General features: G+C 32.4%; 2 protein-coding genes and 1 pseudogene across 2 annotated transcripts; all 3 read left to right on the top strand.

Moving 5' to 3' along the window:
• Positions 1-20,574: 20,574 nt before the first annotated feature.
• On the top strand, positions 20,575-24,539 carry LOC129892701 (uncharacterized; annotated as a pseudogene).
• Positions 24,540-29,704: 5,165 nt separating this feature from the next.
• Positions 29,705-31,570, top strand: LOC129891990 (F-box protein At3g07870-like). The gene has a single exon (XM_055967504.1). It carries the CDS (start codon positions 29,970-29,972, stop codon positions 31,098-31,100), a length of 1,131 nt encoding a protein of 376 aa, XP_055823479.1. The 5' UTR covers positions 29,705-29,969; the 3' UTR covers positions 31,101-31,570.
• Positions 31,571-36,819: 5,249 nt separating this feature from the next.
• LOC129893441 (pentatricopeptide repeat-containing protein At4g26680, mitochondrial) lies at positions 36,820-38,901 on the top strand. The gene has a single exon (XM_055968971.1). It carries the CDS (start codon positions 36,959-36,961, stop codon positions 38,555-38,557), a length of 1,599 nt encoding a protein of 532 aa, XP_055824946.1. The 5' UTR covers positions 36,820-36,958; the 3' UTR covers positions 38,558-38,901.
• The last annotated feature ends 26,125 nt before the right edge of the window (positions 38,902-65,026 follow it).

The following is a 65,026-nucleotide window of genomic DNA, read 5'->3' on the forward strand; positions in this document are numbered from 1 at the left end:
TGCCTTCTAAGATCTTACAATCACCGTATCTAATAAAATTTGGGTCGAGTGAAAAGGGTAAGGAAAAAATAACATCAATTTGGCATCAAACACACCTTTTTGAAGATTTTGACATATGCTATCATCCCCCAACCAGGCTTATCTCGAAATACTCCTAATGGATAGATAAAGAACTATTAAAATCGCATGCCAATAAGTAAGTATTATATTTACAACTTATATCAACACAAACTGTTTATTATATATGTTCTTTCATTTTAATATAAGTTTCCATTTAGGAAACCAAAGGAGGAACATTATAGATACAAGTTCTCTTCATTCAGGTTTGATAAAATGGACTTTGTAGTGGCATTTCGTCAAGATAAGAACTGGTTCTACCTTATGTCACAGTCGAACAGATGCTGGAATGATAAGGTAATCATTTCTTCATAGAGCATTTGTTAGATGTGAGTCACAATTTCTGATACATAGATATTATGTATCAGATACATCCAATACAACAGTTTCTACCCTGTTTAAAAACTATGTATCAGTTTGTATAACTAATACTTTCTTAAAATATGCAGCACATCGATGTAATATTTTACTACCTTTGGAAGAAATCCAAGATACAGTTGGGCCATCAGTATTAATACATAACAATAAATTGTATTTTCAAAATTTTCATCGAATCTACACACACACAATACTATCACATTCCACCTGACATTTTTATCCAAGAAGATATGGCAAGGGCCTCTGTTATATCTCATCACGAAAGATCTGTGAAGAACATAATAAAAGGTTTCTCAATACCTTCCGGGTTGCCTTGGCATTTGGTAGATGAGGGATACATCCCGATAAATTGTGATAAGGATTTTCATTGGGTTCTTGTGGTGGTTATGTTGAAATAGAGGTTGATACGCGTGTATGATTCATTTCCTGGAAGAAGAACTAGCAACCCTTCCTTAGAGATTCAAAAGATAGCAGTAATGTTACCTACATACCTCCGGGATAGTGTTTTTTTAGAAGAATGAACGTACTGATTGGTCATCGCTTGATTCATACAAGGACAAATCAACTAGAAACATGCTTGAATCACAACACCCTTTTGCAGTTGAATGCATTGAAGGCATTGCACAACAAGGAAGCGATAGCTTGTGAGTATTAACAAATATTCATATTTAAATCATTAATAGGTTAATTTTTTTAAAGTTGTGTATTCATTTCTTTGCAGGAATTGTGGTGTTTTCCTGGCTATTTTTGCTGAATATCTTAGTGATGAAATTTTTACTCCAACTACTGGACTACACACCAAATTCTTCCATTCAAGATATGGCGCACTACTGTGGAATTATTGTTGTCGGAAGGTCAAGGATGATTATGTTAGCGAAAATGACGATCCAAAAAAACCTAAAAGAGATTTTATTTCTCCTAGTAATGGAGAACCGATGGATGTCGAGTAATTTTTTTTTTGTATTTTGTAGCAGTAGTAGAATGTACAATTATATTTTTGCACAAATAGTAAATATTTTTTTCTCTATTCAACAACTTAGCAGACTTTTAAGCTTTTATCATATTTATGTATCATATTCTGATGTATCAAACTTGAATGCTTCTGAGACATATTATTTAGGTATCAGATTCTAATATATCAAGATATAATAATTCTGATACATCTACATTTATATATCAAAATCTCATATATCAAGCTTTACAGCTCTTGATACATCTATTTTATGTATCAGATTATAATGTATTAAGATTTAATGATTCTGATACATCTATATTTATGTATCAAAATCTCATATATCAAGCTTTCAGTTTCTGATACATCTTATTTATGTATCAAATTCTAATGTACCAAGATTTAATAATTCTGATACATCTACATTTATGTATCAAAATCTCATTTATCAAGCTTTACAACTTCTGATACATCTACATTTATTTATCAGATTATAATGCATCAAGATTTAATGATTCTGATACATCTACAACATAAATCAATACAACATGTTCTGTATCAACCACAATTCAGTTGAAAACTAATACAACAACATTCAAAGTACCAACCCTTAATACGTCGAATGGTTATGTATCCGCTATTCTCATATATCAGATTCAAAATTACTATATCAATACCAAGTAACTTACAATGAAAATAATTACCAACCATTCATGTATCAATTATTGATATTCAATTACTATTCTAGTTAATTGATATATGTATCAAATACAACCCTACACTGTAAAAAAAACTATGTAGATGTAAGTACATGATCCAAATAGAATGTATCTGGATAACAAAACATCATTTCTCTTTGAGAATGAAATTACAAGTCTTTCTGTTGTGGCCTTCATGGCCACAACGACCACAAGAATTTGTGCTTGTTCTTATCTTCTCACTAGAGTACTTTTTTTTTTTTGATCTTTCTGGCATCCTTTTGTATTTTGGTGGCAAGGCGAATTCTTTCAAAATTTCTTTCGGAACAGACCAATCTTTCTTATCTGGTATTGGAACTATTGACAATTCATAAGTATTTGCCAATGCCTCTGGCTTGTAGTAATCAGAACAGTATGGGTGCATGTCTGTAATGTTCTTGCTCTTCAACACTATAATTGTTGTGGACATGGTATCTCGTCTAGTTGAAACCTGCCATAATTGCATGTTTTTCTTTCAAGACACATAATGTATCTTATACCTGATTCATAAACAGAATAAAGATATTCTGATAAAGTAACAACTTGTAGAAAATAATTATCACAGATATATATCAAATACAGAACTAATGTATCAAAATTGATGTATCAAGAAATAATGATCACAGGAAATACAGAACTAATGTATCATATAGGTATGTATCAAGCAACTATGTATCAAGTAGATATCTACTTAAAAATAACTGGTGTGTACCTTCATTCTCGAACACTTCATCGTGTTTGATACTAAGATATCTTCGAATTTTCTACCTAAAGTATATTTTGTATAAGCTGTTATTTCCCTATTTTTGCAGTTCCAAGCACCAAATAACATTCTCGTTTGCTCCAAAAAAACTCAATTATAGGCACCTCTTGTGCTTCAATAGGACATCCATTGATACATTCCGCGATGTTAGAAGTCATCATTCTCCCCCTGTTGACAATTGCATGAACCCTTGACCACTTTTCGTACCTCGCATTTTTCAAATACTCTGTCACTCGGTGATTATTTTTTTTAATTTTTGCCATTAATTTTTTGAATTCATATTTTCGGTATTCCTTTGCCATAGAGTATAATAGGTCACTTAGTACAGCTTTTCTCCTCCTGTAGTTAGTACGCACATTTTTCTATATATGCCATATGCATACAAAGTGAGGAACATTGGGAAATACCATGTTTACACTCTTGATTATGCTTTCGTCCTATCTGATACAACATACATATTGTCCCTCTCACCAAATACATTTTTGAAGTTCTGGAAAAACTACGTCCATGATGAATCATTTTCTGTATCAACAACACCATACGCCAATGGCAATATGCAACCTAAAAAATTATTAACAGCGATAACATAGTTATTAGAATTCATCAGATTCACAATAAATGTGTCTACTAAGATGATACACTATTATTCAATACGCAATAGTAACAAAAAGTAATACCTACCCCATCAAATGTGCTAGCTGATAGAAATGTCCCTTTATAAGGTCCATCAAGATGCGCACCGTCAACAACAACTACAGGTCGACAAAACTGAAACCCCCTCATCAATGGCCTTAACGTTACGAACAGATACATGAACTCATCAGTTGGTGACTTGTGCATACTTATGTACGAATTTAAATATACGGTTTTTAGCATATGTATGTATATAGGCAGTTGTCTATATCCATTAGCAGGTTTTCCCCTTAACATCTCCAAAGCATATTCTTTTGAACGCCATGTTTGTTGATAGGTAATATCGATTCCATACGCTGCTTTAATATCTTCTCGTATATCATTAGGGTGTGAATTCTCTTATGATTAATCAATTTAGGTGTCGTAAATGCACTTATATAAGCCTTTGTAGCATGAACTTTATTGAAAATCCAATCTCTTAGTACACATGAATGTTCACTATTGAAATATCTCACTTTGAATATATTGGATTTTTTCCAACATGATGCTTTCATTCTCCAACAAAAGCCATCTGAATAACATATTAACACATAACTGCACAATTTTAGGGAAAAAAATTAACATGTATCAGATACACTGAGATTCATATGTATTTGATACATTCTGACAACAAGTATTTTAACTGTTGTACCTGATACATACTAAGACAACAAAATTAACTTTCCAAAATCAACAGTACATCTGGAACATTTTTGAAGTGAGTTAGATACATAATGTTATGGTGTATCACGACAAAAAAAATGAAAAAATATTAACATGTATCAGATACACAAAAATTCATATGTATCTGATACATTCTGACAACAAGTATTTTTAACTATTGTAGTAGTATGTATCATGAATATAAAACAACAAAATTAACCTTCCGAAATCAACAGTACATTTGGAACATTTTTGAAGTGAGTTAGATACATAATGTTATGATGTATCACGACAGGAAAAATAAAAAAAATATTAACATGTATCAGATACACAGAGATTCATATGTATTTGATACATTCTGACAACAAGTATTTTAACTATTGTACCTGATACATATGAATATAAAACAACAAAATTAACTTTTCGGAATTAAATTTCTAAAATCAGCAAATGCACATACCTTTTACTGTCACATCTTTTAACTTTGAAATTGAATCCATTATCAACTTTGTATTTGGCCATTACATCAATTAGTGTTGCTTTGTCCTTGTACAATTGATTCTCCTTCACTTCCGCACCGATTGTATCAGTTATGTAGTTCGTCACATCCAATTTCGGTATATAACAACCTGCAACATTACCAGATTCCTCTAAACCAAAAATTTGCGACTCATTCGTGTTTGATTCGGCACAAATAATTGCTCCAGATATAGCGTCGAATGATTGTAACTCACATATCTTTTTATCAGAAGTTGTTATGCATAGGGGATACTTTACGAATCCAGGCTCGTTCTTCTTCAACTCTATATAAAGATTAACACTCATTTCATTACGAATAATCATTGGCGACGAGTTACCTTGAACGATGTATCGAATTTTAATATTTCTTACTGAATCATCTATGGTCAATTCAGCAGCGATTGCTGCTTTTAGATTTGAGTAAGATACATTGTCGCCCACTACGATTCCATCACTTTGGTATCGTTCATAACTCATCTCGGATTGCCAAAATCCAGAATATCTCAGTAATATCATGATATTCATCACATTTCGCTTTAAGCCTATTTCGTGGAACTACTTATTTTTGTGGAGCTATAGTTCCACAAAATACTCTTGGAAGATAACTACAAATAATACTACTAAAATTTAGGAACTTGAATTTATTTATATAAATCTGAAACACCCGTACTAATTAACTGCTACATGGAAGCACATTTTTCTAATTTTCTATACATTTAAAATTAATTAACTATCTGGAATTATATTAAAGGAAAATTACAATTTTAAAAACAAAACACAAATTTAAAGCAATTTTAAAAATTAACGTGAAAGCAGTTTAAAAATTATCTATTTATAATTTAAAATAGTTTTAAAAATTAGCATTCCTAGACCATCTCTCCACTAAAAAAATGAACTTCCACTTCCTCAGAGACGCACATTTTTAAACTACACAAACAGCAAAGAAAACATACTCATTATTCGTAGCAACTAAATACAAGTTTTTATCCTCTCTTTTTTCACTCTATTTTGAAATATTATACTTATCCAAATCAACATCTTGAACAATTACAGGTTTTGTGTCATGACACGAATTCGAGTGTGATGACACTCGTCTCAATCCATTAAGACAAGTCACCCTAAAATTCAATGGAAAATAAATGCGGAAGTAAATGAAATAAAGCAAGGTTTAACATAATGAAAATAGGTAAATAATCTGAAATCCCTAAAACTGGTTGTCACGTGTACAAGCCTCTAATACATTATCGAAATAAGAAAGAAAATACAATCACAATGTCGTTATCTCTAGAATAGGACTAAAACATAATACAAGAGTAAGAGGTGTTCGCAAGATGGATGCAACAGCTACCTCAACACTCGAAATGATAGCTTCGGATGTGGTAGGAAACACTTGGAGTTCAAGAAGGTCCGGGATCACAATCTACACAAGTGTAGAAGTAAGGGGTGAGTACCAAACAACATGGTACTCAGCAAGTGAACAAGTAAAACTACGCAAAGCTCAATAGATTACAAGTACTTTTGTCATCCTAACCGAACCTCCTTAACTACAACCTGCATAAAACCAACTTAACTCTACACTTTGTACAATAATAATAATAATAATAATAATATAGCCCACGAATACTCATCAATAGTCTCATCAAATGAATCATATCAAGTCGAGTTCAGCATATATAGAGCAATAAGGGGTAAATATGAATTCACAAATATCAAAAAGGTGTGATGCAATGAAATGAAATGATGCATGTCAATCCTGTCGGTACACATCCGCTAAATCACAGTCTTAAACCCATGGGGGCCATTTCTGTAGATGTAACCTGCCACGGAGCGTGTGACCCGTCAACTCAATATACATATCCTACCACGGAGCGTGTGGCCCGATCCCTTTGTTTCATAATACCTACCACAGAACGTGTGGCCTGACCCCTTCTTGTTTCATATCATTTCCAGTCTAAGCACATATATCAAAATCAATGTAATCAATTCATTTTCATATAATTCACGATAATAGCATGATATCAACAATAATTTTCACATCTCATATCAATATAGTCATTTCACATGTCAAAGATAAGTCAATAATCACATCACATTGATCACACCAATACACGTTATTAGATTGTCATTTTATACCCCTCATCTCCATTTTTAAGGTCAATCATACACTCAATAACCAGTCCAATTCTCATTACTCCCAACGCACATAACAAGGAAATACTAGCATCTATAAGCTTAAATGGAGGTTTAGAAGTTTACTTGCGTCAAATAATCAAACAATCACTCCGGGATTTGAGCCTTCCCCTTTTGTTGGGCTTCCAAATCAATGTAATTTAATCAAATAAATAATCACAATAAAATTTCAAAATTAACAACACTCATATTACTATATGTCTAGTCTAGATCCAAAAACTCACACAAATCTATACTCAAGTCCTAAATATCAAGTCCAGGGTTAGGTCTCAATTCCTCCAAACATCATAAATTTAATAGAATTCATATGGCATAATACACATAATATTTAATTACCTATCTCAATATATCCAAACTTAATTCATAATCTAATAACAAAATAATAATAGTTAAAATTGAAGCTGAGTCACGTAAACTAACACTTATCCATGTAAATCATGAACTAAACCACAACAATATACAGAAGATTACCATATAAATAATTCATTCTTATCACCTCAACCCCAATGATTAATCTATAATAATTTCCCAATGATTTGCCCTATAATGACCACTAATGCCTCATTGAGAATTCCACTATAATACTCCAGCATACGGCTAAGAAAAAACATTCATAATTTTCTCTAAAAATTGCATTTGCCATGCAATCTCAATCATTAACCAATCAGTGATTTGCTATTTACAGAAGAGAAAAGAAATTAAATGGGAAAAAGCTATGAAAAGGTTTGGCAAACCTGCAGTTGTTGCCTTCGATGTGCGGCGTTCAGTTCCTCTTTTTTTCTTTTTTCTTTTTACTTTCTCAAATTATGATTTAACAATATTAAACACCACTAATTTATTTAATATATATGGGTAAGTGGTACAGGATCTTAAATAAATTAACAACTTAGCTCACCAATTAAATTAATTATCTAAAATCATCTATCAACTAATTAACCGTAGTTACTGAAAAGTCTAAAATTTTTGATTGATTTAAATTTACAAAAAGGTATTTATTATAAAATAAGGACTCGTTCTCAAAATGACCTAACGAGTCATTACATTTTGAATTTTATTGATTATTGTTCTTCATAATTACAATTTGATCAGTATCTTAATTGTTCATTTTAACTACATCATAATATTTCCTTCTCCTCTTCTTTTTTTGTGCATATGTAAATTTTTGTTTCTTCCTTTTCCTTTCCCCAAATATCCAAGTTAATTTGTTTTTCTTTATTTTAACTTTTTTTTGTTCTCTTTCGTGTTTGCTTCCTATTTTATATATCTCTTTCATGTTTATTTTTTATTTTATTTATTTGTTTCATGTTTTATTCCTCTTTTATCTATCTTTAATTTTCTTTTTTACAACAGATAATAATCATAGGAAGCACGACTTTGTATGCAAGGCTGCAGTGTCAAAGGGTATACAAATCATAAGTATGAGTAGATATTTTAATATCTGACTGAGTAGTTCAATAGGATTTCAATTATTAAAATAAGTCTTTATTGATTGATTTATAGATCTTAAGCATCTTTTTGTTGAGGATCCATAAAATTGCTCTATCCTCTTATGCTATTTTTACGTATTATGGGTTCTCAAATTTTAGCATTTTCTACACAAGTCAAAACGTCCCTATTATTCAGATTCATGGGTAGATCAAGTCACTTGTATAATAGGCATGCGCATGCTCATTTCTACATCATACACTTGAGTAAGTTGACAATGAATTCAAATGAACATGTGAAATTAATGTTGAAGTAGATTTTTCAGTCCTCTTTATGATGAAAATCATTCAAAGATTTACCAAAGGACCGAACGAGCAAGAAAGGGCCCCTTATTATAGATAGGGTTGCTGGACCAACAGATTGTTGGATTGGCACCCCAGACGAGAAGCTCCACCGTATTACCAAAAAGCAGGCATTTGAAATCAACAACGATGTCTTGGGCTTCAAGTGGGAACTGTCTCATCCATCTGAACAAGACAATTGAATGAATGCCGTTGACCAGCCAGCTAATGTGGTTGGGCCATTTGATGGACCAAAGTAGTCTACTGTTCTGTCAATCGGGAAAGATTTTTGGTGACAAGACCAAGTTCTAAACTTCCTTCAAACAATATTAATCCTCGACCAAATGAGAGTAAAAAAGTGCCAAGAATCTAGAAGGAAAGACAACAAAATTACCAATTGATTTCATAATTTAGATTTGACAAGATTTGTGTATTTTTTTAAAAAATATTTTTTATTATATTTAAAATAAAGAGAAGGAATTCATTCTTTTATAAGTAATATTACTTTTACAATGAATATATAAATCTATATACACATAATTCAATATATATACTTTTAAACTCAATTTCAATTATTTTAGAAAGATCATTGTTTAAACTTGCCATTAACTCATTCCAATCATCTATTTGTTTTTAAAAGAAAAGTATAAATTAAACCACAAATTTGAATGATCTGTTTTAAAATTAAAAAAAAATTAAAACTTTAGTTTTCTTATTTAAATAAAACATGAATGTAAAAATTGAGTAACCAACTTAATATTACCATGTTCCTTTTTCCTCTAAAATTAAATTTTTTATTTACAAATTAAATTTAAATAGGCAGCTTTAAGACTTCCCATTACATTCATTTATCACAATCTCAAAAAAATTGATTAACAAAAAATTAATAAAATAAATTTTTATTTTGAAATAAACCACTTTTAACTGATTTTTCCATAGTTTTATTTTTTAAAATAAGAAGTATGAAGTTTAAAGTAGTTTTTTTGTTTAAAAAATAATTTATTTTAGAAAAATAAATTAATCACAAAATTATTTATATATAATAGGAGAGGTAAAAGCTACCAAGTGTTAGTACCACAAAAAAATATTTATTATTAAATTAAAAATTTATTTATTAAAAAATACTGACTTTGAATGAAGTGTGAAACTTAATTTAATTTTATCGCACGTTTCAAGACATTCTAAATTAAACATGCCACTACACTCTATTTGTATTTTTGAATACAAAGTTATAATTTAAAATAAAATATGATATATAATTTAACTTATGAAAAAAAATCAGCAATCAAATAAAAAATTTAGAAATAAATTTAATTTCAGGATTAAGAAAAATGCATATTTATGTATCTTAAATTAAAAATAAATAATATGTAAAGATGTTAGGTAAAGTGCCAATCTATTAAAAAGTTATATAGTAATGTCTTAAAACTACTAATTAATGAATAATGTAATAATTATTACGTCAAGTCAAAATTAGAAAATAAGCTATAAATTATAGTGTGATTTTTTTTTTAAAAAAAGGACTTTCTTTTAAATGAGAAAATGTTTTTTAATTATAACTAGCAAAATCTTAAATTGTGTATAACACATAACTCAAATTTCAATAAATACAAAGAAGGGGGGACGGGGAGGGGGAGATTGTTTTGAAAATAAAGTAGTTAGTTAATGTACATATAATTGTCCATGGATTAAAGAAATGTGAACAATAAAATAAAAAATAAAAATAAAAAACTCACGAGTAAGCAAAATAAATATATCGATTTTATATTAATAAGAAGAGCATTTGATAATTATATTAAGCCAAATGATAAGCTAATAGAAATTAATATTAACAATATAATTATTTAAAATAATGAACATTGAACAATATAATAAATAAATATATGGATCTTAATGCTTTTTCTCTCTCTAGATGCTCTCATGGCACGATAGTTAACGTGCATAGAGATGATAGCTACGACGAGAGAGAGAGGACGTGGTCGTGGACGAAAAATACCATTACTAGCACTAGGAAGCTCAGTGGAAGCTAGAGTGATTGAAGAGGTGGAAGCAATACAAGCACAATCTAAACCCTCATTAGTGAATGAAAGGGAGAATGCTAATATAGGAACTTCGTCAAGGTCTTTGGTAGCTAGGAGGTTGAATCTGAGTGTAACTCCTCCACCTACTACAGAATCTAGAGGGCCCCCAGATCCAGATTATTTACGTGGAGGTAAGAAAGCTGAACTCAATGTAACAGTAACTAGATGATCTACAGTAGCTGAAGCTAAATCAACTAAGAGTGTGATTGAGGAAGAACATACTGGTGTCTTACGGCAAAATAAGGGCTTGGAGAAGTTTAAGGATGCTGAGCACATGGATCCTTGGACGAACATATTCAGCAGCAATTGAGTAGCAAATAATGGTATGAACTTAGCCTATTTTCCTCCATAAATTATTGATGGACAAACCACGGTTCAACTGGAGGAGAAAGATGTCCAAACTGAATAGGAGAAATGGAAATGTGCCCTTATTGTATATGTTATTGGCGAATGTCCTTAATACAATACAATAAATAAGTATATTATTATGAACTGGACTACAGTGACTAAACCAGATGTATATCTTCATGAAGAAGGGTATTACATAATATAATTTCAATCAATCAGTGATATGAAGAAGATATTATATAATGGTCCATATACCATTAACCACAGGCCTATGATACTAAATTAGTGGTGTCCTAATTTTGATTTTGGTAGTGAATTCCTAGTTGAAATTCCTTTGTGGGTGACCTTTCCCAAACTACCTCTCAACTGTTGGGGTGTGGAATCTTTAAGCAGAATAGGGATATAGTTGGAGTACCATTTTTTGCCGATGAATGTACAACTAAGCAAATAAGAATCTCGTATGCTAGGATGCTAATTGAAGTGAATGTTACTAAGGACATTCCTCAACAAATAATTGTTATGAATCTTAATAGGAAGACGTTTCCCCAATTAGTGGAGCTTAAATGGAGACCTCAGTATTGTGATAAATGCCAAAAGATTGGTCATCAATGTTCCAAGTCTATAATAGATAAAGATGATCCTTCAAAGAAGAGGAGACCAGGGAAGAAGGTAACTCAGGCTTGGCAATATAAAGGGCCTATTCAGCCACAGGAGCATCCTGCTGAGGCTAATATAGAACAAGATAAGACACTTAATCAACACAATACAGATGAGAAGATGGGACAACCAGAGAAGGGGCTAGCTACAACCATTCACACACCAAATGAGATAAATTAGTATAATTTTAGGCCAAATGCAAGATACACCAATACATAATTCAATCTTACTAATTTCCTTATGCTAGCTACTATACCAACTAAGAAGGATTTTGAGAGTCTAATGCATAGTAAAGTAGCTTCACTGCCTGTGGATAAAGGTGGAGCTTCAAAAACTTACTAATGAAGTGGTTATTCTGAAACTTGAAAGGTGTGAATAAAAGATATAAACAAAAGGAGCTTAAGACTTATTTGCAGAATAATAATAAAAAACTAGCTAGACTTATTAGAACATGGGTGAAAGAGCATAACATGAAGGCTATTAGTAAAGGGATAGCACCAGGATGGGAAATTCTAAATAACTATAACACAACACCCAATGGAAGGATATGGTTGATATGAGATGAAAATTGGTACGAAGCCAATTTCATAAGTAGTACAACATAAGTGTTGCATTGTTGATCAGAGATAAAACTAAATATTAACAGTTTATGTTGTCAGTCATTTATGGGTTCAATACTATAGAATAAAGGAAATATTTTGTCACGCCCCGAGAGGGTACCCTAGGTATGACCCGCACTCAGAAATTATCTCTAGCTCCGAGAGAACCACTTGGTCTCATCACTCATTCATTCATCAGCGGAAGACTTAAGTGAAAATAGAAATACTTATGTGGGCTAGCCATCATCAATATCAAAGGAAAGAAATAATCTGTAAAAGAAGTAGTTTTAAAGAAGAACTATTACAATTACATCATCAAACTCTATCTACGAATCCTCTAACACTATCAGACGGTGCCAATGACATGTCCATGGCTACCTCAAAAGAAACATCATACTCAACAATTATAAAAGGATAAAGAGTTCCTCAGAATACAAAGAATCACCAAATAGTTGGAAAGTAATGATCTTCAACGATGCGCCTGTTGAGGATCTCTAATACCTGTTTCTGCATCATAAAATGATGCAGGTCTAATGAAGTCAATACATGGAATGTACGAGTATGTAAAATGACATGAAAGTAAGGACAGATATCAAGAAACTCCTCTCAGAAAGACTCAGATCAGATTTCAACATCATCTCAACATCAATATGTAATGCAAGTTTAAAAATAATAATAAGCAATGCTTACTTAGTTGACAGTTTCTCTAACCGACAATCATCACTTATGAGCTAGTGATAATACAATGAAGCAATGTCGTTGCCATATCCATCCGATATCTTGCCAAGGTAAAGGATATCACCATATTGGATCCAATCATCAAAGTCCTCTTTTTGGGACTTAAGAGGCATAGACTCCATCCTATGCTGGCTACATAGTTCTAGAATTTGATTCAATTAAACTTTTATCCAATCCGGTGCTCAATATTACTCCTAAAATATATTCTCATATTAACCTCATCATCTAGTCTTATTGGACTTTTATTTAAAAACATCAAACTCATATCATTACTTCTTCATCAATCATTACACTTCAAAACATCATTAACATCTTGCTCAAACATCATTTAATCCAAAGAATCAAATTTATTTAAATTCAATTCTTTTGCTCTTTCAAAGCTCAATAAAATACATATATAGTATTAATTCAAATTATTCTTTTTGTCAATAAATACTAAAAGTCAATATTTTTACTCAAAACAGGCGTAAGAATATTCATAAACATCAAATCAGTTAGGATTCATGAAAAAGTAGCCACGAACAATAATTCCAATAATATGAGAGATAATAATAATAATAATCTCAATGCATAAATATATCTAACTCAATAGAAGAAGAATTAACTCATTTAGAATTCAAGAATTAGGGTAAAACTCAACTATAAATCAATTACGATGAATTTAAATATTAGGCGCATGGACGAACTCAATCCAATGCTATGAATAGCCTTACATACATGGAATTCAAAACTTTACTCCAAATTGAAGAACTCAATGAACACTTTTGAACCCCTAGTCCTCTTCTCCTCACCGGAGCATTTGTGTACAACCTGGAGTATAAAAATTATCGAAATAATATTTAAACACTACTAAAAACTAAAACTATATTTGATAATGAGTAAAAGTGTATAGAGAGAAGAGTTGCTTGAAAAAACTTGATGAATAAAATGAGGAAATAAGGTGGGTATTTATAGGTATGGAGGAGAGACCTAACAATAAATAAAAATAATTACAAAGGATGATCTTGAAAATTCAATGGAGGATTGTGATCTCATGGATGATGTCGAATGGAGGACTATTGATGTCATGGTGATGTCAGTGGATCTAGATCTTTCCATGATTGGTGAGATGAACCTTCTTGTAACGAAATATCCTTTTTCGGAGCTTCGTTTGAACAAGATAACTTCCTCATTAGGATTTGGTGTCTTCATATGAATTGTAGATCTAGTAGTCCAATTTAAGATACTTTAAGAATCAACCGATTTGGAGCATCCTACGATGAGATATGATTTTTCTTCTATAAATACTCTATTTCATCACAACACCATCTTTTGTAAAAATTAATTTATTTGATTTACTTAGCCTCCGAATATTAAGGTGTGGTCTTCAAGAAAGTTGTAGGTAATGATGTTGGGGTTATTTAAAATTTCAATCACCTAATTTAGACTATCCTATTAAAACGTTATGCTAAAAATACAGAAGAAGTATCATTTTCGTTAAGAATTAAAAAATCCCATACAATATTTTTGGGGGTGTTACACATCTATGGCGGGATTTGAACACACAAGCACAAGGTATTTCTCTACCTTGGCTCATAGCTGGTGATTTCAATGCTTTATTCACTCCACAGGATAAGCTAGCTGGGGCTTTAGTTACTGTAAATGATGTTAAAGACTTTGTGGAATGTGTGCAAACTATTGCAATTAATGAATTGCCATGGATGGGGAGCTACTACTCTTGGACTAAGAAGTAGCATGAGTCAGAAATGATATCAAGTAGAATTGATAGAGCCTTTGATAATTATGAGTAAATGGTACAATAGGGACATGTTACCACCGACTATGGGAATCCTGGTATTTCTAATCATTGCCCTATGTTGCTCACTCTACAAGAACCTCAGAATTATAGTAAGGTGAACTTCAAGTTCTTCAATATGTTGGTTGAACATGACACCTTCTTGTTTATGGTTGACACCACTTAGAAGAAGAAGTTTAGCGCTAACAACATGAAAAGTCTAGGGTTCAAGCTAAAGGACCTAAAACATGGGTTGAGGAAGCTAAATAATTCTGAATTCAAATATATTGGCAAGAGGATAGAATAGGCCAAAAAGGATCTTAATAGAATATATGAGCATACAGCCCTCCAAGTTACTGATGAATTAATTGATCAAGAAAAGGAGATGCTGATGAAGCTGAAAAAATGATCTTTGATAGAAGAGAGTGCATTAAAACAAAAGTCAAGATCAAAATGGATTCAGCTAGGGGATGCTAACAACAAATATTTCAGTGCTATCATAAAAGAGAGAAATCAGAAGAAACAAATAAGGAACATTACCTCTCTTTTAGGACAAAGATTGTATGAGCCTAAAGATATTCAAAATGAATTTGTCCAGTTCTATAAGGGGCTTATGAGAACCTCAACAACAAATCTACCAATCATAGAAATTCAGGTTATGAAAAAGGGTCCAGTGTTGACTAGACACCAAAGAATTAAACTATGTGTAGACATATCAGAGAAGGAGATTCATTCACGATTGCAGTCCATTGGGAATGACAAGGCACCAGGTATTGATGGTTATAATGCATTTTTCTTTAAACAGACATGAAAGATCATCAAATATGAAGTTATTATGCAGTACAAAGTTTTTTTTTTCTACTGGAAAAATTTATAAATCTGTTAATTGCACCTTAGTATCTGTTGTCCCAAAAGTGAATAGTCACAACAATGTGAAAGAGTTCAGACCTATTGCATGCTGTACTGTATTATATAAAATCATCTTCAAGGTATTGACTAAAAGTCTACATGATGTTATCCAAACTATCATAAGTGAAAGCCAAGCTGAGTTTATCCTAGGGAGGAAAATTTCTGATAATACACTGCTTGCACATGAGTTGGTTAAAGCCTACACTAGAAAGAATATTTCACCTAGATGTATGCTGAAAATCGACCTTCAGAAAGCTTATGATCCAGCAGAATAGGGCTATTTATAATAGATGATGAAGGATTTGGGGTTCCCTGATATGTTTACTCAATGGGTAATGATTTGTGTGAAGACAATTATCTACTCTATTATTGTGAATGGGAATACCTCTCAGGCATTTGCAGCTGCTAAAGGACTTATATAAAGGGGTCCAATGTCTCCATTTTTATTTGTCATTGCAATGGAGTACCTCAGTAGATCACTCAATGGACTCAAAAACGATAAAAACTTTCAAATTCCATCCAAGATGTTCTAAATTAGTAATTACACATTTATGCTTTGTAGATGATCTCTTAATCTTTTCCAGAGGTGACCTAAACTCTATAAAGACTTTATAACAATGCTTCTCTCAATTTTATCAGACTTCATGGTTGCAAGCTAACTTGAACAAAAGTTTCATCTATTTTGAAGGGATGGCACTAGAGGATAGACAATAAATCACACAATAATTTGGATACTCAGTGGGGGAACTATCTTTTAAGTATCTTGGGATTCCATTGTCCACAAAGAAGCTATCTATATTGCAATGGTATCCTCTCATTGAGAAAATAATGGCAAAGATAAACTCTTGGACATCTAAAAAATTGTCTTATGCTGGCAGAACACAATTAGTTCAAACTGTGTTATTTGGGGTTCAATAATACTGGGCACAACTGTTTATTATACCTACTAAGATTATCAAGTTAATTGAATGCTTATGTAAAGGCTACCTATGCTCTAGGGAAGGTTATCTAACCAAGAAGGCTCGAGTTGCCTGGGATAGAGTGTTGTCCCAAAGCAGCAGGAGGTATGGGAATACTTAATTTGCAGCTGTGGAATAAGGCAGCAGTAGCTCAAATATGTTGGAATCTTGCACACAAGAAAGATAAGTTGTGGATAAAATAGATCCATAACTTATATATAAAGGGTTAAAACATATGACAAATACCAAGACAATCTACTTGGATGGTCAAGGAAAGTCATGGAAGCTAAACAGGTAGCTGATCAAATGCAACATGCAAGGAGTAAAAGAGGTAGCATGATAAGGCAAACATACCTTCATATACTAGGGGAGAAACCAAGAAGGCAGTGGAAATGCCTTATGCTTAGGAATACAACCAGACCTAAAGCTTATTTTATCATGTGGCTCATGCTCCACAAGAGATTATTAACTGTAGACAGATTAGCTAAATGGGAAATGAAAGTGTCCAAGAAGTGTATGTTATGCCAAATGACAGATAAAACCATAAAGCATTTGTTTACTCAATGCCAATTCTCAATCGACCTATGGAACAGGTTACATGCATGGAGCCGCAACCATGATCTTGTTCCTACTAATTGAGATCAGTTTTTGAAATGGAGTATCCAGCATGAAAAAGAAAAGTCTGCAGCAGCTCAAATCTTTAAGATCATCATGGTAGAATGTGTGTATAAGATATGAATTGAAAAAAAACAATTGAGTTTTTGGGAAGAAGAGTAACAATGTAAAGTATATGGCCAAATAGATAGCCTATATCACTATTGTTAGATCTAAGTCCAGCATAAAGAATGTATTGAATAGCTTTACTTTCTGAGCAATATGAATGTTAGAGCTCTTCTCTGCTAAGTCTCAAGTCTGAGAACAAAAGCATGATGTGATAGCTGCTTGTTTTATAGTGTTTGCTCTTGGTAATTAAATACTACAGTTAGTTATCAAAAAAATATATGAGACATGAAAATTATTTGATAATCACATGATTCGTTGTATCTATTCATATAGAATTGATTGGGGGAAAGGGTTAGAGAGTACATTCCATTGAGAAACAAATACAATAGTTTGACTTTTATAATGTAATATGATTTAACATACTCAAAGAAGATATCAAAATGTAAAATAATTAAAAATAATATTTTAATTTTATCCCCGCATCGCACGGGTATATATACTAGTATATATTAATTGCATAATTTTTAATTTTTAAGAATAAATTGTTTGTTTACAAAAAATAACATTCATAAGTGTAAAGAATATAAAAAATGGCGTATAAAAAAATTTGAGGAATATTTTTGTCATTTTAACTATTTCATCTCGAAGAAGTTATTTCAGAATTGTTATTCCACCCAAAAATAGAAATAATTTATCTAGTACTAATTATTAATTTTAAGTTAAACAATCCCAAACTATAAAGAGTTAAGAAGTACTAAAAATTTATCCCAAATTTATCTTTCTTTATCCATCACACCAAATACATCCTTAATATTATTACTTTCATTCCCTTTCCCTCTCATATATAAATTGAATATCTATATTAAAGGTGTTCATGATCTAATTAAAAATTAAAGCAAATCAATTAAAATAAAAAAATATATCAGCTATTAATATTATTAAGGGTAAATTACCCTTTTACACATATTCCCCTAATATATTTACTTTTACTCCCATATACACCAAAAAATTTCCAAATTCCCTCATTTTCCTTTCTCTCTCTAAACCTCACTCATACATCCGCCCTCTTCCTTCATTCTTGCCCTAATTTGCTCTAGTTAATTAGTTACTCTTCAACTGTTAATCAATTTCAAGGTTCCAAATAAGGTACTGTATCAATCTTTCCTTATATAGAATTTTAATTCATCCCCATTCAATCTGATTTCTCCTAAAATTTGTATATTTTGATTTCTTCTGAAAATCTTTGAAAAATCTTCTAAATTTTTATCATTTGCTTTCTTCTATAAATCTTTCTATTTTTGTTTCTCATACCTTCAATTATACATATGGAATCCGTTCATGGTCTCAAATAGTCCACTAAAAATCAACGAATTCTTGTTTCTCCTGGTTCTGATTTGTCTTGGGAAGGTTACGACGAAGTTAGATCCAAACATCGTAACGATCCAACAGTGATGAATAAGCTATGTGAGAATTTGAAGTCGAAAGCTACAGTTAAACATGCACCCAATGAAATATACAAAAAGATTGAAGGGGTTACAACACGCCCTAATCTCTCAAAGGTATGTGTTCAATTAAGTTTTTTGTTTTAGAATGAAAATTTTATGAAGGTTTTAATGATTCTGATACATATCATTTATGTATCAGATACATAATATCTTTTTAAAAGGAAATCTTTTTGGAGATTTTCTATTTCTGATACATCATGTTTAAGTGTCAGTTTCTGTTGTTTTAATTTTTAATGATTCTGATACATATACATTTATTTATCAGATACATAATGTCTTTTTCAAATGTATTTTTTTTTGGAGATTTTCTATTTCTGATACATCATGTTTAAGTGTCAGTTTCTGTTGTTTTAATTTTTAATGACTCTGATACATATATATTTATGTATCAGATATATATTTATGTATCAGATACATAATGTCTTTTTCAAATGTAATTATTTGAGATTTACTATTTCTGATACATTATGTTTAAGTCTCAGTTTCTGTTATTTCAAGTTTAATGATTCTGATACATCTACATTTATGTATCAGATACATAATGTCTGTTTCATATGCAATTTTTTGAGAATTACTATTTCTGATACATCAAGCCTCAGTATTTGTTACTTCAAGTTTTAATGATTCTGATACATATACATTTATGTATCAGATACATAATATTTTTTTCAAATGCAATTTTTTGGAGATTTACTATTTCTGATACATCATGTGTAAGTGTTATTTTTTGATGTTTCAAGTTAATGATTCTGATACATATACATTTATGTATCAGAATATAATATATAATTATTTCTGATACATCTTCTGTATGTATCAGAATCTCATCTCATGCATCAGATATTTTAATGCATATGATACATCGTATTTATGTATAAAGTTCAAGTTGTATTTAACCATTTTTATGTCAACGCAGAGAATGAAATACGTCATCAAGAAGATCCCGTCCCACCCATTGAGATTCGGAACGACATATAGGGCTAATTTTCTTGATGATTTTGAATCATCAATAGGTGAAGAAGGTATAAAGTTATTTAGGCAATCCATATTTGGTCACTACTTAGATATGCCAAAACTGCAACTTTCAAGGGCAAATCATCAAATGCCTCTTACTTCTTGAGGTAGACAAAAAAAAATAAAGAAGAATTGCACATTCGTCATGTGCAGGGTAATATACTGCGATTTACAATAAATGATTTTGCTATCATTACTGGTTTGCGATGTACCGATAATATGAATGACTTCAAGTATTCTGATGATCAAACAAGTAGATTATTGTCTTTATATTTTCCTGGTGCCAAAAATGAGGTCAACAAAGCTCGTTTCGTTGAGCGTTTTCTGGTTGGAGGATGGAAAACAAACGAAGATGTTGTTCAGATGGTCATTCTCTATTTCATCCATACTTTTGTTTTTTCTCAACTAGGTGATGCACCTATATCAGTTGATGATTTTAAGATGGTAGAAGATGGTAGTTATGAGCAATATCCATAGGGGAAAATAGCATATTCAAAATTGATAAAAGGAATGCGTCAGGAGTTTTCAAATGCCAAACAAATGTATCGTCTAGGCAGCATGCCATACGCTCTGAATGTTTGGATATATGAATGTGCATCTCAAGTTCCCTCTGAAATTGCTGTAAGAGTGGGTAATAAAATTCCCAGAATTCTTAACTGGCGTGTTGTCGCCGTGAAGCCAAAATTTGAGACCTTCATGTCTACCATCTTCAGTGAGGTAATGCTTTGAATATTATTCGTTTATGCACTGATTCATTATACATAAAATCTAAGATACATTATATATTCATGACCTTGATACAGTATAATTTGATTCATAAAGTAGATGTATCAGCTCATATATTTATGTATCATGATATAAATATATCAAGATATAATGTATCTGATACATATACTTTATATAACCTTTCTGATACATATAATTGTATGTATCAGAAACTCATTTATAAGTTTTTATAGCTCATGAAAACTCTATATTATGTATCAAATTATAATGTATCAAGAATTACATCTCATGATACATCTGCATGTATGTATTAGATAATGTTGTTTTTCTATCAGTTTAGCATGTATGAAGGATTAATGTTTCTGATACATCATATTTATGTATCGGCATTAACATGTATCAATTATTCAATTGTTTTCTGACAATCAATCAATATTTTTTGCAGTATCCATGCTCCAACATTGTCCAATCTCAACATGAAATGGAATCTATTGTCGTTCATGACAGCCAACAGAAACCTGAAGCTTCAACATCGGCTGCCAAGGTCAATTTCAGAAAACCTCATGAAGTCCCTGGATTTGAGGACTTTTCAACAACAACACCCACAGAATTATTAAAGAGATCCAGGGATGTCGCTGATACATCTTCTCCACCTCCTTCCAAGAGAATGAAGACTTCCCCTGCTAAAAAGCCAATTCAAGTAGAAACAACCAATATGCACAAGGATTTCATACCACCAAATGAATCAGAAAAGCCTGTTTCTCCTGACAATGAACCAGGGGCGAAGTCACCAAATGAATCAGAAAAGACTGTTTCTTCTGACAATGTACCAGGGGCGAAGTCAGCTGTAGGAGGTGAATCTTCCGGTCATTCGGATCAAATTATTCATATGCAATTTAAAGCATTGAAGAAGTCCATAAAGAAGTCTCTAAAGAGATACGTAAGTTTTTAATTTAAGATGATTCGCATACAATATACTTTTAATTAGGTGATACATTCTGATTTTTCATATACATGTATCAAGGTTGACCAGAAGTTCAAGCGTTTGGAGAATAAAATGGATTCAAATCACATTGATCTTTTGAAAGCCATCGACAGTATGGCGAACCGAATGACTGGCACATCATCTCAAGTTAAAAAAGATGATTTTGATCAAACATTCCATGTGGTTGAACAACAAGAAGCACCTACTGGATTGGAGGTGCACAATTTTGCAAATAAATCTGACCCATCCCAAAAAAATAACAAATCTAATGTCCAGGAAGATATTAAGGTACATACATCATGTAATATTTGATATTTATGCTTTTAAACTTCTGGATACTTTTCATTGTCATGTATCAAATATAAATGTTATTATGTTTTCAGGGACCTGAACCATACACCATGATAAATCAGGTGGACAATATATCGGAACAAAGCATTTCAGTAGATGTTCCTGAATTATTTGATCAGCAAGTTTATTATGATACATTAAAGGTAATGTATCAGAAACAAATTGATGAACAATTTGATTCTATATATATATTTTGTATAAGCTCAACCTCTTTAAATATATATATATATAGACATTTAGTACATATATGTCATAAGTAAATGTTATTATGTTTCCAGAAGATGAACCATCCGTCAAGATACAAAAGGTGGATGATGTATCACAATATAACATTGTATCAGATGATGTATGATATCTGCACAATTTTTATTAAGAAATTGGTTTTTAAGATAATGTATTATATCCACAGTTTTTTATTAAGTAATTGTTTTTTTAACATTTGTAGGAACCGAAAACATTAAATTTTACACCACAATTGAAGGATGTATCAGCACATCAAATAGAACCACAAAGAGCAGATACTGATCAACTTATTGCTGATTCTGATACACTACATGTAATGTATCAGATACATTACTGAGATAAAGTCAACATTATTAAGTTTTTTAATGACGTTATACATTACGTGTAGAACACTGGAAAGAAAGATGAAAGAGTAGCCGATGTTAAAACTGACAAAGTAGAAGAGCAAGTTGAGGAGATTGAAAAAGAAAAAATCAAACCAAGCACATCAGAATCCAATACTTCAGCACCATTTTTGACCGAAACTCTGGATGTGATAGATGCTCTAATATACGGACTTCCATTACCAGCCATGCCATTGACAGCTGTTAGTCATGAGCAAGTTCAGGATGAATGTCTATAACGCGATAGCCAGCTACCAACCACTCTTCCATCAAAAGCTAATGTATTGTCTGACGATGCGAAGACACCATTTTGAAGAAGCAGGATTTCTTTGAAGATCTTACTGTCGCCGTATCTTTCAAACTTTGGGTCGAGTGAAAAGGGAAAGGAAAATCTATTAGCTGTTATGCATCAGACACACCCTTTTGAAGATTTTGGTATATGCTATCATCCCCCATCCGAGCTTGTCACAGACTACTCTCAATGGATAGATAAAGGACTTCTAAAATCACATGGCAACAAGTAAGTATGATATATTCAACTTATACCCATACAAGTCGTGTATTATGTTTGTTATGTTATTAAACTACAAGCTTTCATTCAGGAATTTGAAGGAGGATCATTACAGATCTAAGTGCTCTTCATTCAGCTTTAAAAAAATGGACTTTGTTGTGGCATTTCCTAAAGATAAGAACTGGTTCTACCTAATGTCATAGCCGAACAGATGCTGGAACGATGAGGTAAAAATTTCATCATAAATAATATGATACAACTCATACTAACTATCTGATACATACATATTAATGTATCTGATACATAGATAGATAAATGTATCTGATGCATACATAATCTGATACATGATGCTAGTTGTTATATAACTAATACTTTCTTAAAATGTACAGCACATCGATGTAATATTTTACTACCTTCGGAAGAAATCGAAGATGCAGTTGAGCAATCAGTATCGATACACAATGACAAACTGCATTTTCAAAAATTACATCGAATATGCACACACACGCTACTATCACCTTCCACCTAACATTTCTACACAAGAAGATATGGCAAGGGCCACTGTTACAGCTCATCACGAGAGATCCGTGAAGAACATAATAAGAGGTTTCTCAATACCAGCCGGTTTGCCCTGGCATTTGGTAGATGAGGTATACATTCCAGTAAACTGCGACAGGGATTTTCATTGGGTTCTTGCGGTAGTTGTGTTGAAAGAGAGGTTGATACGTGTGTATGATTCATCGCCTAGACGAAGAAGTAGCAACCCTTCCCAAGAGATTCCAAAGATAGCAACAATGCTACCAACATACCTGCAAGACAGTGGTTTCTTTGACAACAACGAACGTACTGATTGGTCGTCTCTTAATTCATACAAGGACAAATCAACCGATAACATGCTTGAACCACATCACCTATTTGCAATTGAGTATGTTGAAGGAATTGCGCAACAGGGAAGTGACAGCTTGTGAGTATTAACATCGGTTATGTATACCTAAATCATTCATATGTCAATTTTAATTTTTTTAAATTCGTGTATTCCTTTCTTTGCAGGGATTGTGGAGTTTTCCTGGCCATGTTTGCTGAATATCTTAGTGATGGAATTTCTATTCCAAATACCGAACTAAATACTAAATTCTTCCGTTCAAGATATGCCGCACTCTTATGGAGATATGGTTGTCAGAAGGCCGTGGATGGTTATGTTAGCGATAACGACGATCCAAAAAACCCTAGAAGAGACATCTCTCCAAACCAAGGAGAACTGATTGATGTCGAATAGTTTTTTTTTTATAGTAAACATTTTAGGTGATTCTGATTCTTTCAATGTATCTGATACATAAAATGTAATGTATCAGATTTTATATGTTTTAATATTTCCATACATCAGATTTACTATGTTTTTCTCTGGTGTCAAAATGGAATATAAAATCAAAGTTTATGTTTTATATTCTACTGTATCAAACTTGTATCGAGTATAATATTCATAAGTGTCACATTTTTTGAATTCTGATACATGAATCAAGTTTTATTTATTATGATACATCATGCACATGTATCAGATTCTCATTTCTCAATATTTAATAATTCCGATACATTAATTTTTTGCATAAGAATTCTATGTCTCAAGATTTAACGTATATGATACATCTTGCTTAGGTATCAGATTCGCATTTATCAAGATTTACTGCATATGATAATCTACAACCTATATCAAATAAGATCTTATGTATCACCCACAACTTTTGTGTAATTATGGTTGTCGAAAAGACAAGAATGTTTATGTTTGGGAAAATAACGATCCAAAAAATAAACCATGTGAGATTTCATTAATCCAAGTCAAGGCGAACCGATGGACGTCCTGTATTTTATTTTTAAAAAAATTATAGCAGTAAAATGTTCTAATCTTGATACATATCAACTGAAAAAAGATTTTTATATTTATGTCATGTGTCAAACTCAAATATAAAATATAATAATAAATGTTATTATATGATTCAAATAGAATGTATACCGAGATACCACAAATATCATATCTATTTAGGAATGAAATTACAAGTCTTTCTGTTGTGGCCTTCGTGGCCACAACGTCCACAAGAATTTGTGCTACTTGTTATCTTCTCACTAGCGAACTTTTTTCTCCCTTTCTTTGGTCTTCCTGGCATCCTTTTGTATATTGGCGGCAAGACAAATTCTTCCAAAATTTTCTTCGGAGCAGTCTAGTCTTTCTTATCTGGCATTGGAACCATTGGTAATTCATAAGTATTTGCCAACGCTTCTGGTTTGTAGTAATCAGAACAAAATGAGTGCAGGTCAGTAATGTTCTTGCTCTTCAACACTACAATTGCATGTGGACATGGTATCTCATCTAGTTGAAATCTACCACAAGTGCATGTTTTTCTCTCTAGACACACAATGTATCTTATACCTAATTCGTAAACAGAATAAAGATACTCTGATGAAGCAACAACCTGCAGGAATTATATTTCAAATATATGTATCAGTACTGCTTCCTCACATACACAACTATGTATCAGAACTGATGTAAAAGGGTAATAATTATCACAGGATATACATATCAGATGAATCAACAGCCAGCAAGAAATATATTTCACATATATGTATCAGAAAGTACGTATCAATTACAGAAATGATGTATCAGAACTAATGTATCAATATGTATTTTAAACATGTTATGTTTATATGTGTCAGTACTTATGTATCAACTACACATTTGATGTATCCGAATTGATATATTAGTGTATAATGAGCACAGGCTATACCTGAATGACGAAGCAACAAACTGATATAAATAAACTTCACATATATCTATTAGTACTTATGTATCATCTACACAACTAATGTATCTACACTGATGTATCAGTATATATTTAGAACATGTTATGCATAACTGATTAATCATCAGCCTGAAGGAAAATAATCTTTACATATATGTATCAGAACTTATGTATCAAATGTAGAACTTATGTATCATAATTGAAGTTTCATTATTTAATTAGCATATGTTATACATAACTGATGAATCATCAGCCACCAAGAAATAAATTTCACATATATGTATCAGAAAGTATGTATCAATTACAGAAATGATGTATCAGAACTGATGTAACAATATATATGTATCAGAAAGTATGTATCATGTACCAGAACTGATGTATCAGTATATATGTGTCAGAAAGTATGTATCGTGTACCTTCATTATCGAACACTTGATCGTGTTTGAAACTAGGATATCTTCGAATTTTCTACCCAAAGTATGTTTTGTATAAGATGCTATTTCCCTATTTTTGCAGTTCCAAGAACCAAATAACATTCTCGTTTGCTCCAAAAAGTCAATTATAGGCAGCTCTCATGCTTCAACAAGACATCTATTGATACATTCTGCGATGTTAGAAGTCATCATTCTACCCCTGTTGATAGTGGCATGAACCCTTGACCACTTTCCGTATCCTGCATTTTTTAAATATTGTGCCACCCGTTGATCGATTCTTTCACTTTGGCCATTAATTTATCGACTTCATCTTTTTGGTATGCCTTGGCCATTGAATAGAAGATGTCACTTAGTACAGCTTTGCTCCTTCTGTATTTAGTACACATATTTTTCCATATATGCCATATGCATGCAAAATGAGGAACATTGGGAAATACCATGCTTACACTCTTGATTATGCTTTCGTTCCTATCTGATACAACACACATATTGTCCCTCTCACCAAATGCATTCTTGAAATTCTGAAAAAACCACGTCCATGATGAATCATTTTCCGTATCAACAATACCATACGCCAATGGCAATATGCAACCTAATAAATCAATAATAGCGATACAATAGTTATTAGAATTCATAAGAATCACAACAAACGTGAAAAATGAGATGACACACTGTTATTCAATAAGAAACAGTATAAGAAAGTAATACCTGCCCCATCAAGTATGCTAGCTGATACAAACGTCCCTTTATAAGGTCCATCAAGATGTGCATCGTCAACAACAACTACTGGTCGACAAAACTGAAACCCCCTCATCAAGGGCCTTAACGCTATGAACAAATACATGAACTCATCAGTTGATGACTTGTGCATACTTATGTACGAATTTGGATATACGGTTTTTAGAATATGTATGTATACAGGCAGCTGTCTATATCCATCAACAGGTTTCCCCCTTAACATTTGCAAAGCATGCTCTTTTGAACGTCATGCCTGTTGATAGGTAATATCAATTTCATACGCTGATTTAATATCCTCTCGTATATCATTAGGGGTGACAATTCTCTTATGATTAACCAATTTAGGTGCTGTGAATGCACTAACAAAAGCCTTTGTAGCATGAACTTTGTTGAAAATCCTATCTCTCAGTGCACATGAATGTTCACTATTGAAATATCTAACTTTGAATATATCCGATTTTTTCCAACATGAAGCTTTCATTCTCCAACAACAGCCTTCTGAAAGGCATACTAACACATAACTGCATTTGTATTAAAAATATGACATGTATCATACCAATATTTTTCTATTTATAATATCAACAAATACAGTGACATACTGATAGGAAGTGTGTCAACCCACATGTACTTGATACATGCTTCTTTGTATGTATTATTAAAAAAAACATCTGATACATAGAGTATTATGAATCTGATACATACTGACAGCATTATTATCATTTTTTAACTGAGTTACAGAAATGGAGTTTTGATGTATCATGACAGGAAAAATTATTTTATTTTAATAATGTATCAGATACACACAATAATATGTATCCGATACATACTGTTGGATACTATCCAACATCAAATATTCCAAATGCAGAAATGGAGTTTTGATGTATCATGACAGGAAAAATTATTTTATTTTAAGAATGTATCAGATACACACATTAATATGTATCTGATACATAATGTTGGATACTATCCAACATCAAAATTTCCAAATGCAGAAATGGAGTTTTGATGTATCATGACAGGAAAAATTATTTTATTTTAAGAATGTATCAGATACACACATTAATATGTATCTGATACATACTGTTGGATACTATCCAACATCAAAATTTCCAAATGCAGAATATGTGCATACCTTTTACTGTCGGATCTTTTAACCTTGAAATTTAATTCATTATTGATTTTGTATTTGGCCATTACATCAACTAGAGTTGCTTTATCCTTATAGAATTGATTCTCATTCACTTCCGCACCATTTGTATCATCTATGTAGTTCGTCAACTCCAATTCTGCTATATAACAATTTGCAACATTACCAGATTCTTCTAAACCAAAAATGTGGGACTCATTCGCATTTGATTCGGCACAAACGATTGCTCCAGATGTACTGTCGAATGATTTTATCTCACATCTTTTTATATCAAAGCTTGATATGCACAGGGGATAATTCACGAAACCAGGCTCTTTCTTCTTCAACTCTATGTAAAGATTAACACCCATATCATTACGAATATATATTGGCGACGAGTTACCTTCAACTATGTATCGAATTTCAATTTTTTTCTCTGATTCATCCACACTCAATTCAGCAGCGATTGCTGCTTTTAGATTTGAGTAAGTTACATTATCACCGATAACGATTCCATCACTTTTGTATTGTTTATAAGTAATATCGGATTGCCAAACTCCAGAATATCTCAGTAGTATCGGGATATTCATATCGATTAATTGATGAAACGCGAAGTTTGCTTTGAATTGATGCTCTATTGTTTTCCTTGTAGTCGATGCTCTGACTTTTGGCTTCAAAATTCATGTACATAACTGTCGCCTTCTTTAATAGATCAGTAATTGATATAAAGAGCCACTCTTTTATCCATAAATAGTTGGTGTGCATTAACTATTCTATAGCTAAAGTTATGTATCAGATCCATAACTTATGTATCAGCAAAAGTGGAAAAATAATTGAAATCAACTTCGGTATGAATTGATGCTCTGTTTTTTCCATTCGAGACGACGCTATGTTTTTTGGCTTGAATCTTGATGGACATAACAATTGATTTTTTTAACAATTGATGTATCAGATACATAACCCAAACTGAAAAAAAAATTGAAATCGAAGTTGGTTTGAATTTATGCTCTGTTTTTTTAGGCTTAAATCTTCAACTACACAACCGTTCTTTTTTTAACCAAATTAATCTCATTAATTAGATCAATAATTGATTTAAAGAACCAATCATCCCTTATATTAAAATACTATCCATAAATAGATGATCTTCATTAATTACTCATTAGATAATTGATGTATCAGATACAAATCTAATGTATCAGAAAAGTTGAAAAAAGGGGATATCGGATAATTTTGATACAATGAGGAATGTATAGTAATTAGACTTTTCCATTATGGGATTTAGGTAAAGTTTACTATTATTAATACAACATACTTCGACAATATTCTTATACACCGGGTCAAACTACCTACAATAATATTTGACACATTTGCTTGGTTTACCACATCCAAATTCATACTTCTGCACAAACTTATCATAATTTGACTTCATTTTATGAGTAATCTCTAAATCCCTCAAATTTTCTTTCTTTGCCAGCTCAAAGTTATCTTGAGCAACAAGAACCACTCAACCAACGAAGACTCTTCAACACAATAGAGGAAAGATTGAACCTTTAACAATATAATCATCAATATACAGCTTCTTCTCATCTTTCATATATACATCAGAAGAAGAAAAAATGAATAAGCTCTCAAGTGAGATTGTGATTGACATACTTTCAAGATTACCCATCAAGTCCCTTGTAAAGTGCAGGTGTATTTGTAAATCTTGGCTACATTTAACACAAGAGTTGCATCTGATTGATACCCATCTCTCTATTTCCTCTAAAAATGAAATCTTTTATGGTCTCATCCTCAAAAGCTCAATTCCCATTCACACAACTTGTTGGCACAGTAAGTTATCTTTTGTACAGAGAGATGGAACTGATGATTATAAGTGTGTTAACTTTAATTTCTCATTGCCCCTTTTGAACAATTATGAAATTATGGGTTCTTGCAATGGATTGCTATGTTTGTTTGACCCAATTGTTAAGTATTTGACTCATATGCTAAATCCATGTACTGGGGAATTTGTTTTCTTGCCTAACCCTATTAGGGATTTGGAGGATCCTGTGAGTGTTGTTGTGGGGTTTGGGTTTTTACCTAAGAGGAATGTGTATAAGGTGGTGGAAATTGTGTATTATAAGAGGGCAATTGTGGATGATGATAATGATGGTTTGAGGTCTAATGTTTATGTATACACTATTGGGGATGATTCATGGAGATGTATTGGTTCTGCTCCTTATTCACTTCGCGATAAGTATTTCTCCGGGGCATGTGTGAATGGATCTCTTCATTGGGTTAGTTCGGGTTATGACGGTCCTAAACTTGTTGATCAAATTGTTGGTTTTGATTTGGAAAATGAAGTGTTTAGAGTCATTCCTCATCCTGATTTTGATTCAGGGAGACTCAACTACATTTTGGGTGTTTTACAAGGTCGTCTATCGGCTACTAGATATAAGTTTCAAGATTATGTAGAGATTTGGGTAATGAAGGATTATGGTGTCAAGGAGTCATGGACAAAGTGTGTGAAAGTAGTTTGTAGTGAAGTTGGGCTAATCATTGGACCCGTCCAGCCTCTTTTCTTTCAGAGAAATGGAGAGTTGATACTGCAACATGGTGGCTCTTTGCTTAGTTACAGTCCTCTGACAAAGAAACTTAGTGAACTTCGTATTTCTGGAATGCCACGATCCTTCAAGGCGGTTATTCATGTTGGCTCTCTTGTTTCACCCCGAAAGTTATTAAAATGCGAGAATACTGAATTTGCTTGATTTAGCATAAACCTTTGCAGTGAATTTTTCAGCAGAAACACGATGGGGATTGGTTCATGGATTTGATTAGAGTGAAGTGGTTATTATCTCGTGTATTAGATGAATTCCTTACACATAGTAGCCAGCACTGTCCAGCCATTACATGGAGCTTTCTTTACGGGACTCGAATCTGATCAACATACTACACCAGCAGGAATAGGACCATGAGATAAAAACTTATACCTATTTGTGCCATTTCTGACAGTCATTGTACATGCGATTTAACTCATTTAAGGTGTTTTTTTTTTGAATTTTAACTCATTACTTGTGTGTAGCTACTACTCTAGCTTAGTTTGAGGTTGTTTGTCTTTATTGGAGCAATGTTAATGACAGTAACAAAATTTGAGTTAGTGTTAAGTATTACATTTTGTTTCTCATATTGAATTCATGTACTCATTTTTCCCCAGAGCTTAAGAAAGAAGGAATTCAAAGTTAGCCCCCTTGAAAGTAATGGAAGAAGAATTAGAAACTCAAAGGTTTCTAAGAATTTGCATATATTCTTCGTTTTTGTCTCCCATGCCTTTCGATGGTCAACAACCAACCAAAGTGCTCTATACTTCTTCAGTACTCGTATAAGCTTGATGGAGTTTGACTATGCACATTAATTTCACATCCTTCCTGGATTTTTTACTAATGATTGATCAGCAAGGTAGTAAATAAAGTTTCTTTAACAAAATTTGTAATGTGGGAGCTGCAAGATGAGAAAAATAAGGAACTGGACTCAAGACAAACAAGACAATAGAGAATTTTTAGAGAATTTTTCTTACTAGCAAACCTGTTGTTCCAACACAAAGCAGTTAAATCAAAATGAACTCAAATTAGCAAATTTAAAGTTGTATGCTGAATGGATAAGTCATGGGACTAAACTAAACATACCTTTCAAATGACATATTTAGGACCCGTTTGACTATAAAAAAATATTTCGCAATAATTTTTCACTTTATTTGAAATCAATATTTGATCATGAAAATTTCAAATTTAATTTGAAAAATGAATTATAACCTATTTTCCAAATCACTTTCACTTCTGAAACTGTATTTAAGTACATTCAAGCATGAATGTTATTTCAAATACTTTGTGGAAAAAAATATAACAATTGAAAATCCATCTTCAACTCCAACTCCATAAATATTAAGAGGGCCTTTTGATCATGATTTTTTAATTTTTTTTACAGAGTTGAGCTCTAGAAAACACTAGTGTTGTGCTACTTTTGCCCTTCATAACATTAATTGCCCCTTGAACCTACACTGTCCAGTTCATTATGCCTCGACTAATCCCTTGCCAAGTTAGTATATTACCGCACACCTCTGCAATATATGCACATTGAATTTCAGAATTTTCAAGAATTTGGAAAATACCAAAACGTTATTTCACTCTAAATTACTCACAAAAACTAATGAAACAACTCTAATTTATATTTACAGCCAAAAACAACTTGGATTTTCAAATACTCACAATTTTCATGATCAAACGTCCCCTAAACAAAGTGAAAGATATTTGAAATTTATGCTCAAATGCCTACCTAATAAATACCACAAGGTTAAACGAGTATTTTGATATATAATAATTTTTGTTTACATACTTAATTTAAGATCACAAAATTTAAAATTTACTTTTAACTTTTAAAATTCATATCCAATCATATAAAAATAAACTTTTAAAAAATATAATTGTAACTTTTTTTTAGAAAACCGAGGAGACAATTTCTAATTAATAATATTAGTCCCTTTTTAATTTTTTCTTTTAAAAAGAAAAGGCTTCAACAAGAATCAGTGTATTGCAAAAGAGAGTTATAAATACATGCGTTTTATGCTTCTATCTACTGCGAGGGGCGTTTTTCGATATTTACTTGGATTATTACTAAACAAATCTGATAAGTTGAGCAATCAAAAGTTCTCTCCTTATTTCCGTTATGAAAAAACCAAATGACATTTTATTAAGGGATAATTGTTGTTATACCCAAAAAAGGAAATTATTTACTATTAGATACCCCTTTACTTTCATACTTCTTGTTTTTAACTATTTCGCGCATTTGAAACCATGAGAATATATAATATACTCTGATGGTATCAAAGATGAAAAAGGGAAGGGACATTGGCGTAAATACATGTTTGATACCATGAGAGTATATATATACTCTGATGGTATCAAGAAGAAAGAGACAGTGGGTAAGAAGGTAAATAGTTTGGGTCATGAGTCTATTAAGGGTAAATAGTTTAGATTGAGTTCAATTTAGGTAAATAGTTTCACAATTGATTTTCCCTTTTATTAATCACACTTATGTCCCTATTGCAATTCTACTTTTGCAGTTTGTAGTTTTGCCCTTGCCTTTTCAATTCTATTACAATAGTTATCTCCTATATATTTTTTGATTTTTCACTCACTGTCCTGAATCCATGGAGTCTCGACTAAATTCGAATCGCGCACTGCAGAACCCATTTGGAGGTGGTGCTCCCAACATAATTTTTTTCATATCCAGGGCTCGAACCCAAGACCTACGATTAAGGGTGAAACAATTTCACCACTGCACCACAACCATGTTGATTATCTCATATATTTTGATAAATAGAGTTATGTTTTAGTCTCTCTTTTTTTTAATGTTTATTAAGGTGATAAATACCTCAGTTGTTATATATCTATTTTTTGTATCAATTTATATGACATCATTGAAATGTTGAGAGTTAATAAACCAAAAATTAACAAAACATTTTATATACTTTTTAAATATTTTAAATTATTAATAATTATATTTTATGATACTTTTTACATAGTGTCAAATATATAAATTATGTTGTCAAGAAAATTTCAAATTTGAAAAAAAAGTTCTAACCTATTTTCCAAATTACTTTTCACTTCAGAAGTTATATTCAAGTACATTAACTTCAAGCATCAATATTATTTCAAATATTTTATGCAAAAAAAATAATAACAAACACAACTTCATCTACAATTTCAACTTCATAAATTCTAAGAGAGCTTTTAATCATGATTTTTTTTTACTTTTTAACGGAATTAAACCCCATAATTTTCAAGAATTTGAAAAATATCAAAAAATTATTTTCAATCCTAATTACTCGCAAAAATAAAATAAAAATAACTCCAATTTGTATTAATGAACAAATACAACTCCTATAATTTTTAATTTTAAAGTAAAAACTTTTTTTTTCAAATACTTATAATATTCATGGTCAAACGCCTCTGAATAAAGTGAAAGATATTTGAAATACCAAACACCTACTTAATACCACAAAGGTTAAACATATGTTTGGTATATTATAGTAATTCTTTTTGTCAATACTCGATTTAAGATCATTAAATTTAAAATTTTCTTTTTACTTTTAAAAATTTGTATCCAATCAATATTCAAATACATAAAATAAATTGAAAAGGGTTAAAAATGGTTTTAAACTATGTGAAATGAACAAAAATGTTCGCAGTTGATAATTTGGTCTAAAAACGCTCTTACCTTCAATAGTTGGTCCAAAAATGCCCTTATTGTTACTCAATGGGTTAAAAATATCATTTTTCAAATAAATATATTATTTTTTTTCTTTTCAAACACATTCTTTTTCTAATGATGATCTTTTTTAATTAAAAAATGAGTATCCTACTTCAATTCAGAAAAAATTAAGAATTTTTTTAAAAATTTTTATTAAAAATAATTAATCATTATCTAAATAAAAATTAATGACGGAGTTACTGTGATCTTATATACAGTATATGTCCTATATTATCAATTAAAAAGGTACGTGTAATTATTCTATTTTAATTGTTAAAATTAAATTAAGAAGAAGAAAAAGATTATTTCATATTTATTTATTAGTTAAAATGATTTTCAAAAAAAGAAATAAGAATATGCATGGTTCTTCAAAAGTAACTTTTTAATTGAAATGCCCTCATAGTAATTATTCTATGCCCTCCTAGTACCCATCATTAATTTTCATGTAGATAACAATAAAAAAAATTCTAATAAAACAAAAAAAATTTTATTTTAAAATATTTTTTACGAGTTAATGTAGGATTAGAGTTGTCAAAATGAGCTTGGCCCGTGAGACCGACCCAACCCAACCCAACCCTTGAATTAAGTGGGGTTGGCTAAAAAATTTCAACTCATTTAGGAATGAGGCCTTTTAGTTTAATCTCATTTGGCCCGCCGACCTCATAGGCTTAACTCGCGAGCCTCAGAGGCTAGTCCATGAACTGTGAATTTTAAAAATATTTATTATATATATTTTAAGAGTATTTTATTTTGCGAAATATTCAGCAACTAGGTAATTGAAGTTATTGTAACTATGAATCTTTGACCTCTTTTACTTTTGTGTTTATGCATAATTTTTCGTTTCTCTTTTCTTGTCTAGTTTATTAAAAAAATGATTATGTAATGTATATTGTTCTGATGAATTCTATAAATGTTGACTGTTGTATCTTACTTATTATGTTGTTTTGTAAGTATTCCACTAAAGTGTGTGCAACTCATGAATATGTGATTTTTTGACGTATTGGTGTTGTGTTCATCAATGTTCGATAGTCTTTTTAAGAGACCAATGTTGTCCATTTTTTGATTGAAGGGCCAACCCGTAGCTTGCTTAGGGTTGGGTTGGGTTGCTATTTTGTTGGTCCTTTAGTTAAAAAGGTCAGTCCATCTTAACTCATTTAACTCGCTAGCCTTTTAGGGTTGGATTGAGCCAGCCCATTTTGACAGCTCTATGTAGGATAAATATTTTTCTGATTAAAAAAATAGAAAAGGGTCAAATATATCCTATACTATTGAAAATAGTTTAAATATATCTCTCGTTATATTTTCGGGCTAAATATACCCATTCTGTTATACTTTCAGTTCAAATATACCCTCTCATTATATTTTGGTACAAATTCGCCCTTTAGTTTAACGAAATAATACTTGAAAAACTCAAAATTAAATAATTCATTCTCAATTATAAATATCAGATTTTTTTTAGGAATGAATAAAAATTTTAAATACTAATTTGATTTTTTTTTTAGAAATGGCAATACAAAATGCATTGCATAATTTTAAATAATAATACTTGAAATTTCTAAATATTAATTTAATTTTGTTTTATTTACAAAATGATAAGACAAAAATTAATTTCAAGTATTATTATTTAAAATTATGCAATGCATTTTGTATTGTCATTTTTAAGAAGAAAAAAAATTTAAATTAGTATTTGAAAATTTTATTTATTCCTAAAAAAAATCAGACATTTAAATTTGAGAATGAATTACTTAATTTTGAGCTTTTCAAGTGTTATTTCTTTAAAATTAAGGGTGAATTTGTATCAAAGTATAATGAAAGGGGTATATTTGAACCGAAATTATAATAGAAAGGGTATATTTAGCCTGAAAGTATAACGATGAATATATTTAAATTATTTTCAATAGTACAAGGATATATTTGTCCCTTTGCCGTTAAAAAAATCATCATAAAAAAAGAATGTGTTAAATTTTTATTTTTTAAAAAAAATGCATTTTTGACCCATTAAAGTAGCAATAAAGTTATTTTTGGACCAAATTATAAAAATCAAAAATATTTTTGAATTAAACTATCAACTCATATACTTTTATTTATTTTAGATAGTTTAATGATATTTTTGACACTTTTCCATAAAATAAAAATTGAGTACAGTTTCTAATAAGCACAACAAATTGGGGAGAACACATCAACCATCCCCTTCAAGGGGAAAAAAAAACATCCGCTTCAGTTTGCGAAAATGGATGCCCTGCAGTGGCTCAAAGCCTCAAAGGTTATTCTTTTCTTGCAAGATTAGCTTCCCCTCAATGAAATATCAAGTGGGTAACTCATGAAAATGAAGATTTTGAAACAAATTCGTAAATTTTCAACTTTTCTTGATTCCGCCAAAAACACCCACCAAGTGCTTGTGAAATTGATAACCCCTAAGCAAAGGAAATTGGACCCAATTCCGTTGCCTCACAGAACCATTTCTGAGCCCAAAGGTCAAGATCTTGATTTTGTTAATGTAGCTCATAGTCACCTTATACACTCTGATTGGACTAAGCTTGAGAATTTGTCTTCTGGTTTAACCCCATTTAGAGTTAAGCACATTTTGCTGAAAATTCAAAAAGATTATGTTTTATCCCTTGAATTCTTCAAATGGGTTGAGCTTAAAAACCCCAATTCTAATACCCTTGAGAATCATTCCATTGTTCTTCATGCTCTTACTAAGAGTAAGAAGTTTAAATCTGCTGAATCAATTTTGAGGAAGCTTCTTGAATCAGGTTCTGTAGATTTTCCTGCTAAATTATTTGAAGCTATACTTTTATCATATCGAATGTGTGATTCTTCGCCGCGTGTTTTTGACTCATTGTTCAAGTGTCATGCTCATTTGAAGAAGTTTAGGAATGCCAGTGATACATTTTGCAGTATGAAGCAGTATGGGTTTGTTCCCACTGTTGAGTCTTGCAATGCATTCATGAGCTCATTGCTTAGTTTTGATAGGGTAAATGTTGCATTGGCTTTTTATAAGGAGATGCGTCGGTCAAGGATTTCGCCTAATGTTTATACCTTTAATATGGTCATGAGTGCTTTGTGCAAATCAGGAAAATTAGAAAAGGCTGTTGAGGTCTTAAGGGAGATGGAGAACATAAGCTTGAAACCTACCGCCGTGTCTTATAACACTTTGATTGCTGGATATTGTAACCGGGACCTCTTGAGTGTTGCAATGAAACTTAAGACCACGATGGAGAAGAATGGGGTACATCCAGTTAATGTTACATACAACACTCTTATTCATGGTTTATGCAAGGAAGGGAAATTACATGAAGCAAACAAACTTTTCAGCGAGATGAAGAGAACCGGTGTGGCTCCTAATGTTGTCACTTACAATACGCTGATAAAGGCATATAGCCAGGTTGGTAATTCTGAAATGGGAAGTAGGCTTTTCGAGGAGATGGCAAACAATGGATTGAAGGCTGATATCTTGACTTACAATGCATTGATTTTGGGACTGTGCAAGGAGGGGAAAACAAAGAAAGCTGCATTTTTGGTCAAAGAACTTGATAAGGCGAACTTAGTTCCTAATTCCTCCACTTTCTCTTATCTGATTAGTGGACAGTGTGCCAGAAGGAATCCTGATCGTGCGTTTCAACTCTACAAAAGCATGGTTAGAGGTGGTTTCCACCCTAATAAGCCCACTTTGACTCTATTGGTATCCACCTTCATCAAGAATGAGGATCGTGATGGATCAATGGAAGTCTTGAAAGAGATGCTAGAAAGATCTATTACCCCTGACTTGGGTATGTTAACTGAAATATGCAACATGTTTCTCAGATGCGACAGAGAAGGAGCGATCATAGAACTCTTACAAGAACTAGAAGCTAGACACCTCATGCCCGAAGGTTTTGATAAAACAACAGTGAATAGCTCTACAGACAGAAGATAGAATGTTATTTTTTTTTACAAGAAATAGAAGCTAGACGCTAATGCCCAAAGGTTCCCAGCAATCAGGTTTGGTCCTCCGGACAGCAACCCGGCTTGCATACACCCCACAAAGGAATGGGCTGAGAGGTGAGTGACTATATTCAACAATCATTTGCCAACGTCGTTCCTAAGCCCTTCTAAGTAAAGGGGGATGTTTTCAGTCCCAAGCAACTTTGTCTGTACTTCTTTTCATTCTACAGATTAAAGATAGAATGTAAGTTGTACTCACTTGTACACAACTTTGTTCCAATTGTGTCGCAACAACTGTAACTTGCCCTTAATTTCTAAAAATCAGTTGCTCTGGTACCAATGAGCTCTTTTTTCATGACCAAAATGGTTTGCCACGTCGACAATTGAAACTTGTTTTGCGAAGATTAGTCTCAACTGTTAAATTGTACTTCTAAAATGTTACCTGGACAATGAACATATGATAGTTTCAATGAGAATAGAATTATATTTTAGATCATCTGTATGTGAATACATTTATTTTCTTAATGAACAACAACAATTGCGCCTCAGTCTAAGCTAGTTAGGATCGGCTAGACATTTATTTCTTGATGAAGTTTAAAAATTTTCTTTTTTGCCACATTGTTCTTCTATAGGTTGCAACTGATATGGTATTTGCTAGAGAAGGTCATTTAGCTGATTGTCAGATGTCAAAGTGTTATATGATTCAATCTTATTCAATTATTCTTGTATTGTTTCTGGGTCTTATTTGGTTGTTGTTCCCTTAAATTTGAACTAAACCAGTTGGCCTAGGAAACTACAATGTCTTCTAAGTTGTTTTCCTTATCCAAAGTTTCTATGCATGTGTTTTCTCTAAAGACCTTAGTTTACCCTTCCTAATTCAGGGTGCTTTCTTCTGTCATATGAATTAAGTTCTGACTAAATCAGATAAGTGTGTGTCAGTTTCAAAAAAAAATCAGACAAGTGTGTGGAAAGAATGAAGCAAGCTCCAAAAGTTAAACAGATGAATTTATTAAAGATCCTGAATAATCTGCTGCCAACCATAGAGGCATAGCTGCTCAAGCTGTTGAAGTGTACGAGAGTGTTTTAAGTGTCTTTTGATGCTTTAGAGAAAGAATGGGTAGTGTTGTGCCAATTTTAAAACTTTAAAGCAGGGTGGAGGGCGACGAACATTTGTTTTCTTCATCTATCCAAAAGACACTTATATTCTGGCCTTTGGAGTAGGAAATACCAGATACTTTTGAGAGAAAGCACCCAGACTACACTTGAGTAGAGAGTAGGCATACCTCTAGGAATCAAACTTCTAGTGCCGTGTTGATGTTCCCAAAGACAAAGTGGTAGGTTTCGCAACTCATTTTATCTTCTGGCTCATGTCAGGGAAATGTTTATTATGCCCAAAATCTTTAATATTATTTCCTTTTTTCCGCTTGCATTAGATAGCAACTTCCTCACCCCCCCCCCCCCCCCAGGAATTATAGCACTGCAAATATGGTTTCATTATTTTCCAGTCCCAGAGCTGTGGTTCTGCCAGCTTTTAGCCAGTGAACTCTGAGCTCGACTTAGTCCATACAAAAATGAGGAAAGCTTCCTCTACCTATTATTCAGCAGTGCTCTGGTATTTGGCGCCTCCTATTTCCTGAATATTACCAATAGTCCTTATTTCTACGGGTATTCTTATCATTTTCACATCTTCCTTTTGCTTCTCTGGTGGGAATTGGGAATAGTCTCTAAATGTTTCTTTTGAGATAGAAGTCTCTAAATTTTTCGTGTCCTCAACCTCTAGTATTCCTGTTCCTCAAAATATGTTTATTTCCTCCCCGTCTTCCTCTTTGTTTTGTGATATGTAGTACCTGGATGGATATCTGTGCTGCAATAGCTATTTGCACATTTATAAATAGAAGCAAATTGGATTACCAGAACTTTCGTCAAGTTCAGGAGAATTTAGATCAAGTTTTGCCATCTGAACTCATTGTTACCTTTCTCAAAACATAAAGACGCCTTCTAAACTCGAGTTTTTTTCTTTCACCCTGTTGTTAATGAGTTTTAGTTGTTTTATTTTGTTCTGTTTTGATGGTCACTTAGGGGCTTGGCATCCCCATGTTGCAGTTTAAGATTTTGTAGTAGGTGGATTTCAGAGAAAGCTTGAGCAGAAATATTGCCAGTAGGCACCATGTAGTTCATTAGCTTAATGTAGAATGATTTCATGTCCCTGCTCCCTAGTTTTTTGGCAATGAAAAGTTCGACTTTTTTCTTTTGAAATGGTAAATATTCTTGATGTCAAAACCAGCACTAAGAAAGTGCTGTGATTACATCAAAAAAGAGTAAAGGAAAAGTGAACTGTGGCTCCCTATACAAAAGTATCTACTGTAACAGGGTTTCAGCATCCTCAACTATATCCATTGTGCACTAGCAAGAGACTGTAAATATAAAATCAGATTTGAGTTCCCAGATTGAGCTCTTTTGTCCATCAAAACATTTTCTATTCTTCTCCTTCCAGATACTCCACCATATGGTCATCGTAGATCGATTGACCAGGTCTGTCCACTTTTTACCAGTCTAGACTACCTACACTTCACAAAGGTTGGCTCAGATTTACATCCGAGAGGTGGTCCGATTGCATAGGTGCCAGTATCTATCATTTTAGACCATGGTACTCAGTTCTCTTTGTATTTCTGAAGGTCTATACAGAGAGAGTTGGGTACCTGAATCGAGCTCAGCAAAAGTTTCCACTCCCAAACCGATGTTCATTCAGAGAGGATTATTCAGGTCTTGGAGGACATGCTACGGGATTGTGTTATTGATTTTAGGAGTCAATGGGATCAGTCCTTGGCTTTGGCAGAGTTCGCTTATAATAATAGCTACTATTCGAGCATCGAGATGGCACCTTTTGAGGCATTGTATGGTAGGAAGTGTAGTTCCCCAGTGGGCTGGTTTGATGCTTTTGAGGTTAGACATTAGGGCACCGATTTACTGTGTGATTCGATGGACAGAGTTCGTATGATCCAAGAGAGACTCTGTACTGCCCAGAGTAGGCAGATGAGTTATGCTGATTGGAGGGTTCGACCTTTGGAGTTTATGGTTGGAAACTGAGTGTTCCTGCAGGTGTCGCCCATAAGGGCGTGATGAGATTCGGGATGAGGGGTAAGCTTAGCCCCAGGTTCATCGGCCCTTTTGAGATCCTGAGATGGGTAGGGGAGGTAGCTTATGAGTTGGCCTTGCCCCCAGCACTTTCAGGTGTTCACCATGTATTCCATGTTTCTATGTTGCGGCTATACGTTCCAGATGAGTCTCACGTGCTTCAGTGGGATTCGATTTAGTTTGATGAGTCTTTGGCCTTTGAGGAGGAGCCTGTGGCTATTTTGGACAGACAGGTTAGAAAGTTGAGGGTTAAAGAGATTCCATCGGTAAAGCTCTAGTGGAGGCATTGTCCGGTCGAGGAAGCTACCTAGGAGACTGAGCAGGACATGCGGACCCGATATCCTTATCTTCTTAAGCCACTAAGTATCTTTCTTCCTTGACTTTTGAGGACGAAAGTCCTTTTAGTAGTGGATGTTGTAATAACCTTCAAGGTCATTTTCGTGATTTTGCATATTTTTACAATTTTACCCCTTCCCGTAGCTTTTTTATAGCTCTTATGGGATGTCAAGATGGGTGGCACGCTCTCCAAGGTGTCCGGTTGAGTTTTGAGGTGGTTTGACCCCTTTTGAGGCTTAAGGTTTGAAAGAGTTGACTTTAGTCAACATTTGGATATTTTAATGTCGGATGACTATTCCATTGGTTTCAACAGTTCTGAAAGGTACATTTTGATCTGAAAGGAATGTTGGTTTGGGTTTTGGAGTCTTCGTTTAGAGTTTGTGTGTTTTTGCCATTTTAATTTTTAGTTTTGGCTAAGTTTGACTTCAGTCAATATTTTGAGTAAACACGCTCGGATAAAAATTTCGTCAACGCGGTTAGCTCCGAAATATCGATTTTGGTCTAGAACGACCTTTGGTTTAGTTCTCGAGGTGCTCAGAATGTGTTTTAGGTCGTTTGTGCATTTTGAGTGCTTTATTTGGAAAGTGTTGAGTTTGGTCAACATTTCGACGGGCGACCTCCGTTGGAAAATTCGTCGATTCCATTGAGTCTGTAATGCCATTTCTGGTTGGGTAGCATAGTCCATTTGCGTTTGCGGGGTTTAGAATGAATTTCGAACCCCTATCGGAGAAAATCCTAATTCTCCAAAGTTCATCACTAGCTGAACTGCTAATGTAGGGGCTTTTGCTCATCGCGTTCGCAACCTACGGGCCCGCGATCGCGAAGGCCTGAGACCTTGGGCATCGTGATCGCGTGGCTGACCATCGCGATCGAGATGGGTTAGCTGGTTTGGACCTTGCAATCGCAAGGCCCAGCTTGCGATCGCAAAAGGCAATTTCACTAGCTTCAACGAAATTAAAAGCCCGTTCCAACAGCTAAGTCTCCATTTTTGGGACTTAGTAAATTTCAACATTAGAGAGCAAATCTTGTTCTTTTTCGGCGATTCTTATTCCGGTGAGTTGGAAATTCTTGAGGGGACGTTTTGGGACCCTTTGTCTTCCTAAGAATCTCATAAGTTTCACGTAAATTCGTTGTTTACTCGCATTTTTGGCTATTCTAAGGCTTGAAATTGGTGGGGTTGTTTTGAGCTTTTTCAGTGCTCTGAATGTGCCCATTTTTGGGGTACAAGTTCCTTCAGCTATTTGGGACCTTGTGATGGAGTTGGTTTTTTTGATTTCGTGCGCTGGTCTCAATGTAGAATTTTGACCCGATTTTGGTTCCATTTTTAAATATAGTAATATGGGTATCGTTGGCTTTGTTTTGATGTGTTCTTCGATAATTTGATAGAGTTCTATTGTTTGAAGGCGTTTCAGAAAGGAAAAAACTCTAATTTGGCGGTTCGTGTGCGGTTCCGGCCTTGAGGTAGGTTATGACTTCCTATTATTAGACTTGGCTTGGTTAGAATTGATATATTTTGAGTAGTAATGTGTGATTAGGTTGGTGATTTAGGTGTTGATATCCTTTTGAGCAATTTGGAGTCGATGTCCATCGTTAGTGGTTAGTGTGGATTTTAGTCGTTGGAGCCTTAGTTTAGGAGATTTCTTGGTTAGTTTGTATCACTTAGAATCCTTAGAACTTGCTCGTAGATGACTTAAACTTAAAATGCCGCTTGCTTGACTTGTTTGATTTTGGTTGCCTGTTGTGTTGTGATTTTGGCTTATGCCTTTGTCTTACTTGCTTATGATATTAAAATGTTGGGCTCAAAGCCATGCTTTTGGGTACACCGGAGTCTCAAGTTCGTTAATTGACGCCTTTGGCGGGGTTTTTAGTCGGCTTTGAGTGTTATATGGTTTGACATGTTACTTGCCTTGATTTCCTCGCCGATGTTAAAAACCTTTTTAATGGAAGCCTAATTGGTGCAACTAAGATTTTAACTAATGGATAAGTATGAAGAATCTAAGAAAATATCAGTGATATCTTATTTATGGTATTTCATGGTTGATGAGCTCGAGGTATGATTTCGAGCGACCCTTTTATTGACTTTGGGCTACACTTTTATATTCACCGTTGATAAACTCGAGGTGTGAATTCTGGGAGGCTCGTTGATACATATTCTGGGTTATTACTTCGATATCGATGAGTTCGAGGGTTGTTCAGAGTGCGCCATGATACTTTTGGGGAATATTGATCTATATCTACTAGTTTATATTTATGCCTTCTTCCGATATTTGTGAGTTGAGATTGTTCATGTGATTATCTGATTGGTTGGATTTACTTGACTATTTTATGATCTTTCCATACCCTCTTACCCCGTAATTGTAGTTTATGCTTCTCTCCTATTATTATTAGTATCATCAAGCTGCTTAATATATATTTATTCTTTTTGAGCTCGATCGGCCTATGATGCCTACTGAGTACCTCGGGTTTTGATACTTATACTGCACTTCTGCATCTTTTTGATGCAACTCCCAGTTCAAGCCACCCCCAACGCACGCTGAATCATCCGTAGCTGTGTCAGATTCAGATTGTGGTGAGCTCTCGACGTTTAGTGACTTGCTACCTTCCTTCTTTTGCACTAACTTGTATTTTGTATTTTGGACAGTCAGTTTTGCATTGAATTTATATATATTGTTAACTTTTGTACTTAGTAGCTCCTGTATATGTGACACCAGGTTCGGAGTTTGGTCTAGCGTCAGTCCGTCATTTTTGGTTACTTTCGGATCTTTTGTATATTTTGTATCGTATTTACATATCTATTCCTTGGCCCGATTTCTTTTGTTATAGTCGTCTTGCTTTCGCTTTCTTATGTTATTTATTATTTATTTAAAATATGGTTTCACTTTCGCTTGATTGAGTTTGGCTTGCCTACTCGGGGGTTATAATAGGCCTCATCCTGGACTGAATTCGAGTCGTGACAATATTGAGCACCGAATTGGGTAAGAGTATAGTTATAACTCGAATCCCATGAACTACGTAGCTAGCATAGGATGAAGGATTAAACCTCTTAAGTTCCAAAATGATGGACCTGATTGATTGTGGATCTAATCATTGTGATTCGTCCCTTACCTTGGCAAAGTATTGGACGGGTTTGGCAATGACACCGGTTCATTATACATCACCAGCTCATAGGTGATGGTTGTCGATTAGAGAAGCTCCCAATTAGGATATGATTTTGTATGATAGGATTATTTGATTGAGATTGTGGATGATTGAGTTGATTTTAAAAAGCATCGCTAAATTCTAAATTTGCATATCTTTTGAGTTAAGTCCTTAGAGTTGATTGATGAGATTGAGGAAGTGTTGTTGATTGTTTCTCCTTTCTGCCATTTTACATACTCGTATTTTCATGTACCGACACTTTTTGGCCTGCATCATTTCATGATGCAGATTTAGGTGTTAGAGATCATCAATAGGCTCTCCGTTGATGATCTACTTCTTTCCTAAGAGTGGTGAGACCTCTTTGCTTTTCGGAGGGATCAGATTTATTTCATCTTTACTTTGAGTAATTTCTTTTTGGGTAGCCATGAGCTTGTCATTGGCACCTTTAGGATAGTGATAGAGGCTTCATATACAGATAGTGATGATATTGAGTTTTTGTTCTGGTTTTCAAACTATTTCTTTGAGTTGAAATTGAGTTGAGATTGGATTTAAGTTTCTTTATACTTATTCGAATTGTGGAGTTGATTAAGCTATCCGAATGTCTTTTAAAATTCGTATTGAGTCTTCTGCTAAGTGCATGAATGAACGAATGGATGTGTGACTGGACCAGGTAATTTGCTTTGGGAACAACAATGGCCTTCGAGTGCCATCTACGCCTAGGGTACCCTCTTGGGGCATGATAATTATTTAATATAATATTTAAAATTTCTATATGGCAATTGACATCAGTAATGACTAACAATGGAGATTGTTTGTATTGATTTGGGATGGTGTTGACGGATGATGGTGATTGTGGGTAGTATCTTATGATATAATGGTTGTTAGTTGTGAATAACCGTGATTGTTGTTAGTGGCATTTGATAAGTAGTAGTGGAATGATACTGATAGTTAATGGCTATGGTGAATGATGATAACAGTTAAAGATATATAATGTTGACAGATGATGGTAATTATTAATAGTGATTTGTTAATGTAATAATGTTTGGTGGTGGTGATTGCAAATGATAGATAATGGTGATGACAATTGATTTTCGTTATTGACAGTAGTGATGGTTGTGGTTGGGTTGAGGATGGTAGTTATGGATAGTAGGTGGTGGTGATTGATGTATGTAGGTTGTAGTTTTGGCTGAAATGGTGGTTGTGGGTAGTGGGTGAAAGTATATGGAGTAGGGTCTGAATGACATTAAAACTTTGTTATAGATCTCAATTATTTAGACCTATTCAGACTCATTAAGTGGTTGTAAAATAAGAAAAACAAACAACTTAATGATTATGATATGAATGATTAAGATTCAGACCTTGAAATCAAATATACTTAATCATTGAGATTTGAATAATTAAGATCAAAACCTTCATTAAGTGCAAATAAATAATACTTAAGTAATATTTATGCTTGATGTTTTTTGTGTCTTTTTGGATGGATTTATTTGATGAAATTAAAATGACTAATGCGACCCTAATTAATAAAAAATAAAACAAAATAGAAATATTGTTATTATCATTAATAAAATCATATTATTAACTAATGCATAGAACTTGTAAAGTTTTCTAATTTTAAATCCTAGACTGTGCTAGAGCAAAATCAACAAAATCATACTGGCATAGTTTTCGCTTATAATAAAATTGACATTTTGTAATTATTACGCTGCTCATTTTCTTTCTTTCAAACAATCGTAATTGTTGTAATCACGAAAGTGTAGTGGGAATCAGGGAGTACACTGGTAAAGACATTTTCAATTTTGTTTCTTTAGCATTGACATCAACGTCTAATTTTCCTGGTCAAACGAACGTTTATTATCGTCTTTCATCTCTCATTGCCGTCAAATCTTGTTTGTTCAATCATTCCGAGTCACTTTGAAGAGAAAGAAAGTTCCTCTGATTGTTTCAAAATTCTCCTAACATAATCCGTTGTTTAGAATATAATAAGATGGAAGAAGATCAATTGATGCTTTACAATTTGTTCCTCGAGTATGATATTGGCGGAATCCTAGCAGATTGCTTTCAAAACAATTATTCTGGGAATGGGCTATCAGAAGCATACAAAGAATGCACTTTTGGGATTCGATCAAGTTCACAACCAAGGGATCATTCATTGTGATACAAATAATCATTGACTGTGATATAAGAGTATTTCAATAAAATTAGTAGTTTAAAGCCAAATTATAATAAAAGGCCTTAAATATATATACATACACACAAAAATAATATTGATTTAGAATTTTCTTTTTTGTTAGTACATACTGCTTGTTTTTAGTATAGTATTCTTAAAAGACATTAAACGTTTAGCTTCACATAGTAATATTGTTATTTATAAATATAAGTATTAATTCTAGTTAACAAGGTGTACTCATTTGTTGGTAATATATTATCTTGGATGTTGTTGTAAAAAAATTATTTATTAATATGAAGATTTTAGTTGTTTAATTTAAAGTTCTAAAATATTTCTGACAATTTTTTTTTTATGTTATAATCTTCAATATTGTTTTATGTGAAATTAAAAAGACATAATAATATACTTCTTAGTTTGACCTCAGCTGACATTTATATTCTTAGACAATGAAAGTGTGCACTTAGCTGACATTTATATTCTTAGACAATGAAAGTGTGCACTTAAATTTGTATAAAGTTGAACAAGTAAACACACATCCTACGTGGAATATACAAATCAGTTCGAATATATGTCAGACAAAATACCATCTATGTAATTTATTTCAAATCACTTAAACTTGTATAAAATTTTAATAGCATTATATATATCCGAATGTATGCAATTTCCCGTATTCCTCCCCCTTGTATAGCAAATATTTGTATAATTATCTAATTAAATGTAATGGCAAAATTGTATTGTATCAACTTGGACATAGAGTAGTAAAACTTCTTTTACCCTTCCACTTACCAACGCATACTAGTACTAGTTATAAAATCCAAACGCAGCTGAAAATGTATTGAAACTGATGGTTACCTTTTTTAAAAAAATAATAATTAATTTTGGTTTGATAATATGAAACAACCTCTATTTAGTGCTCCCTCTAATCCAATATAAAATAAATTGTTGATGTATTGAAACTGATGGTTAACCTTTTTTTAAAAAATAATAATTAATTTTGGTTTGCTAATATGAAACAACCTCTATTTAGGTCTCCCTCTAATCCAATATAAAATAAATTGTTGAAACTTTTTGCCATTATATGTTACGATCTAAAATGGGTCATGAGTGACACCCACACTTAATCTTCTAAGTGGGAGAGTCAACGACACAAACCCCAACTTATAAAATATGACAATAATGCGGAAGCTCAGTTTATGAGAGTAAGAGATAATAAAACCACTAAAGTCTATTAGATGCGTCTTCCCAAAACCTGAAAGTCATCACTTCAAAGATATCTAATTCTAAATTACTACGTCTGAAAATAGAAAACACCAGAATAAATAAATAACTTAATGTGTCTGAAAACTAAGGACATCATGCCATGCCCGAGAGAATCCAACACGAGCTAGAAGGAATAGCTCACCCTGGAACCTGATGTGCTGGACACTGGCTAGAGCTGAGGTCGAGTCAAAGTCGATGGAACACTCGCTGCACTCCACAAAATAAAACAAAGAAAAATACAAGTAGGGGTCAGTACGGAACAACATGTACTGAGTAGGTATCATCGGCCGACTCAAAATAGAAATCAATATGCAAAAAGTATTAGCGAAAAATCAACCATAGCACTTAACAGGTGATAACCAACAAGATCTAGATCAAGATCAAGTGACAACACAATGGACCATTACATAACCAGTCAACAATATTAAGATCACACATGAGGACTTAAGCCTCCACATCACGCTCTTTTGGGGAATGAGTTATTGGAGATTGGACAGCATTAAGTCATTTTAATTTATTTTTCTTTAATATTACCGTGCCGGAACGTGACACCCGATCCAAATATACCGTGTCGGAATGTGACACCCGATCCAAATGTAATTAATTTATCATTCTTTGTTATCACATTCCACTTTATTAACAATATTTCATCAAGCCTTCTTTATTCAAGACCCATTTTTGATGGGGCAAGTTCAAGATTATGGATTTCACTGTCTTGAGATTTCAGACCAATCACAACAACATACCAACCATCCAAACCACAACAATTAAATGCATAGTAAACTTCATACATTACTGTAACAACCCCTAAAATGTTGTATGTCGGTATTTCAATTCTCGACAAAAATAATACAGCCTTTGTATTTTGGGCATAACGTTTCATAGGTTGGTCCAAATTAGGTGATTCAAATTTCTGGGTAATCATAACATCCTTACCTACAACTTTAATGAGAACATAACTTCAAATTTTGAGTATAAGTAGGTCAAATAAATTAATCTTTGCAAGATATAGTGTTGTGATGGAATTGAGTGTTGATAGAAGAAAATTCATATCTCACTGTAGGTTGCTCCAAATTGGTTGATTCTTGAACGATATGAAACTAGACTTCCATATCTACAATTCTTATGAAGAAACTAAATCCTAATAAGGAATTTATCTTATTCAAACGCAGCTTCGAAAACAAGTATTCTGTTAAAAAGAACTCATCTTACCTACCATGGAAACATCTAGATGCATTTGACATCATGCATGACATAAATTGTCCTCCATTTAACATCATCCATGACATCAATATATTCCATTAAATTTTCAGATTTTTCTTTATAATTATTTTATTTATTGTTAGGTCCCTCTTTCCCACCTATAAATACCCACCTTATTTCCTCATTTTATTCATCAAGCTTTCTTAAGCATTTCTTCTCTCTATATACTTCTTCTCAAATATAGTTTTAGTTTTAGTAGTATAAAAATACTACTCCGGTGATTCTTATACTCCGGGTAGTACACAAAACGCTCCGGCGAGAAGAAAAGGCTAGGGATCCAAGAGTGTTCCAATTCGGAGTAAACCTTCGGATTTAAGGTATGTCGCCCAATATTTAAATTTATTATAATTGAGTTATAGTTGAGTTTTATCCAAATTTTGAATTCTAAATGAAATAATTCTTCTTCTATTGAGTTTGATATATTTATGCATTAATATTATTATTATTGTTATCTCTCATATTATTGGAATTATTGTTCATGGCTACTTTCCCATGAATCCTAATTGATTTGATGTTCATGAATATTTTTACACATATTTTGAGTAAAGATGTTGGCTTTTTAATATTTTCATTGATAAAAAGAGTGATATGAATTAATACTATATATGTATTTTATTGAGTTTTGAAAGAGCAAAAGAATTGAGTTTAAATGATTTTTTGAGTAAATGATGTTTTGAGCAAGATGTTTTGATGAGATGTAAATGATGTTTTCGAAGTATAATAATTGATGAAGAGGTAATGAGATGAGTTTGATGATTTAAATTAAAGTCCAATGAGACTAGATGATGAGTTTAATATGAGCACATATTTTGGGAGTAGTATTGAGCACCGAGTGGGTAAGAGTTTAATTGACTCAAACCCCAGAACTACGTAGCCAGCGTAGGATGGAGGCTATGCCTCTTAAGTCCCAAAAAGAGGACTTTGATGAATGGATCCAAGATGGTGATGTCCTTTACCCTGGCAAGGTATTGGATGGATGTGGCAACGACATCACTTCGTTGTATCATCGCTAGCTCATAAGTGATGGTTGTCGGTTAGAGAAACTCCCAACTGAGTAAGCATTGCTTATTACTATTATTTTTATTATTATATTTTAAACTTGCATTACATATTCATGTTGAGATGATGTTGAGTTCTGAGCTGAGTTTTATTGAGAGGAGTATCTTGATATCTGTCCTTATCTTCCTGCCATTTTACATACTCGTACATTCCACGTACTGACGTCATTCGACCTGCATCGTTTTATGATGCAGATACAGGTGTTAGAGATCCTCAACAAGCGCATCGTTGAAGATCATTTCTTTTCAGCTATTTGGTGAGTCCTTCTTGTATTCGAAGGAACTCCTTATCCTTTTATTATTGTTGAGTGTGATGTTTCTTTTGAGGTAGCCATGGACATGTCATTGGCACCATCTAAGAGTATTAGAGGCTTCATAGACAGAGTCTGATGATGTAATCGGAGTAGTTCTCCTTAGAAACTACTTCTTCTAATAATTATCTATTTTTCCTTTGATTATGACAAGCCCACATTAGTATTCTTACGTCTTCCGCTGATGAATAAATAAGAAATGAGACCAAGTGGTTCTCTCAGAAGTCAGAAATGGTTTCTGAGTGCCGGCCACGCCTAGGGTACCCTCTCGGGGCGTGACAATTACTCAATGAATATCAATCGCTATTAAGAGTCTATCTATGATATAGAATAAACCATAACCTACCTCACCGAAGAACCGAATCCAAGCAAGCTAATTCATGAATGTCTTTCCTTTCTTCGACACCTCAGAACATTTCCAGTCTAACAAGTATACAATATTCGTAAGCAAACGAGTCCGTAGACACCTATATTATAATAATAAATTTTCTATATCTCAAGCCAAGAGTTAAGTCTCAATTTATTTAAGTATCATAAACCTAAGTTAATAAATTTAACAAGGAAAAATTTCTACCAAATATATTGCAATATCTGACCTATCCGAGTTAGCCCTCCCAAGCGGACAAAGAGGTGGATCATCTGATCTTGAAATAGGTCATCCCGGCTATCCCGATCTTTTATCTGTTCATTTCGTCAGGTATCTGAATCATACGATTCTGAGGATTCTGCTTTTCACATTCATTCTACAGGACCAAGGTTGCAACAAGCCGGCCGGCCAAAGAGAATCAACTAGTTTAGTTCTGATCTGAGTAGGCTTCTCTCCCCCAGAAAACCCTCTATCTCCAAGCCCCTCTATACTAGCGACCTACCCAATTTATTGTAGAAATTGCTTGCACGTCAGACTAATTGTAACCACACTAACACTTTTATTTATTTATTGCTTGTACAATGGAATTAGGTGTATAGATCTCAACTCATATGTAACTTACCTTAACCATTGGACATGTAACTCACCTCTTTATTTATTTATTTATTTTTCTTGTATTTTACCTTAAGACATCAGCATGATAAGGAAAAATCTTAACGGGAGCTTGCCTGGGTTACAAGCTGAAAATCACAAAAAAATCTTGAACAATGAGAAAAATAAGTGCACCACTAAAATAAAGCTTTATGTTTTTTAATCCCTATTCCCCTCAACTCCACAATACAATAAGCTAATAATTACTCCCATGCGCCACTTCTCCTACTTTCCAACAATGCTTTAATAACAGTACATATGCCAATTTCCAATTTCTTTCTACAATTCAACTTTAATATTACAATATAATATCCCCTATCTATTTACACCATTACAAGAATTAAGATTTGAATATTTGGATGATGAGTCTTACCTGAAAGAGTTCTTCTTTCTTCGAAGAGGAATACTCACGTCTGCCGCAATGTTTTGTGGTGTTAACAATTATAAACCTATTAACTCTAATTTAATAAATATGGATAAGTGGTATAGGATATTAAATAAATTACCACTTTGATCCATTAATTTAATTAGTTATTTAAATTCACCTCTCAACTAAATAATCATAGTTATCGAATAGTCCAAAATACCATTAAAAATTTACGTGGTGAGTCTTTTATAAATAAAAAACCTTAGTACTCAAAACGACCTAATGGATCGTTACATTATACCTTTCACTCTCACTCTCTCTCTCTCTCTAATTACTTTTTTCTCATGCTATATAAAATTAATCTTTACTCATAATTTCATATATATTGTGTGGTCAAACTTGGACAATCTTACTTATTTTGAAAAGTGTTTGATATGACGCATATTTAACCATTTAGCTTAGTTAGTTATTACAGTATTAATACATACTTGATCAAGTAATAGCGGAGCTACATATATTCAAGAGGTGTTAGTTTATAGAAAAATTATTTTGTGTTCTTTCATTTTTTTGTGCATTTACTTTATCAAATTTTGACATTCAGAGGAGAACTCACGATAGATGCATGTTAGCGGAAGTGATATCATGCAACACCGTCTCATTTGATATTCTAACGTATAGATAGAAATTAAATGGCATAATTACATGAAGCTCGCTCTGTGGACCATAGTTTGGGCACCATTTTGCTACGTTAGGTTGCATGTTTTGAAACCTACCTCCTACATATTTTATGTATTTTTTAGTTGATGGCTAAAATAAAAATGAAAAAAACTAAACTCAATCTCGAGTCACGCGTCGATGTTCACAGGCCTAAGGGGCACCCTAACCAAATGGACCAATTTTACAGATTTGAAGCTAGGTCCTTTTAAATATATGATAGTTCTTCGAGATATATGTTTTTTCTGAAGTAAACAGGTGTGCGTGCACCCCAACCCACCACATGGGTTCTCCTATGTTGACACCTCTTAAAATCCTACTTTCACCAACGTGACAAAAGTTCTAAATGTATTTTGGGAAAAAGTTATATTTTCAACTTTTGAAGAATAACTTCTTTTATCATCAAAAATACTTTAGTTAATCCAACATGGGCTACATAGTAATTTACCAGATAAATTGAGTTGTTGGTCATTTTTGATCGATTTTTCCTCACTTGGGTCTGGACGAGACAAAGAAAAGTCTGTTTAGTTTTCTATTTTTTCGATGATATCTATAAGAAAGAATATCCGTCGTAAGATATATAAATAAGAGTCCTCGACTCAAGCAAAATGATATCGATTGAAGGTAAGCAATTTTTTTAGTTTAGAAAAGGAATCCAATCTAGGAAAAAATACCTTAACTTTCTAAAATAAAAATCCAAAACCAAAAGAAAAATAACTTTTGATTTTTCTAGAAGCTTAACTAAACAAGCTACTAATACTCCACATTAATTTATTTATAATTTCCTAAGGCAATCTTATAAGTTTATATTTTTTGATGAAAAAGAATCATTCATAATCGTTTTATGTAACGGGAACCGAACAAGTTCCTAAATTTGCTATCCTGATTTTATAGAGATATAAACCTTAAATAGTTGAGTTAGGATGACATTATCAAATTTCATTTTTTTTTAAAAAAAATAAATTATATTTAAAATAATTAATTTTACGCTTCTCATCTCATCCTCAATAAGAAATGATAACATAATTAGGAGAGTGGTGAACGAGATGGAAGGAGTTGAGCGAGATTTGTCTATATATTTTAGATACATGTGAATCCACTTGAATATAGTGTATCTAGAACATATTACACCTATATTGACCCATGTATTCCTAAATACATGTATCTGGATGTATCTGAACGTTTCTGAACGCACCAAAATCTTATAAAATTCATAATATTGTAAAATAGAGTGTATCTAAGTATGAAATTTCTGTAAGTTTAATTTCCCTTCATAATATGAAACAACCTCTATTTAGAACTCCCTCAAATCCAATATAAAATAAATTGTTGTCACTTTTTGCCATTATAACCCTTTCCCTCTCTCTTTTTTCTTTCTATATAAAATTAATCTTTATTTGTAATTTCTTATAAATAGTGTGGTCATACTTCGACAATCTTACTAATTTTGAAAAGTGTTTGTTATCACACGTATTTAATCATTTGAGTTTATTTAGTTATTACAATTTTAATATGTGCTTGATCAATTAATGGCGAAGCTACTTGTATTCAAGAGGTGTTAGTTTATAGAATAAATTATAATGTGTAAATAACATACAAGAAACTTTTCTATGTATATTTATATTATGTATTGAATTCCTTTTATTTTTTTGTGCATTTACCTTATCATATTTTGACATCGAAAGGCGAACTTGGGATAGATGCATGCTAGCGGAAGTGATATTATGCAACACCGTCTTATTTGATATTTCTAACGTATAGATGGAAATTAAATAACATAAGTGAATGAAGCTCGCTTTGTAGACCGTGGTTTGGCCACCATTTTGCATACGTTAGGTTGCATGTTTTGAAACTTACTACCTACATGTTTTATGTATTTTTTTTAATTGTCAGCTAAAAATAAAAATGAAGAAACCTAAGCTCGAACTCGAGTCACGCGTCGACGTCAAGGGCCTAAGGGGCACCCTGATCAAATGAATCGATTTGACAGATAAGTCTGAAGGGCCCTTTTAAAATATATGGTCGTTCTTCAAGATATATACGTTTTTTTCCGAAGTTAACAGTTGCAGTGCACCCTAACCCACCATGTGGTTCCCCCATGTTGAAACCACACAATTAAAATTCTACTTCCACCACGGTGATCACAACTAAAAGTATTTTTGGGAAAAAGTTATATTTTCAGCTTTTGAATAATAACTTTTATTATCATCAAAAATTCTTTCGATTAATCCAGCATGAGCGACATAGTAGCTTACCAGTAAATTGAGTTGTCAGGCATTTTTCGATCGTTTTTTTTCTTGAGTGTGGATGATACAAAGAAAGTCTTCTTAGTTTTTCACTTTTCGATGATATCTATAAAAAATAATACATGTCATTTGGTAAACAAGAGTTCTCGACTCAAGCAAAATGATATCGATTGAAGATAAGTAAATTCTTTAGTTCAAAAAAAGAATCCAGGACAAAATACCTTAACTTTCTAAAACAAAAATCAAAAACCAAAAAAAAAAAACCTTTTGATTTTTCTAGAAGCTTAACTAAACAAGCTACTAATACTCCACATTAGTTTATTTATAATTTCCTAAGGCAATCTTATGAGTTTATAATTTTTGAAGATCAATAATCGTTTTAATGTAATGGAAACAGAACAAGTTCCTAAATTTGCTATTCAAAATCATTATTTTATTGAGATATAAACCTTAAATAGTTTAGAGTTAAAGGATGACACTATCAAATTCCATTAAAAAAAGAACGAAATATTTTTATATTTAAAAATAATTAACTTTACGCTTCTTATATTATCCTTAATAAGAAAAAAATGATATAACCACACAAATTTTATGATTAGGAACATAAATTTCAATTATTTATAGTCACAATCATACTACAATGTTTTAAGTAACAAAACTCTAAACAAATCGTTTCTTTTTTAAATTTCGTGACGATTCAAAAAATATATAATATAGTATTCACTCCTTTTAAAATAGTCATCATATTTCACTTTTCAAAAGTCAATTTGATTAATCTTCAAAATTAAATTTGATTTGATTAGTTAAATATTTTAAATTTAAATATATAAAAAATTACACAAAAAATATTATAAGCTACAATTCTTTTAATATCAATAACTAAAAAATATATATATTTTAAAATGTAGATCAAAGTTCAAGGAATTTAACTCTCGTGAAGTCATACTCAACAAATATTTTGGAACAGGAAGACTAATTAAAAAGGGATCCTAGATTTTTCAATCATCAAAAGCAATATTAATGGCAAGATATTTGGACCATCTAGATATAACTTTTATCAAGTTTGAAAACCTAAATAATAGTCAAAAATAAAAAAAAGTTACTAACGTAACGTGTCATAATAAAGTTGACAAAATCTATATACAACGCACTAATAAAGTTTACAAAATCTATAAGCAAAATCAATTCTTTATTTGGTTGTAGAAGGAATTTACTATTGCAATAGAATTAGTTAGATATGTTACTAATTAGGGATCATTTGGTAGAATGCATTAGAAGATACATTAACTTTGTATAGTAATAGTAGTTTGTTTGATATATTTTTTTAATTTATGTATAATTAATATTTGTATTGATGTGTGTATTATTAATATTTGAAAATTCATGATATTAATAATGCAAGGGGTCTAATGCATGCATTAGCATGTTTAAAGATCAAATTGACCATCAAAACACTTTGTACATCTTTTTTACCATATTTATGAAGGGTATTTTTATAAATAAATATTTTTATAACAAATTATGTAATTCATGCTATTTTTAATACACCAAACAATGTATAAAAAATAATTTATATTTAATTAATACAGGCATAATTAATACCAACATTACTAATACACTCTATTTAACATTATTCTTATTCAACCTATTAGAAGAGTGGATAGTTTCCTTGATATCAACATGTATGCTTGATGTCTTTTAAATTATCTTTGAGGGCATTTTAATCTTTTACCATCTTTTTCTTATCCATTTCCAAATAATTGAATTGTTGGAATATGACATATATCTTAAGAAAAAAATAAAGACATAAATTAGTCATGTTTTTTTTTTTGTCCTTTCCAAACTCCATGCTAACTCTCAACATGCATTTAATTCATTCTTGAAATTCAATCTTGAAATTTAATTAATGAAGGATAAAATTAAATTTTTTTTCAACATATCTTAAACAGTGAACAATTAAAATATTTTGAATACTAAAAAATACTTTAATAATTTAATTATTTTGGAATGAAGGAATTACAACTTAACATGAGCGTGTCCTACTTTTTTGATACTCTGTTTTGTCCCTTATTTTCTTTTTTTATTACTTAAATTGTTCCATGCAATATAGTAAATACAACAAAACTATGGCCTTTTTAACACCCTTAAAAAGTTTGAATGGAGATGACGTCAACAGAAGCAGATGATTTTGATGAGAATTTATATATAGAAAAATTCTTTAGATTTCAATCATAGTATTAACAATTTAGAACATTTTAAAAATATACTAAAAATTTAATTGACTCTTCAAAATTTTATATATGCCACATAAATTAGGACAAAAAGAATAGTATATATTTTATTTATGGAAGTGAATGTAAGTAGCTTGAAGTTTGAAAACATATTAAAAATTTGGTTGACTCTCGAAATTTTACCTACGCTACATAAATTGGGATAAAGAGAATAACATATATTATTTGAGAATTACGTAAAAGATATGAATCACAATAATTAAAAACTAAAAATATTTAAAAATTATATAATTTTTTTTGACTCTCTTAATACTATCCGTGCCATATAAATTAAAATAAATGGTGTACTTCCTCTATTCCATATTAAAGTATAACTTACATAAATCAAATAGTGTAATAAACAAATTGCATTTTATCTCTACCATTTACCAATTTACAAAAATCCCTTAAAATTTATCACATCCAGATACATAATAGTCACCCAGATGCATAAATTTTGATACATTAATTAACAAATCAGTTGAGCTAAAAATGGAATTATGTATCCGGATACATCATGTGATGTCCGGATACATCATGTGATGTCCGGATACATTAATTAACAAATCAATTGAGCTAAAAAAGGAAAAAAAGTAATAATTATCCGGATACATTAATTCAAAAAATAGTCCATCCGAATACATCCGTGATATCCGGATACATTAATTTGGATTAAGAGATTAGCAATTATGTATTCAGAAAAATTAATTCGAATACATTAATTCATCCTGTGGTATTCGGATACATTAATTCGGATAAAGAGAGTAGCAATTATGTATCCGGAAAAATGGATTTTGGATGTAAAAAAAGAGATTTTTGAAATATTTTAAAGTGGTAGAGAATATTTGAAAATATGATAAATAAAGTAATATATATAAGTATTTTTTCCAATAGTAAATAGTATTTAACTTATGTCCTAAACTTTTTTTTAATAATAAACATGCATTACTTTACAAACTAATCAAAATTACTTCATTGATAACGACTAATCAAAATTGATTTATATGTTATAAATTAACTTACTTGACAATTTTATAAAGGAAGAAGAACAAGAGAATAATATAGAAAGTATTAATAGAGAGAGTAGTAATATAGAGAGAGTAATAGTAATTCTCTTCTTTTATATGTTTTGTGTGTTTTTACATTGAAGTTTAAGGCTATATTTATAGCCATATTTACAAGTGGAGGAAAATATTAGTGGGCATTTTACCCACTTAAAAAGTAAATGGACTATCCACCATTTTAAGTGGACAACCATTTTACTTGGTTGATAATACTCCCCCTTGGATGTCCACGAGAAATGTGCCTCGTTAAAACCTTATTAGGAAAAACCTAGTGGGAAAAAGCCTAATGAAGGAAAAAGAATACACATATCTGATAATATGCCTTGGGTGCTGCCTCATTAAAAACCTTATCAGGAAAACCCAGTGGGACAAAACCTTGACTAAGGGAAAAAGAGTATAGCGCGTATTTTGCTCCCCCTGATGAAAATATCACTTAATATCTCAAAGACGACGCATTCCAATTTTGTATCTCATTTTCTCAAAGGTTGATGTTGGCAATGCTTTGGTGAACATATCCGCCAACATTATCTCTGCATGATTTGAGGAAGTGGCAACCATAGTTTGCTTTGTTGAACGCCATGATATAGCTGTACCACCACATGTAAATAAATAGCCTGTTTGCGATCGACCTTTATGGGGATCAGATAAATATCCCGCATCTGCATAACCGATCAATTGTGACATGGAATCATTTGAGTAAAACAATCCCATATCAATGATACCTCGAAGGTATCTGAATATATGCTTAATTCCATTCCAGTGTCTGCGTGTTGGTGAAGAACTAAATCTTGCTAACAAGTTTACTGAGAAAGCTATATCTGGTCTAGAATTATTGGCAAGATACATTAATGCACCAATTGCACTAAGGTATGGTATTTCAGCACCAATAAGTTCTTCATCATTTTCATAAGGCCGAAACGGATCTGTATTAATATCAAGAGATCTCACAACCATTGGAGTACTCAATGGGTGTGCTTTATCCATATAAAATCTCTTTAAAATATTTTCAGTATATGTTGACTGATGGATAAATATCACATTTGTAAAATGTTCAATTTGTAGACCAAGACAAAATTTTGTCTTTCCAAGGTCTTTCATTTCAAACTCTTTTTTCAGGCATTTTACTGCCTTTGAAAGTTCTTCCGGAGTTCCAATAATATTCAAATCATCAACATATACTGCTATTATGACAAATTCAGATTCAGACCTTCTCATAAAGACACAAGGGCAAATTGGATCATTTTTATATCCTTCTTTTAGCAAATATTCGCTAAGACGATTGTACCACATTCGCCCTGATTGTTTCAACCCGTACAAGGATTTTTGAAGCTTTATTGAACAATTTTCTCGAGAATCCTTGTATGCTTCAGGCACTTTGAACCCTTCGGGAATTTTCATAAAAATATCGTGGTCCAATGAGCCATATAAATAGGCAGTGACCACGTCCATTAAGTGCATTTCAAGCTTTTCATGAACTGCCAAATTCATTAGATACCTGAAAGTAATTGCATCCACCACAGGGGAATATGTTTCCATATAGTCAATGCCAGGTCTTTGCGAAAAACCTTGGGCTACAAGTCGTGCTTTATATCTTACGACTTCACCCTTTTCATTTCGTTTACGCACAAAAACCCATTTGTGCCCTACTGGCTTGACACCTTCAGGTGTTCGAACTATTGATCCAAAAACTTCACGTTTTTCAAGTGAAGTTAACTCTGCTTGAATTGCATCCTTCCATCTTGGCCAATCATTTCTCTGTCTGCATTCATCGACAGATTTTGGCTCAAGATCCTTATCTTGTTGCATTATTTCAATGGAAACATTATAAGCAAAAATATTATCGACCACAATATCATTTCGGTTCCACCGTTTTCTTGTCGAGACATAACTTATTGAGATTTCTTCATTCTCATTATTTTCAGGTACTTGAACCTCCTCGGTGGTATCACCATTTGTTGTGTCTCTGGGCTCTTCTTGAGCACTCGCCTCCAAATTATGATCATCTTGATCATTTATTCCTTTCCTTTTTCGAGGATTTTTATCTTTGGAACCAAATGGTCTTTCACGTTTTAAGCGTGGTCTAAACTCATTTGCCTGAATAAGTTGTCCTACCGGGACATCAACTCGAACTTGAGCATTAGCAGCTGGGATATGCGATTTAGTAACCCGTGGAAGGTTAGTAAATGCATCTGGCAGTTGATTTGCAATATTCTGCAAATAAATCATCTTTTGAACTTCTTGCTCACATTGATTTGTTCGAGGATCTAAATGAGATAGTGACAATGAATTCCAATCTATCTCATTTTTCAACTGCTTATGTTCTCCCCCTAATGTTGGGTATACTGATTCATCAAAATGACAATCAGCGAATCTTGTCGTAAATAAATCTCCAGTCATAGGTTCCAGATATTTTATAATAGAAGGAGATTCATACCCAACATATATTCCCAACCTTCTTTGGGGACCCATCTTTGTGCGGTGCGGTGGAGCAATTGGGACATATACCGCACACCCAAATATTCTAAGATGGGATATATTTGGCTCCCTTCCAAACGCCAACTGTAATGGGGAAAATTGATGATAATTTGTTGGCCTTACGCGCATAAGTGTTGCTGCATGCAAAATAGCATGTCCCCATACTGAAATAGGAAGTTTTGTCCTCATTAGCAATGGTCTAGCTATCCATTGGAGGCGTTTAATCAATGATTCTGCTAGACCATTTTGAGTATGTACATGAGCGACCGTATGCTCAACTTTTATTCCAATCGACATACAATAATCATTAAATAATTGAGATGTGAATTCACCAGCATTATCAAGACGAATTGTCTTTATTGCATAATCTGGAAATTGTGCTCTTAACCTTATAATTTGAGCTAACAATCTCGCAAAAGCCATGCTGCGAGTTGATAATAAGCACACATGTGACCATCTTGTAGATGCATCTATCAAGACCATATAATATTTAAATGGTCCACATGAAGGGTGAATTGGCCCACATATATCACCCTGTATACGTTCCAGAAACGCAGGGGATTCAATCCCAACCTTAGTTGCTGATGGTTTGATAATCAGTTTTCCTTGGGAACAAGCAACACAAGAGAATTCCTTAGATTGAAGAATTTTTTGATTCTTCAAAGTGTGTCCATGTGAATTCTCAATAATTCTGCGCATCATATTATAACCGGGATGGCCCAACCGGTCATGCCAAATGATAAAATCATTAGAATCAGTAAACCTTTTGTTTACAATGGCATGTGATTCAACAGTACCAATATTTGTATGGTACAACCCAGAAGAAAGTGCAGGTAATTTTTCGTGCACAATTTTCTTCTCCATATTTATTGTAGTAATATAAAGGTATTCAACCTTTCCTTCATTTGCAGACTCAATATGATAGCCATTTTGGCGAATAACCTTGAAACTTAACAAGTTTCTTTGAGACTTACTACAATATAATGCATTATCAATTACCAATATCGTTCCTCCAGGTAGTAATAAGGTTGCTTTTCCAGAGCCTTCAATTAATTTTGTACTACCAGATATTGTATTGACATAGGCCCTTTTCATAATCAAATGACAAAAATATTTCTTTTCTTTTAATATCGTATGAGTTGTGGCACTATCCAAAATGCACATATCTCCATTATTCATCTTGAATCCAATTGAAGACTGATAAATTTATTTATCTTCATAAAATAAAAATGCATTGTAAGAAATAAAATAAGTAACAATTTTGCTAGAAAAACATAAGTCTCTTTTTTTTAAAGTTAAATTATGGTAATTTAGAATTTAAAAAATTATATGATTCAATTATGATGAATGTTACAATAATTTAGTTTATGGAATTATATACTTATTAACCTTAAATAAATATTATACACAAGTATTAAAAACAAATATAAAATATTATAAAACATTAATATAATATTATTCATCATGTATAGATAATTTGTTTATTGACAAAAATAATACAATCATTATATATTATTAATGTCTAAAACATTAACAAGAATAAACAATTAGTATAATGACATTAAATAAGGCGAATATTATTTTTAGTAACAATATGATATTAAGATTAAATAATAGCACACTAATAGTAATTAATTACAACATTATAAAATAGCACAATGTAATAAACAATATACAATTATCATAAAAATGTGACCTTGATTTTTTTTTTCTTCAAATACATAAACGTAAAAACACAATAATTCAAAGTACATGATAACATATTGAAAAACATGAAATTAAACATCAATTAAGATCCTTAAAAAAATCTTCAACCTCCAAATAAGTAATATCATTGAGGTCATTAAAATCATCATCCCTTAAGGCCAGATTTGTTTCAATATTATCATTATTCAAAGGCCTTGCCTCAACATTATTTTCGAACGCCAAGTGTGACTCTATCCGAGTATTAGAAGAAGAGGCACCACCTCTATTTGCCTTTCTTTTAAAAGAATTTTGATAAAGTCTTACAAAATACTCAGGCGTCCGACATTCATTTTTCCAGTGGCCTTTCATGCCACAACGATGACAGTTACTTTTTGAAGGGCCATTTTGAGAACTGATATTGTTCTCCCTTTTATGTTGACCACCACCACGACGATTATTATATCGTCCTCTGTCATTGCCACGCCCATGCACATTATTGTGATCTTGATATTTATTATGTCTTCTTTCAGACTGGCCATGTGCTTTTACCATATTTGCCTCCGGTAACGGAGCAGTTCCAGTGGGACGAGCTTCATGATTTTTCATTAAAAGGGCATTATGTTGTTCAGCCACCAGAAGGCATGATATCAATTCAGAGTATTTTTTAAAACCCTTTTCACGGTATTGTTGCTGTAATATTACATTAGAGGCATGAAAAGTAGTTGGTGTCTTTTCTAACATGTCCTCATCATTTATATTTCCCCCACATAATTTTAATTGGGAAGTTATTCTAAATACAGCAGAATTATACTCAATTACGGTTTTAAAATCTTGAAACCGTAAGTGCATCCACTCATAACGAGCCCTTGGCAATACCGTTGTCCTGAGGTGGTCATACCTCCCTTTTAAATCTTTCCACAATTCAAGTGGATCTTTCACTGTCAAGTATTCCATTTTTAAGCTTTCATCTAGATGATGACGAAGGAAAATCATAGCCTTTGCTTTATCCTGACTTGATGCTGTATTTCCTTCAATTATAGCATCACCAAGACCCTTAGCGGTAAGGTGAATTTCAGTATCAAGTACCCATGACAAATAATTTTTACCAGAAATATCAAGTGCCACAAATTCCAATTTTGACAAGTTTGACATGATGAAAATTAATTTGAAAGTAACAAAGATAACTTAAAAATTAAATTTCTTTAGTAGATATACCTGATATAGAAGTTAATTTTTTAAAAAATTAGAGCTTCGTGCTGATAACGTGTTATAAATTAACTTACTTGACAATTTTATAAAGAAAGAAGAACAAGAGAATAATATAGAAAGTATTAATAGAGAGAGTAGTAATATAGAGAGAGTAATAGTAATTCTCTTCTTTTATATGTTTTGTGTGTTTTTACATTGAAGTTTAAGGCTATATTTATAGTCATATTTACAAGTGGAGGAAAATATTAGTGGGCATTTTACCCACTTAAAAAGTAAATGGACTATCCACCATTTTAAGTGGACAACCATTTTACTTGGTTGATAATATTATAAACTTTCAACGAATTGTGGCGGATTCAAAACCGTAGATTCCGGAGAGGATCAGATCTGACTGAAAAGGCTTCTCCAGCGATTTTCCGGCGAAGCTTTTGGTCTCTTCTTGCATTTTCTGGCGGCTTCAAACAAATTCCGGCAGCGTCCAACTTTTCCGGCGACGTTTAGGATTCCACATCACTTTCTGATCAACAACCTCAGGTCGGGATTTTCAGGTAAAAAATCAGAGTCGTCCATTACCGACGTCGGTGTCTTTCTGGTGAGGTCTGCAGCTCCAGGTTCGGTCGTTCCTCAACTGATCTCTTGTGTACCAGTTTATCTTCTAATATCTTCTTGACCTGTTTGAGTTAGGTGTGGTAGCATATTGTTCTTTTTTGCTTGCTAGTATTGATTTTCTTCACCTATTGT

The sequence above is a fragment of the Solanum dulcamara genome, chromosome 6 (assembly GCF_947179165.1).
Source record: "Solanum dulcamara chromosome 6, daSolDulc1.2, whole genome shotgun sequence".
NCBI classification, from domain to species: Eukaryota; Viridiplantae; Streptophyta; class Magnoliopsida; order Solanales; family Solanaceae; genus Solanum; species Solanum dulcamara.

Coding starts and splice junctions, on each gene's coding strand:
- LOC129891990 (XM_055967504.1), top strand. CDS start 29,970: ATGAATAAGCTCTCAAGTGAGATTGTGATTGACATACTTTCAAGATTA.
- LOC129893441 (XM_055968971.1), top strand. CDS start 36,959: ATGAAAATGAAGATTTTGAAACAAATTCGTAAATTTTCAACTTTTCTT.